The 69074-nt window shown below is 40.3% G+C and overlaps 1 protein-coding gene across 4 annotated transcripts; it reads left to right on the forward strand.

The window, feature by feature from the left end:
• The first annotated feature begins 3754 nt into the window (after nucleotides 1-3754).
• Nucleotides 3755-60697, forward strand: P2RY8 (P2Y receptor family member 8). 4 transcript variants are annotated; one of them, XM_026115451.2, is made up of 4 exons: nucleotides 3759-3821; nucleotides 33114-33179; nucleotides 33681-33801; nucleotides 55892-60697. In XM_026115451.2, exon 4 carries the CDS (start codon nucleotides 55961-55963, stop codon nucleotides 57032-57034), a length of 1074 nt encoding a protein of 357 aa, XP_025971236.1. In that variant the 5' UTR covers nucleotides 3759-3821; nucleotides 33114-33179; nucleotides 33681-33801; nucleotides 55892-55960; the 3' UTR covers nucleotides 57035-60697. The 4 variants fall into 4 exon arrangements, with proteins under 4 accessions (XP_025971238.1, XP_025971236.1, XP_025971235.1 ...); XM_026115450.2 differs by lacking the exon at nucleotides 3759-3821 and adding an exon at nucleotides 24207-24292 and having other exon boundaries at nucleotides 33114-33801; XM_026115453.2 differs by lacking the exons at nucleotides 33114-33179; nucleotides 33681-33801 and having other exon boundaries at nucleotides 3755-3821.
• Nucleotides 60698-69074: the final 8377 nt, after the last annotated feature.

The raw sequence follows: 69074 nt of genomic DNA on the forward strand, positions 1-69074 counted from the left end.
AAGTCATTGTGGCTATAGAAATTAAGAGCAGTGATACATAAATTTTGAGCGTGAAGCCATTGCAATGTGTGGGCGCACCTGCCTACAACGCACAGAGGGAGTTAAACGTTTTCAGTTAGGTTGTAAAAAGCCAAGACTAGAGTTGGAAGGAGCCTAAATGAGTCAAAACTGGTCAGATATGGGTCTGAGACCCTTCCTCCCACGTTCTCCACAGGAGGCACGTGCTGTAGCTCTTTCTCCCAAGAGACAAGCACATGCTCTTTTCCTCAGGAGCCTTCTGGTGAAATGATCAGGATCTTCATGGTGCAAAGGCCCTCAGGTGAGGTGGGAAACCTAGGCTCATTTCCCACTTCATCCTGAAGGGAATCAAGCCCACAACCAAAATTGTCAGAGTTCATTTTTACAACATTGTTACAATAGAGTGTTCTTAACACCGAAGCAACTGTTCACTATTTGTGAATCTGAGGTCTTTGGCTTTTAGGAAGCTCAGCCTTTCAGTCAGGGCTCTGGGCATGGAAAATGGATAGTGTTTACTGCTGCTCAGATAGATGAGTTTGAAAGGAAAAGGAAATTGGTTTTAGCACCTTAACTGCCCAGTGTGCAACAGGTGACTGAAGTGTGACTCCATCTGTTGTTACCCAGGTATCTAAAAAACAGAACATATTCTCACGCTAGCTGAATGTTTAGCTGAGATATATAGATTTCTTATATATGCATTGTTTTATATTAATTTTCTTATATCTGTCTTAATCACTAAGTCTCCAGCCTTTAATATACATTGCTTGTGTGCCTGTTGCAGAAAATGCAGGCCAGGATCTCCATCCCAGAAACCCTGAGTTATACAGCTTTGTGGTATAATGTAACTGGACTTTAGCAATGTTCCTGGGCCTAGAAGAATCAAATGTTCGATATAACCAGGAGAAAATCCATTGTGAATGTCTTTCTCAAAGGTCTGTTGCTCAGCCAACAGTTACTGACCTCAAGGCATGAATCACTGGGTGAAATGCTACGGTCCGTGTGATGCTGAGGTCAAACTCCTCGTGACACCACTTGTAAGAAGTACTTAAGGAAATTTTCATTGGCATACAGAATATATATCAATTATTTTCATACCAGTTTCATCTCTTACTCAGATACTTTATTTTAAACCAAGTACAGACGTCCTTTGTTGAACCCTCCGATGCTGGTCGAAGACTACCACCTCCACTGATCTGTCAATGAAGCAGTTCATATCAGCACTCTCTCACGCGTAAGGCAAAGACGAGCCAGTTAGCCCTTGCCTAGCTGACCTACTTGATTTTCTCTGTAGTCGACTGGGATTCTTCCCCCATACCCTGTCCCTCCCCTGGCTGCTGGTCAGCAGTGGGCAGGTGGTAACTTACTCCCCAGCCAGAGACAAAAGATTAATTTCAGTTGGTGAAGTTTTTCAGAGGCTCTGACAGAAATTACCTTGGTTTAAGATGTTATCAGCTGCACCTACCAGGTTTTTCCCTCTGCTGGAGATCAGCTACCACGATTAGCAGAGGCAGAATAAAATTTATGTTTGTTTACAACTCATGCTGCCTCCATTCACAGCCCAACTTATTTAACTATGCAACGGCTGGAGCAAATGCCACATTTTAGTCTGCTGCAACAAACTCTGCCAGAGGTCATCTGTAGTTCTTGACAGAAAAACTGAACTAAACTGTATATAGAGTAATTGAGGTTAAAGGACTGTATTTGACCTCGAGTTTTGCACTGTTGCCTAATTCAAGATCTCTTCAATTTAACTATGCACTAGTTTAAAGTAGATCTGAGAAACAGTAGAAAGACAGAAGGATAAAAGTTATCAAAACTTACCTGATTCTTTCTCCATGTGTTTTTCACCACTTATCTGTGCAGGTAACTGGTTACAAATTTTAATTTCACATTAGAGCGAAGAAAATTCCTTGTATAGACTGATTGCTTATAGGTGGGCATTTGTATTGCTTTCTTTTTGACCTCTTATATTTATAATCTAAAACATGTTTGTTCAAGCAGTGTACCCCAGAGTAACTAGGCTCTCATAGCAACAGAGGAAAACGAGAAGTTAAATGAAGGTTAGAGTACAAGAAGAAAGTGAAGAATAATGAAATACAGACAATGCATAAAGAATTCGTGTATGACAATAGTATATTTAGATTATATGGATAATGACTAAGAAAGAAAACAAACATTAATATTCAAAACTGAATTTTCCCCTTGAAGATAACCAATGGGGGACCAGACTAATAGAGGATAATCTAATGTAACATAAACTGAGAATCTAAATTTCAAAGAGGGTCTGGAGGAGTGCTGTGTGTGGGCACTGTAGCATAAACAGCAACTCAATGTGGGGGGAGGGGGCATATCTCCAAGCAAAACCCCTCCTTTTTTTCTTTTTTTTTACTAAATCAGAATTGTAGTAATTAGAGTAGATCATTTTTATTATTACCAAGTTTTCCTAATCATTATCAGGATTAACACATATGAAACTAATATGAAGTTATCTATTCTTTGTAAAGCAAACTGAACATCTGCTGTTTTTAATCATCACACTATCTGACTTGTACTTCTTGGAAAGCCCCAGCTCATTTCTCACTTCTGAATCTTCTCACCACTGATGCGTTCAGGTCATTGTATATCTTATTTGCATGATGAAAGCCAAGCTGGATTTATAATGTTTTTTATTTTTATTAATGCTTTGTAAGCTGCTATGTATATTATTATCTCAACCTATTTTGCTGCTATCTTCTGATACTTAATATGCTAAGGCCTCTTAGAGGAGTTCTGCTAAGGAGTGAATGAATAGCAGGTATAATAACTTCTTTCGACATCAAAGCTAGACTTTGAAGAGGACATCCTGTTCTCAATCTCAGAAGTTTGCAGCAGTCAGATGGAGTGATTCTTAACTGATGTGATTAGCCTGGGACATTACTGCTAATACAGACAAGTTATTTACAACCATGGTGTAACCAAAGAGGAGGAAAAAATGCAAAAACTATCTTTTAGGGAGAAGCCCTAGCCTAAGAATGGATTTTATAGGGAGAAGAGGAGTCAGCTAAGGATTCTGTAGCCACCACTGGCGTTACCTAATTGAGCTATGCTATCGGTCATATTGGAGCTTTCTTGCACAGGAAAGCTCCAGATGTTAGTCGGACTGGCTGCAGAGTAAGAGTCTCAGTGCAGTTTCGAACATCCTCATTTGGCTAATCTCGAATGTATAGCACTAATAAAAAGAATAGTCATGAAGGAAACACAATATGTATACATATATACATATACACACACACATATCTATATCATCTATATCTATATCATCTAATATTTCCAAACGTAGCTGATATTGAAAATGGTTCTTACAGAGGAATGACAGAGACATGTCAGGCTGGTAACTTGCAGACAAAGGGTACTTGTTTTTTTTCTTATACTTGGATTGCATGGAATATTTTAAGAAACTTCACAGCTTTCCATGCCTTATACAGAAGGTGAATATATGTTAGCATGTTGGGATTACAAAAAACATGTGCCTGTTCTGGAAAAGTATTTCTGATAATGACTCAAGTGTTTACGATGCAAGGTAAGAGAAATAGCAGTCCAGTGTTCCATGATGCATTTTCCCAAAATGGAGTTTTTTAATTGTTGGGAAAAAATATGTTGCCTTTTAGAAAATAATCTAAAATAGCTTTGTCAATGGTTAAAAGAAATGAAAAGAGGAAGTAGGTGTTACAATATGACACATGTTTTTATTGTCATACAGCAGCAGAAATGCATTCTGTTAGTCAGAAAAGACTGAAGAAATTTGATTGAAATTACAAAACCAGGTAAGAAAAATATTCTATTTATAAGTCATTGGAAGCAGAAACAACTACTTCTAGAGTTTATTTGATTGTGATAGGCATATTTGATTTGCGGTAGTATTTGTTCAGTCTTTGTGCTTTGAACAGATCAGATTTTTCTAACCTGAAGAAGAAAAGACAGAGGAGGGTTTATAAAATGATGAAGGTGAGGGAAGGAACTCATTCTCTGCGTTGTGTGGATAAGACAAGGAGTCACAGGCTTAAGACTGACTAAGGAAGATTCACATCAGGAATTTTTTCTCTCTCTCTGATTTAAAGGAGGCACTTGAACAAATTGCCTGAGGAAATTACATTTTCCATCTTTCTAAGAAGACATTAGACATTACTTTTATTTTTCAATATTAACTGTATAATTACAACTGTGTTGAACTGAGTACTATAATAAGTATATATATATTTCAAATACTAGTTTGCTAAAGAATGTGATTCCATGGGACGTGTTCTGGCTACCAGTACAGAAGATATTTTTTATTGAAAATGTCTGTGGAATTCCTGCTTGATCATAGTTAAGTAAAGGTGTGAAAAACTTCTCTGTTTAAGGAAGTAGTGCTGCTTTAAAAACAGGCTTTCAGTGTTTTAATTACTGATCCAGTTAATTTATTTAGCTAACTCTATATTTGGCCCTTGTTCATGAAATTGTAAAGAGTGTCAACCTCACAGAACAGCTGCAGGATCCAAAGTGTATTTCATTTGAGGAAACATCATAGTTTCGCAGTATCGTTAGTTAGCAAGAAATTCTGTAAAAAGAAAAAAATATATATATGCATACATAAATATATAGTTTGTTCTGACTCAGACAAAAACCAAATTTTGAAAGTGCCCACGTTTCCCAGAAAAATCAAAATTATTTTTGATCAGCTCTAGAAGGAATTGTGTCCATCAATCTATCATTGTATCACTGTATCTATCTATCAATATATCACTGTTTTGTTTCTTGAAACAAAAAAAATTGCCTTGGCCTTGGACCTGCCTTCTCACTACAGACCAGCTGGGCAATGATCAGCCGGATCTGACCCTGACCACTGTCTCCAGCCCTGCTCCTGACCCAGACTTGCTGCTCCACATCCCAGCTCCTTGCTGGTGAGGTTACTGCTCCCACCTGCCACCCTCACCCTCTGCTCCCAGCCCACCTTCCTGTGCGGAGCAGCCAGCCCTGATACCTGCTGTTCTGGTCACACAGCAAAGACAGGGCATTAAGCTTGTTCTTCCTATCCTGTGTCTGCAGCAATTCCCTGGAAATGGATGACTGAGGTTTTCAGCCGGTGCCACTACTTCAGCCTCATGAATCCCAAACTGACTCAGCACAGTTTCTCTTGCTATGACCCAACTCAATCCTGTGCAGCTCTTCTTTTAGTTCGACAAGTGCATTTCTCCCTCTGCCCCCAAGCTCCAGACACCTCCTTTACAGGTTCTCCTCTGACATGAAGCCAAGCTGCCTGCTCTGAGCCCCAGGCCTGATAGCCTGTCAAGCTCTGAGGCAGGCACTGCTGTTTTGCTTCCAACATCTGGAAACTCTGTAACCCTTCACCATCTTTTTGGAGGCAAGGAACATATCCTTAACCACAGGCTCCCTCCTGCTCCATGATCCCTCCTTCCAGTCCTCCAAAAATCCAGTCCTCCTCTTTCTCTCTCTTAGATTCCTCTTGTCAAAGGAAATTTATTGCTAATACAGAGAGAGGACAGGACTCTCACAGGGCTTTGGTTCTTTAATATCATGCTTAACTGGGCATTTTAGGATCCTACTTTGAAATGGCTATATTAGTGTCATCCCCATTGCCTTGCATGAGGACTGATTCCTAGTAGTATTTCTAGGCAGAACTGTAGCTCATTTTTAAGTTATTCATGGGACAGTACCAAATTTTGATAATTATATTGTGGGGCAGCAATGGTTGGGCTTTAATACTTTTCATTTATTTTTTAAAGCTTTTTGAATGTGTTTTCAAGGCTGTCTGAGCAAAACCAGCAGGTTTCAACAATGATTTCCCAGCTCTCTCCCTCTCACTTACATTAAGAAAAACTGCCAAACAACCAAAAAAAAAATCCCAAACCAAAAAAGCAATATGTATGGAGAATCCTTTGCCACTTTCTCCTTATGCTGCACTACTTATCTCCTGCTTCCCGAAGTGCTGTGTTTTCTGGCTGCTTATAGTTTCTCAACCCTGCAGATGAGCTCCATGCAGAAGAGAAGAATTAGACAAACTAGATATCTTGGCAGACATGAGTCAAATGGAAAAGGAACAAAAGGAAGTCAAATGCTCGGTATAGATGAGTAAACTGACCTCAGGCAGTACAGGAAGGAGTTGGAAGGCCAAGGAATGGAGATAACCTTCTTTTCAGTTTCTTACTGTCTTAAAAAAGATTGTTCAAGATGCTTGTGGGGGAAAAAGTATGCTAGTACAAGTAGTTGTGAGGACAAAGGGAAGAAAGAGAATATTACTGGATGTCAGAGAGCATGTCCCACTCTGGGATAGCAGTTATACATAACTCCATCTCAGGGTCTGTGCTGTCAGTCCTTGTATCTGCTGACCAAAACCTGAAACTTTTTCACTGCTGTAACACCATTTTTCCTGCCTTTTGCTGATAAGTATAATCTTTTCAACAGTGAAATATCAACTGAAACTTTTATCTCAAGACTGAATACATGCTCTTCAGCACTGAGGAAGAGAAAAGTCAAGGGAGAGAGATAACATCAAAAATGTATGAATTATATTAATACTCTCCTTTTTGTTCTTTCCTTCTTGTTTATCTTCTTTATGTTGTTTCTTGAAAGCTAGAATACAGCTCTAAAGAGAAAGGTAGCAAAACAGTTGCAAGAATTCTCTGCCAGAGTTAATTTCTACTATTGCCAAAAAGAGTGCTTATATCTGGAGTTACTCAGATTTTTGCGCAGGCTGGAGGATCACAAGGTGTTTGCGCAAGGTATTACTAGAAACCATTGATGATAACGCTGTGCTTGCATGGCGTCACCTGGTGGGTAGCTACAGAACACTACAGCTTCCAAATCCTGCAAGGATGATGATGAATTCCTGCACAAGTTTTAGCATTTTGCCTGTGCTGGGAGTTGTGCTCAAGTCCAGATCTACTCCTCACGCGGGTTATTTACACACCAGCCCTTAGGCATGGGTGTAGCCAAGTCCCTGAGACCCCCAAGCGTTTAGCTCAGAACCCCTCTCTTCCCTGGTTTCAGAAGGACAGGGCACACGTGAGGTCAAACGTACTCCAGGCTTATCCCCTTGCAAATGTGCAAATGTTTGAGTCTGGTTTTCTGCAGATACTGAGCCAGAACTGCAGCCAGGCTAACATGTAGATCTAAAAAAAACCCAAACAAACAAACAAACAAAAAAGGCTGCCGTGCTGAGAGTGCATAAACCCATTTTGAGGTTCCTACTTCAGTAAGCAGTGTAAATAAAACTTGTGTTTTTGCATAGGTGATTGGCGTTAGTGGTACTTTGCATCCTTACAGGCAAGTGAAGCCAAGGGAGTTTAGGATTAGCCACTGACTGAGGTAGATGCATGAGGGAAAAAGCAGAATATGGTTATGGAGTTGAAAAGCAAACTTTCTCACAGTGTTTGTGCAGAAGGATGGTGAATTTAATGCTGTTATTTCCCAGTTTCCACAAGTTTGACCTTCCAACCTATTTTTTAAAATGTCATTTTATGTTTAATAAATGCTCACCTTCCTTTTGGCTTTTTCTGTTGATCTGGAAGCATTTAGCTAGTGGCCTATATCTCCATGCTGCAGCTGCAACAATATGGTTCAGAGAAGGATTCATATACATCCTGTACCAACAGTATAACTCCTTCTGTATCAGTGTAGCTGTCTGGTATTCTTGCACATGATCATGTTTAAACAGCTAATGATGCTGGATGAATCTTTTCCCTACAGAGAAATTTTTCATGAATAAGTGGAACTGATTTAAGTCCAACTTCAAACCACTAGAGATCCCTTTTTTAATTACCTTAATTTTTTTAAATTACAATTTCAATTTTCTTCTTTGCCTTTTTTTGCTCTAAAAGAAAATTTCTCATCCCCATAGTTTCATAAAAAAGTTTGAAGATATGATTCTTAGTGACTGACAACCCAGAAAACAAGTATTTAAGAAATAGTCTCATGATTTTCAAAACAATCTGTTAGTATTTGCCACATTTAGGATTTCTAGATGCTTGAGACTGGCAGTAGTACCCTCAGGTAGAAGTGTTAAGGAATAAAATACAGTGTTACTTTCTGGTGCCGTGTTGTTCTATTGATGGTCTAATTCTGCTATGTTTAATTTGAAAGATTCATATGTATAGCTAACAATATCTTACAGTTATTCTGCTAAAGTATCAGCTGCAGCAAGTAGTACTAACTCACAATCGTGTTCTCAATTCTAACCTGCACACCCACAGAAAGGAAATAGTTTTATCTCTTTCTGAGATATGAAAAAAAAAAAAGCTTAATCACTTTATACTTCTTCTCTTATCAGATTTCATCTAAGCTTCACTCTAGTTTGTTTTCATACATTGACTATGCCTCTAGATAAGAAGGCCAAGGACAGTTTTGGAAAGCTACATGCCAAATATACGCTGAGCAATGGCAGTCGTGAGTTTAACTTAGTAGGTAATGAGTTTAACTCATTAAAATATCAGTGAGTTAAGACTTGCCATTTTGGAGTAAGTCACACAGGATAGGATTCATCTCATGTAAATTAAACCATGTGAAATGTAGGTGCCTAAACTAATCTTGTTAGCTGGGGAGAGATGGGCATTTTACCCCAGTACAGTTATCTCAGACAGATGAGATAAGCTGCCCTCCTGATGATGCCTCTCTCTTCAATTACTATGCAGAAATCTCGCCAACTAGGTTAGACAACTTTTATACAGCTGTTGTGACCCTTGTCCATAAAGTTGTCCAATGGCAATTGATCAGTGCTTGAGCTTTAACCTCAACCTTAGCTGGCCCAGCAGGGAATGTGAAGGTCAAAAGGAAATGACATTTTAGCTAACAATATGACGGTGAAGTAGCTACAAGCTATAGCTGAGATCAAGAGAGATTGTCAGTTGCTAATCTGACTGTTTTGTAGCTGAGTCTCAGTCAAGTGACTGCTGTAGTGAAGATGAAGCCGAGGGAAATCTTTTTGATTACAGTTCCTCCAGCATAGCAGTTCAGTGTTAGCCTATATTTGGGCTTTGGCCAGTAAGTACGGAAGTCCTTGCTGGTGATCAAAGCTCCCTGGTTTCTGACATGTCTGCCAGTCAAAGTATCAGCCAGATAGGTCCTTGGAGACCTCTCACGTTCCTCAAGTCACAAGCTCATCTAACTTGAAGCTGCGTGCTTCGGTTTTGCATTGGTTCAGTAAGACAGTACTTGAACTGCAGCATTTTGAAAATGTATTTCATAGGACTGAATTCTCCACTGCATCTATCCAGAAACTGTTGCAGGGAAAGAATTTGCGGAGATGGGGGATAAGGAATCTTGATAAGGTCTTGAAATCAGAAAATTTCATTATCCTGAAGCTGACCTGGCATAAATTACAACTACAGAGTTGCTTTATTAGCAGCCACGTTGGCTGTCCCTCCTGCTGCTTCTCTTCCCTTCCTTGGGACAGCAGTTGTCCTGTTTTGGCAAGAACAGGAGATTGCTTTCGGTGCCAGCTGTTGCTGTCAGCGAAGGGACAGCACAGCTCTTCTGGGAAGTGGGGAGGAGTCTGGGACTTCTGCAGGGAAGGAGAATCTGGCTGCATGGGAGAGAAAGATTTGTGGGGGCTCTTGCGCATGAGAGTGCCGCCTTCATATGTGGTGTAAATCCAGGTTTCTATGTGTGTGTGGAGGAAATCAGCCTAATAAGGAATTAGAATTAAATGCACTCAATGTAGTTGAATGAACTCCAATTACTGACATACTAGCCTTATGTTTGCTTAAATCCTTTCTCATTTATACATTTTGGTATTCCCTAATGTTCCCCATTAGGGAATGCAAACTGACTGTGTCATAAAAATGTTGATATAGAAAACACATTTCATTTTTTCCCATTGTTATGAAAAACAATATGTGGAGCTAAAACCTACAGGAAGTATCTCTTATCATTTCCAGCCACAGACTCATTAAAGACTGAGCCTCTCACATTTGCAGCTATGTATCTAGAAGCAGAAATTACAAACATATCATTGTATTTTAATAAAAGGTGAGGTTACCCTTCACCTGTGTGGGGCGAAGTCACCAAGGAAGGTGAATTATATCTTCCGTATCTGAGGTGGAGCGGCCAAAATATGTAGGATAAGAAATCCAATACAAATTAGTTCATACCATGGAAACAGGGAAAACAGAAAACATTTTGATCTTCTGGAGGCTTAGATATACTCAGAGACTTGAAAATCTACCTGCTATCAAGCTGCCACCATGAGTTCAAAATCAAAGTCCTTAAACTTTTTATCAAGGCCTTAAAGCCAGGATTGAGGACATTTCAACACTAGAGGGAAAAATGAAATTGAACACAGAGAATTGTTGGCTTCAGGCCCTAGTGATGTCTTTTCAGAAAGTCACACTGCCAGGATAAATAGGAAACACGGAATTCCTCCAGATGAATCTTGGAAAAAAAAATCCTTCTTCTTATTTGGCTACCAGGTGTTTCCTAGGAACTTGTTCAATGCTGAACTGGTCAGTGAGGACAAAGGAAAACACTGTTGCAAATGCTTTTAACAGATTTTTTACTCATTGTCAGCAAAACAGGCTTATCATACTGAGCCTTGTTTTTTCTCTACCACTGGGTTCAGTTTTTATAAAGCAGTCCAAGTTATGGGCAAAAAGAAGCGGCTCATAAATATCCAGCAGGTTGGCAACCTCAGCTGTGATAATTATTTTTATTTTCACTGTTTCCATTGGAGATACAAAATTATACCATGGCCTTCCCCCAAGCCTCTTCACATTCATTTGCTCACTCATGGGTGTATTTTAATGCAGTGTAGTGAGAGCTCTGAGAGCTATGAGCCCTGCTCAAGAACCGGCTCCATTCACTTCAGGAGAAGAAGAAATGGGTTCAAGCTGGCATTTGCTTGCTGTCATCATGGCTATAATATTTGCATGTAACAGCATACGGCCTGTAGAAAAATTCCAGTACCCTTCAACTAATTGAGAAAATCTGCTTTTCACTTCAGGAGCTTCATATTATTACAAAAGTCACCAGGAGGCACTGTTGCTATAGTGTCTCAATTGTTTTTATCCGGCTTAGTTACATTTCACGCCTTATTAATTTTGCAATAGGGGGAGTAGTGGCAGATGCAAAATTAGATTTTCTGAGGTGGTGAATGGGTCATTTTGGGTGGGGATGGAGAAAAGAAGGGAAATGCTATATTACTCTTAGGGGCAAAATCCAGGGAGGAAGAGTAGGACATTAGCTGCTTTTACTCAGGCAAGGTTCATTTCAGCCCCCCAATTCCTTCCACCCTTCCTCTGTCGTTGTCACTGGTGGCAATGTGTGAGGTGGCAGCAAGTAGTTACCACCCCACCCTTGGGCTGGTAACAGGAATCAGTGAGGCAGAGTCACACTCTGAAAGCAAGACACTGGTGTTAGGCTGGGAGGCCTAAAAGAAAAGATTGTTTTTATGCTGGTTGTCTGCCTCTGGTCTTGAGAATGACATCTACAGTATAAAACAAGGCAGGTGCTGCAAAAATATATGTAGCACCTGTATCACCAAATTTTTCCCCATCAGGACATTAACGCCAGAATATGCCCTTCCTGGGGGTACATATTTCCCCCCTCCACAGTTCCCCTCTCACAAGCTGCAAAGCCGCACATGCTTTGGTCACAGGCGTGATGGGCTGGAAGAGGCACTCAGCAGCATCGCTTGCAGCGTGAGTATCCAGTGATGTAAACCAGGCCTGCTGAAGAACATACACAACTCCCCTTTCTGCCTAAGCAATAAGGTTTTTACCCCCAATCAGGAAAATATGCCTTATCCAAAAAAGTATAACTTTAAATCCCACTAAATATAAGTAATCCAAACATATAAAGCACTTTCTAACCAGAGTCCTTTTAGCAAGCATTGGCTTGAATCCAAGGGAGGCAAGAGAAGATGGAACTGGGAGAAGACAGAAGAATAATAATTGAATGGGGATAAAAGCATTCATTAATATAAACATTTGTTTGGTGAAAAAGTGCTAAGAGTACCTAAGATAGAGCATCTGTTCTTAGTGTAGTATGTACAAATGCCTGAATTGCTATTGCAACTGGAAGATATCCATACTAAACTCTGCAGAAAATAACTGCAATTTTGATTTTTGGATCAAAATGCATTATTTTTACTGAGATAAAAATAAACACATCAAAAGGTTTCTGACATGTAGGGTAACTTGCTTTTAAAAAAATATATATGTATACACATAAAAAATAAAAACAGTTTACTCTCGACACATTCAAAATTCTTTCTTTCTTAAAAAAGGTGATAGAAGCTTCTACTCTTATCTAGAAGAGTAATTTCAGACAAGATCACCAAATCCACCCTACCTCCATGGCAGGTTAACTAACAAAACAGAGGGGACACTCAAGAACAAATGCTACAGACTAGCTTGCCTGTTTTCTACTTGTTCATTTTCCTCTCAGTTTGGTCCCCTAGGGTTCCTTCGTAGCTGCTCAATGCCTCAGATGCCCTCCGTCAAATTCTCCATCAGTCTGACAGGCAGAGATTTGCTATATAGTGCAAGGCTCCCTTTTCAAGTTGTCTGCCATCTCCAGGAAATACCTGGCTTTTTGGCCCTGTTCTCTGTCACCTTGTGACTCTTCTGTTCTGCAGAAACAGGCAATGCTCCAATTTAAGCAACAAGCAGCAGCCTCAAGCGCTACCTGGGAACTGTTCAGTTACTATCCCCCAAACATGTGAGGTCCTTTAGGACTGCTCTGCTGATGTGCTGCTTCTTCGAGTATTTGCTTCCACTTACGAAAATATACCTCATTTTTCAGTGCAGAAACTACAGATAGCAGTTTGCTCTGATGTGTTCCTCTGAACTATGTTTCCCTTAAGAAATATTACTTACCTTAAGAGACATTGCTTACTTTGGCTCACAGGTTTTTTTGTGCTTTCTTTCCCTTCTACTAACTTTGGAATGCCAATTATTCAAAAACTTTGTACTGAAAACTTCCTACTTCCTCTCATACGCAACTTGGGGGAAACAAAAAACACACATTTTTGTGTAAGATTTTTGTGACTTGCTATATGCTCAAAATAGTGGTAACAGTAGTCAAATTAGCCTATATTACCAAGCTGAAGAGTTTTTTGGAGGGTTATATAAGCTTTCACTGATATTAAACAGTCTCCATTGTTTCTTTGATCCCTTTGTTTATTATTTTGTTGCAAAGAGTTTCAACAAAAGATACAAATGAAGATCTGCAGATGCATTCCTGAGTCACACAATGAAAATCAAATATGCAAAGAACATCCTGAGAAAGCATACTGCAGAACTGAAAATACATTTAATCTGGAATAAGTACACATTACAGTTTTATCTAAGAGCTAAAAAGACCACTATTTTAGAGCTCGGATTGCAAAAACCACAGAAAAGTGTCTGCCAGAACATGACTGCAACTTCTTTGGGGAACAATTATTGGCACTAAATACAGCTCAGCATGAATAGAAAGAAGCTGGTGTTACTTGGAATCAAAATATTACAGGGTATAAATAACCCTGAACTAGAAATGCGAAATACACATTAGTGCAGAGGACCTACACCCTGCTGGACTACATTTCTTGAGTTTAAAGAACTTCTAAAGCTTCTTTCCCATTGCATTGTTCAGGAAATGACTGAAGACAAGGCAGTATATATTCAGTCCTGCAGCAGAGAAATAACTGGACTGAAAGCAATATTCATTGTTGCCTGAATCAAAAGTTAATAAGGATGAGTTAACAGTCTTCAGTTAAAAACAGAATGGTAAAAAGACACATGGACTATGTTCAATCTGTCTATGTAAATTTGGTTTCCTCTTTGCAATTAGCATTTGCATTGTTGATACATTCAGTGTTAAAACCTTGTATGTATGGTTTTTAACAGTGTCTGTGCTTTTATCGGCCATTTATGAATGGCTGAACTTATGGCAAAGCTTAGCACAGCAGAAAGTGTTTGCTGCTGTGCATCTCTCCTCTCTTCAGACGCTGGCCTAAAAAGCCTTGCTTGTTGCCCAGAGTTCAGCTCTAGGTTTCCCTCCACGACCAAGGTGTTCTGACAGTGAAAGCAGCTGTGCAGGCTCTGGCTGTGCCGCGCGGGAGCCCGAGCTGGGCTGCTGCTGGAGAGCTGCTGGGGGTCTGAGCCAGCAGGTTTGCATGTGAGGCTGCTGCTCCTCTGGAAAGCTGCAGATGAAGAGGACACCTGCCATGGCAAGCTCCCCCAGTGCTGCTCTTCTTGCCCAGCTCTCCGAGCACTCCTATAAAGGCTTCTCGAGTGGTTCTGCTTCCTTTCTTGCTTTCTGTCCCCTCTCCACCAGCTATGATGCTCCTTGCAATTCCAGACGTGCTGCAAAAAAAGTTAACCAGCAGCTCACGCCAGTGGAGGGTTAGCTCAGGGGCTTGTTTCCCAAAGAAGCCTGCACATTCCCTGCCCTCCAGAGCTGAAGCCTATTTCAGTATCATGGCCATGTCTTTTCCCCAACCTGTGATCTTCAGGATCCTGTCCTTTCCGGACAGTACTCCTTGAAGTCCTCCTTAGCTGGCTCCCTGCACTCCCAGGAGCTGCATATGAATGGGGTTCTTCCCTGCGGCACCTCTAAGGACTTCCATTCCCTTGAGTATGAGAGTTTTGCATGCACAACTTCGCAAGCAAAAGCAATATAGATGTAAGGAACAAAGCTGTAGTCACATGTAGATGGCTATAAGTATGAGATAACTGTAAGAGCTGCATTACTCTTACCTCAGCAGAACTGGGAACAGAATTTGATCTTCACTTTTTTTACCTAATGGTCTGCAGGAATAATCACAAGATTAAAAGTACTGACTGATGTTTGTATCATAGAACCAAGACCTAGATTTCTGATTTCTGCTGTAATACAGTGCCTTTTGGAAATATACATCATCTAACCTCTCTCTCTCATGCACAGTTTCCTTTCTGTGAAAAAGAACACTAAATATGTTTGTATCTTGCTGAAAGGACTTCTTAGTAGCAGTACAACTGGAAAAATCAAAAACTTTTCTGAGTGTAAGTGCCATACAGTTAATAATTAATAAGCAGTAAGATCATCTGCTCTTTTTTTCTCTTTTCTTATTCTTAAAAAGAAGAAAAAAGTGGTTTTCTGTTGAGACAGTGATGACACCTTTAAGCAACGGTGCATGATAGATTAAGAAACTGGGTGGAGTGCTTCCTTCCTGTAATCCGTTTGTAATCAGCGAGAAGCTAGAGACAAATAGGGTATGTTACATAATGTCTGAAGAACAACCGTAAAAAAGAGGCTGACCCACCTTCCAGGCTTAACTCTGGGCCTAATCCTGAGTCTTCTTAATGCTTGAATGACAGTCACCCTGCCTCAGTGCAGGACATTTCTGGCACTTGCCAGCCAATGATTATTCCATCTTCTGTTTTCCCTTCTTGTTCAGTAGGCGGGCTTATTTCTTGCACACCTGGTATTGAGGACAGAATTAAACATTACTCCAAGGGATCTTTTGGTCTCAGTCAAGACTTAGAGCATCCGCTCTCCTCCCAAACAATGTTTGAATATATTTTCCCAATAACTGTGTGATGTAGCAGGGTCTCTTTCTTTTAAGTGAGAAGTGGACAGAATAAATAAATAAATAAATGGATCCCACTGTTCTGTATGAGACAACCATAGTCTCTTTTTTCAGCACTCACTGCTGTAGAGCTCATGCAAAGCAGTACTCCAAAATGCCCACTCAGCAAATTCCAGTTCATCATGTTCTAGGTGCTAGCACCAAAACCAAAAAAGAACTTCAAAATATGTGCAAAACAAAGTTCGAACACTTTAGTTGCAAAACAAACAAGCAAGCAAACAAAAGCAAAGCACAACCCCCCAAACATTAAAATCCTATTAGTTTTTACCAGAGCAAAATATTTTGGTTCCACAAGCATATCAGCCTTTGCGGGAGCTGGTCATTTTAACTGCCTCTTTAGTCCAAGAGGTAGAGTGATTGGCTATAGGGGAGGTAGGAAGCTGGGCAGACTGAGGAAAGGCTTTTCCACTTGCTCACCCTTCATACACCCAAGGGCAAGGTTAATCTGGGAACAGGGAGCCAGGAAGCCTTGGTTTCCTGCTAGTCTGCCCACCAGTCACTCCACTGTTTGGGTTTGTAGAGATCTGGCAGGAAACCAGTCTTGTTGTTACCCTAGCTTGTGGCTAGGGTAACCAAACTCCTTTCATGACCATCATCAGAAGTTTTTCTTGAACCAGTATGTCTCTAGTAATGCAGCTTTTAACCAAAGCCTTGCTTCTACTGACTTCAGTTGGTCAGTTCCAGAGTATCAAGGCAGGCTCCCAGAAATTGAGACCCACATTTACATCCACCTGGGAAACCTTTGGCTGAAGTGGCTTTACTCTCATTTCCTGGGAACTGTGTGGCAGAGGACCAATACAGAGTCCATTTCTGGGGCAACACGGAAGTGTCTCAACCATGAGATTGTAGAGGGGCCACCAGACCAGCCAACGGCCTTCTACAAGGCAGAACCGTAGGCATTTGTGTCTTGGGCAGATCCAGTCTTTGGGAGGGCTTCAGAAAAATGGGTATTTGGCCAAGTCATTAAGAAGTATCGCCTCCATCTAATCTTGGGGGCCCCACTCAATCAGGTGCCTGGAAAACTGCAACAAGTGAATGTACCTTCCCCCCAGTCCAAGTCAGCTGAGCTCCCTGGTGACACTGCTTGTCTCTTTCTGAGAGGGGAGTTCCCTCCGCAAAATGCGGTAACGTCTGTAGAGCAAGGTTTCAGTCCTGCCTCCTCCCAACCACCCTCTCACAGAAATATCGTTTGAGGTGCTCAGCTTCTCCTGAGTCCAGTCATTAGGCTGGAGTTTAAATATACCTTTAATAAAGACAAATGACAAACAGAATTGGACTTTATATGATTGGAGGGAAAATAACTGGCTACAAAGGAAGAAATTCTGATCTCTGTTTTATTCCTTTTTTGCTTTTTCAATGGCCCCTTTACACTGCTAGGGAAAAGTTAACAAGATCAGCTTATACGGGAATCATACCCTGAAAGAGCAATGATAGCAAGGGAAGTCATTTCTAAAATGTGACTGGGTGTCAGGATTATCAAACTGAAATCTACTCAGTAGGGGTTACTCAGGCCAGCAATCAGTCAGCAAACAGCTAGTTTCCTAAATGATTTCAAAAGCAGTTATTAGTTTACTTGAAGCTGAGTCAATTCAAGCTAAGACTCTAGCCAGTTAGTGCTGTGCAGGTGGTTTTATTCACAGCCAGCTTGTGTATTGCTATACTTCATTGCAGTCTGCAAGGGAGGCATTCCCTGAGTGACTGTGCTGGTCATGCTGATGCTAGAACTGTTAACCAGAGCAAATTTCTCCAGGAGCTCATGTTACACTCTCGCAGTACAGACTGTTGTCTCCAGCTCTGCACTGGCATTTGGCTTTACCAGACACCCTTGAGAGCAAGAAACAGTCTTCATGCCCTCCTCCGTAGCGGGGAAGGGGAAGAGGAAATATGGGCCAAAACTGTGTTCTCCTTGAAGTCAGAGAGGACCTTGTGCAAGATTTCATCTGCTGTCTCTGACATAGCCAGTTGTGATATTGTGATAATTCGGCATATCAGGGCCACATATTCAAGGTGCATTGGAGGCATGCTCATAAGCAAAGCAGGGAGGCATGATCCGTAAAACTGCAAAAAATTTATTTGTTGTCTCAGCAGTCAAAACTTAAATATATATACATATATATATATATGAGGGTTAAGGGTAGGCATTTCTAGAATTTTCAGTGAATCAAGAAATGTGTATTTTATTTTGAGCTAATAAAAGTGTAACTTTCAGCCCGAATACATATTTTCATTTGGAGATTTTTTTTTCTAAAAAGTCAGTACTGAATTGACAAGGGCACTGTGAAACAGCAACCACACAACTGGAAGTCAAACTCTGCTACTTCACAAGCTGGGCTTTAGCTTCAGCTGCTTAACAAGTTGGGCTTTAGTTTTTAGTTTTTAGTTTCGCCTGCAGGACCTCTTGGTATTAAGTCCAAGCATTGCTTCCCTCCTAAGGGCAGTCACCAGACTGCAGATTCATTATGCATGGAGAATATTTTAATATTTTATACACCATAGAATAGCCTCATCAGGAGAGATGAACTTTGCATCTGGATTTACACTTTGATGCATGCCACAGTGCATCTTATGGACTTGGGTCCTTAGCCCTGGTTTTCTGTCACCCCTGATTTGTAACCTATCTCTCCCTGCCTACTCCTATGTAGAGCTCTTTCCACTTTTCCCTGATCTCCTGCTTTCCTCTCCTCCTTGCACTTCATAGAGGACTCAGTCCTCTCTGCCATCTGTCACCACTCTTTCTCTTTTTTCAGCCTTTTTCCCACCTCTTGCTTGCAATAGGGTCTCACCTACCCACTCCCACTCTCTCTCCACACAGCTCAGGAACTCATGCTCAGACAGTAAATTGCTCAGACAAACACCTCTTCATAACATGCCTTAAGTCGCATTTGGAGAATGTCTCCAAATTAATTTTCCATAGAAATCAAGAGACAAGTGTGAGTGTGCTTGGAGGGGAAGGAGAGCTTGTGAGCCTCATGGTCTTGAGCCATTTTGGTTCTGGGATGCAGCCAGGACATTCACCTTGATGTAAAAAGTAGGAGGTTTTCCTGGATGTGATAGAACAGATATCATTTGAAAGATCCTGACCTTAACCACTTTGCAGTGACTGAAATGCTCTCCAAGAAATGGAAAGCCTGTTTCAAGCAAAGCAAAGAGGAGGCTCATGTCATATGCTACTACCCTTGCCACTGAAATAGGCAGCAGAAATTTCCTATACTGAAATCATAATGTGTCAATCTGAAAATACTGAAATGAATCATTTTGGCTTTGAGTTTTTTCCCTTCATTCTCTCTTAGGCAGAATTACATGAACCTGCAGTTTTGAAGATGAATAACTATCAGTTGAAATATTTTCACGCTATGAAGTCCTTGCAGTTGGACCTGCTCATGGCAGCATGTCATAGCTTCCCGTGTAAGACAGCAGTGTTGAGCAGGTTTTATCTCCCATCTTAAATTCACCATACCACACCTTCATGTGCCTAGGATATCAAGATGTTGAAGTTCGCTTTAGAAGTAAGTTGCCAAGGTCTTCTGCTTATTACTTGCAGAGTCAAGAGGAGTATCTTCTTTCTGGAGGTCTCCACAATTTTTCACACTTTAGAACAAGGTAGCCTTGAAATGAATGGTCAGTCATAGCTGAGTTCTGGAGTTTTATCAGATGTGTAATGGCGTCATAGCTCAGCCAGCTCAATGGCATGGGCAAAAATGTGTTTTTCACCTGGAAGATGAGGGTCAAAGTAGCATATTTTGTCCTTATCACTGGTATCACAACTCAGTTCTGAGTTCTGGAAGCAGGAACGTGTTTAGGAGCTTGGAGATATCAGGATGGCTGAAGGAGAGGATCTCCTTCTCCTTCTCCAGATTAGAATCCTGCCTTCCCTCCATCCCTCTGAAAAGCTCACCTTGCTATACGACCCTTCATGCTGTGGTGATCTTGCTTCCCTAGAATGGACCAAGTGCCTGAATCTTGGAGATCTGCCCAAGACCTCCAAGTGCTAGATGACAGAGAAGCAGAAGTATCCCAGAATACTCATCTCCTTTCTTTCCCCTCTGCTATGATATGTGACAAATAATGCGACAAAATGAGGGGATTAGGATCCCCTGCTGTTAGAGCTGATACCACAAACCCTTTAGGAAGAGTGCAGTGACAGATTGCCTTTCTCACCTTGTTTTCATATCACAGCTAACATTGTGCCGTATCCTCCAACAGTCAGGCCATCACTGCCAGGTTTAGTTTCTCAGAGGGATCCAAAGTGGGTAGAGAATTAGTCTGTAGCTGCTTATTTACCCAGGATCCTCCTCAGTTGAGGAAGAGAAGATTTTATATGCTCCTCTGGGAACAACATTGCTGTTAATAAATAACCAAATTTTGCTTTACTGCGGCTCTATAAGACCATTTCCTTTTTCTCTATTTTTGTCCGAGAGGTTGGTATGTCTTGATGTGGAGTCAAAGGAACTCTCAGTGCTTTGTGTAAGTCAGATCCTCTTCCACAGTCTCCTTCCTCTGGGCACCGAGAGACAAACAGAGGCACATTCAGGTCACCCACAGGGTTGGTGCAGAGTCACACTTACAAAAATCAGGCCGTATCTCCCAAGAGAACACAGTCAAAGTTCAGATTCATACAAACAGAAGAAGGAACTCAAATACTAACTGACTTCTTCAAATTGCTCTAAAGGAGGACTTGTAAGATGAACTCTTGACCCCACTGAGGTCAGTAAGAAGCTGACTGTAGACTTCCAGAGTGTCAGAGCTTTGCCCAAAGAACACATCTATAAAAATTCACAGGATTCAAGGATTGTCAAAAATTGTCAAAAAATCAAGGATTGTCAAATTTCGTATTTTTGCCAAAAGTAAATGCTGACTATTCTTTTCTGAAAGTTCCTTTCCCCAGATCTAGGGGAGGCTGGGGGATTTTTTAAGAAAAGCAGTGAATGAAAGTTTTAAAACTTGAAATGTGTGTAGCCTTAAAGATCAAAATCTGGAAACAAAGAACTCTATTTCTAACCTGCTATGTTTGAGCTGAAAAAAGATTGTTATTAAAAAATAACAAACTAGGAAGCAAACCATTATTTTTAAGGAGGTCTGATTCAATATTTTTGCATGCTTTGAGGTTGTGAGACTGAAACTCCTTCCTGTTTACCTGTAGGCTCATGGTGAGAAGCAAGTCTGGCAGCTGACAAAAGACTGGCAGTTGATTCAGTTTTTGTATGTGAAAGTGAGAGGAGTCAAGGCAAGAAGAACTCGAATCTCTATCCTGCAACCGTATTTTCTATAAAACTCCCCAATACTTCTGCATATGAGGCAATAAAATAAATAATCCTATCCTGAATGTTTTTGCCTGTATCGAAAAAAAGTGACTAAGCATCAGTTTACACTGAGGACCATGAGTATCCGCATAATTTTTGTGGTAAATTGTGAAAAAGTTAACATCAGGTTAAACAGATAGCTGCAGATCATACTCATAGGAGTATGCATTGAGATTTATTATTACTGAAAATACATCCCTGGGATGAAATTCCTGTCTCTACATAAGGCAAAGAAAAACTCTTAACTTCAAGAGGATGAGGATTTTATCTGTTTTTTTTATAATGTTAAAAATTAAACAAATTATATATAGCAAAAGGAACTCTTACTGTCTGTGAAGACTCTCAGGTAAAGAACCTTATAAGTGTTTGTTTCTCTCCATTACCTTTATTCAAGGGAGCCTTTAATGATTAGCTCGGGTGTATACATCTACATTGTAAATGCCTAGAGATGATGCCAACCCTATCTCAGATGGTAACCCAAACCCAAGGTCTCTCCGCACACTCAGAAGCTTTGCAGGCTGTGGCCTGAGGTATCAGTCTGAAGGGAAGTGAGGAAGCACCTTTAGATGTCTTTCTGTCTGGAGGAATCTAAACTGCTGGGTGAAATATGCTTCAGAGGGACCTTGACAAGCTGTAGAAATGGGCAGAGAGGAACCTCATGAAGTCCAACAAAGAGACTTGCAAAGTCCTGCCCCTGGGGAGGAATAACCCCATGCACCATCACAGGCTTAGGGCTGACCTTCTGGAAAGCAGCTTTGCAGAGAAGGACCTGGAGGTCCTGGTGGACAAGTTGGTCATGAGCCAGCAATGCACCCTCATGGCAAAGAAAGGCCAATGGCATTGCGGGCTGCATTAGGAAGAGCACTGACAACAGGTCGAAGGAGGTGACGCTTCTTCTCAACTCAGATCTGGTGAGGCCACACCTGGAGTGCTGGGTCCACATCTGGGCTCACCAGTACAAGAGAGTGAGTCCAGCGAATGGCTACTAAGATGATTAAGGGACTACAGCATCTCTCAGATGAAGAAAGGCTGAGAGAGCTGGTGCTGTTCAGCCTGGAGAGAAGGCTCAAGGAGATCTTATCAATGCATTTAAATATCTGAAGGGAGGGTGTAAAGAGGATGAGGTCAGACTCTTCTGAGTGGTGCCTAGTGACAGGAGGAGAGGCAATGGGCACAAACGGAAACAGAGGAAGTTCCATCTGAATATAAGGAAAAACCTTTTTACTGTAAGGGTGACAAGCACTGGAACAGGTTGCTGAGAGGGGTTGTGGAGTCTCCATCCTTGGAGTTATTCAAAAGCTGTCTGGACATGGTGCTGGACAACCTGCTGTAGGTTGTCCTGCTTGAGCAGTTTGATCCTGCTTGAGCAGGGGGCTTGGACTAGATGATCCCCAAAGGTCCTTTCCAACTTCAACTATTCTGCAAATCTATGAAATATCTCTTGTCCAACAGGGGCACAGCATTGATCTCAGCATAAGTCATGGTGGCTGTGAGCAATGCTGGGAGAAGAGGTAGTGGCTACCTTCTGCACAATAATCTAGAATACTGGCCCAGACAGTGAAAAACACTTCACTCTGAATAGGTTCAGACTCGCTACTCTCACTTGCCAGGAAAATTCCCTAAGCACACAATTGGGATGTGTACCCTTTCCAGGCCTTTTGCTGAAGCTGCAGAGAGGAATCCAAGATCTGAGTGACCATATCCTGTAAGTAAGAAGAATTTGACAGGAAACCTGCCAAAAGAAACTTGTTTCTGATACCCACCACTGAAGCCATCCAGCAAGGACCAACAACACTAGGCTCTGATCCTTGTTACTGTTGTCATTTATGTAGTTCCTACAATGACTCTCCCATGGAAAAAGTGTCTGGAGCACAGGCTCTCTGACCCATCAAGTCTTGCTTTGCTGGTTCACCTTTACTAAGAGGGATGGAATAAATCCCTGTCTGGGTGATTTCTGTGGATTTTTGGCATGTTTTAAGCAGGACACTGTCAGTCCTTGAAGCTGTGCTCAAACCTGAACCTTGTCCCCAGCACTTTGCCCTTCCTCCCTCTCTGTGCCTGCAAGAATCTAAGTATCTCAGGCAAGAGAGGGGAGAGATCCTGGTCCTTCCCCTCACCCTTCCCACACTGAGAAATCCTACAGCTTGAAGGTTAAGGCATTGCTCTTGTGGGCTGCACAAAATATGAATTTAGCTCTTCTGAAGGAGAAGACAAAACTGAAAACAACTGTCTTACTGGGTACTTGAGCTATGAAACTGTCTTATAAAAGTGCACATTAGTGACATTTCTGTTCTCTCTTCCTCTACCAACATCCCAAATGGAGGGAGTGATACTTCCCACATTTCAAAATAAAACACACAGGTGCATAGGCAAAAAAGATTTCAGAGATGTGGAAAGGGGCATATTGATGTTCAGGACTCATTTTCTAAATCATAAAAAAGAAGGATGCAAAACACATGTCTGTCTTCAGTGTTTCAGTTTGCATTGTTTAAGCGTTTTCTTTCTCAGCCTGTCGTTTTGGTGAGGTGAGCTCTGCTTTGAAGTACTTATTCTCCCCTGTGCCTACACAGAGAGCCTGGGTGGCTGCCTTGGGCTCAGTATGGGAGGTGGCTGGTACTTCGAAGGCAGCCTGAATCTCTCATGTGTGCTCCTGCCCAGAACTAGCCATTACTAGCTTCCATGCTAATGATTTCTTATAATGTTTAGGGTCAGAAATGCTTTTCAGTTGAACTGTTATGCCCAACCAAGGGAAATAGGCTCTTAGAGAGAGAAGGATTTTCATGCACAGAGGACCCTGATAATCCAGCATGTCAGACTTTCACCTAAGGACCCCCTGTGCATTAAAGTATCTTCTACACTATATACTACAGATGCCTATCTGTAATGGATGCTGCTCCTTTAAATAACTGGCTTTTACCTTGCTCTGTTGGGCATGACAGCACAGAAGTCATGTCGCGAATATTGCTCTAAGCCTCTTCTAAAAATGAGAGTTATGTACTCAAGCCATTACTTAGTCATTTCTACACTTCATCATACAAGCTTCACTCAATAGTAAAATGTACTTTGTCACAGTTATGCAGAAGACACTGCAAATCCTCTCTTCCATGGAGGTGATCAGAGTCATCTTCTCTGGCTACCTGCATATTCTGTGTGAAACACAAACCATGTGTAGGGTGTGGCAGTAGTTACCAAACTGCAGTGGAAGGGTAAGATGGATTTTTTACTGTACTTGAAAAAGTGAAGGCATTAGAAGTGAGGAAGGAGTTAAACATTGCAAAATACACGGTCATTTCCTGAGCCCTGTGGTTGGATGAGTACAAACTTTCAACTATTTCTAGTTCTTCTCTGTCATTTAAGAGGTTTCCAAGGTGCACCGTACATCCCAGAGCAGGTAAGGAGTACAGCTTTTGGCTTCTTAATTGTTTTTTCAAAATTGTTTTTCGGTGGACTCAGGCTCAGAAGGACTGATTCTTTCTCCCTCCTATTATTTACATCTGAAGGGAGAACACAGTTCATTACAATACAAGATGTATGTGTGTGTCTTTGTCCCTGATGACTTTGAACTTCAGAAATAAAGAACTGCATGGGTTAATAATAGAGCAATAATAATGAAGATTTATATTACTACTAGTCAGAAGTCAAAATTATTGCAGCAGATACTGCAGTAAAAAAGAAGGGAAGAACTCTTACTGCTAGCTTTAAGAAGTTCAGTCTGCACAAACCGCTATCAAAACAAAGGGTTCTCAGGTGTACAATTTGGTTTTAGTAAGGAGAATAGTAAAAATTGTAGTGTGACTTCAGCTGGTATTTTTAAAAGGAGAAAGAATGAGTGTCTATACATTGGGGGAAAAAAAGAGCAAATAATTTTGTACTGGTTTTATTTGTAAATCTGGATCTGATGGCTATCTATTGCAGAGTCATGTATTATAGTCATCCTGAGACTGCTCCTGAGGTTCACAGCAAACAAACATACCTACACAAGTGTCTGTGGAACCATCTCATAAAAGATATAATTTCATCAGGGGCTTTTGATGCATAAAAACTGAACTCAGACAGACTGGCACCAGAAGGAAGTCTCATAACACTGTGCACTCTTGCGTGCTGCATTTGTTGTCTCTTAATAGACAGGGAGAGAGACTATTTCTGTGAAGATTTTTTTTTAATAGTTCAAAAACAAACATAAAATAGCCATCTGTAGAGCAGTTATTGTAATAATGTGCTGTCATCAGGTTACCCAACAGAAAGTGAAATCCTACATGCTGTGAGGATCCCCGGATGAAATCACATGTCGGAGATTCAATTTTTTGGCATTCACTTTTTTAAATTGTTTCTTTGCTTATAATCAGTTTGAACATTGGCTGCTTGACCGTGCTTAGTGCTTGGTGTAAACACTTTCTGGATTTTATACATAGTGTGTGGGGAAACCTATCTAGGGTTTTCAATAGCATTTGTTTGATTCAAAAGCATTTTTGGAAGTCATTCCTAAATCACTTCCACCTTACTTGTGAGATCCCTACTATGGTAGTACTTGGACATCTCTAATTAATTTCTCCCTTAAAACACTCTGTTAGCCAAAGAAGTTTTGTCACTGTCATGTACAGATGGAGAACTCAGATATGCATATCACATTTAAATTGTGGGTATGGGAACACTTCCAAGCTTCTGAGTCTGATGGTGTCCCATTCATCTCCCAGTTTTATCAGAAGGTGAATCCTAGAGGACACCAGAGCTGTTCCCTGTTTTTCACAACTCCCCAGTGCAGATGATCCAATCAAGAATCACAGGTCTACCATTAAAAAGAGCTATAAATTAGTTTAGACAATGCCAAGAGCATGCCATCATACAGCTAGAGATGAGATTATAATACTAATAGAAGCACTTGCATCTCAGTCTTATCAGCGTGGGTATTGATGCTAATGGATTTGGTGTTCCTTACAGCTCTGTATGGCCTTAGTTGCTGAATATTTGCAGTCTATGCTGAAACACATTGCTAATACTACGGCTTGCTAGATGAAAGCTGGCTGAGGTATGCCTATCCATTTCCCAGTTATTGCATAGGCATGGCTCAAAGTACACAACAGATTTGTGGGGGGAGAGTGAACTGAGCCCAGGCCTTCATGTCACCAACGAGGAGTTCATCCACTGCTTTTGCCTTCATTTTATAACACTCCTTCAGTCATGTTTATTGAAAATGTCTATTTGCCTTCTGTCTTTTGGCGTAGGTTTTGGTTCTGTTCAGATGCATCTACCTGTGCAGATAACTTTGCCCTCTGCAAGTGCAGCAAATGGGAGGCCAGCTTAGGTGATTTAATAAGTTTGCTCTCAGTATTGTCCGTCAGAATCAGTATCTTTGTTTGGTGTGGGAAAAGGGTGTATGCCTCAGTTTTCTGTAGGAGAAAGGCATATCTTCTGTGTAGTGGCATAATAGCATGGAAAAGAAACAAAATCTAGAAAAGCCATTCCTTGTATGGTTAAGTGTGGTCTCTCCCAGAAACTGTTGTGTTCTGGTTGAGTGACTAGAGGGGGAGAAACCTAGCCTCCTACAACCCAGCCTCAAGATATTGTGTTGTCCTCCTACTTGAATGTCAGGATTTTTTCTCAATGTATTAATCTAGTGGTGTTTTGCACATGTATTACCTTCCAATAATTCTCCTTCATATTTGCATTGTTTCCAGATAAAAGATTGTTTTGAAGCACAAGTCCAGGGGGCTTCACTGTCGACAACTAATGTCTGCAAAGCCTCCCAATGGACAGAAGGACATTTTTCGTATCAGGTGTATTTCCTGACTCCGTTCTTAGTTTTTCACAGTGCACAAAAAGAGCTATAAAATGGAGCTCTCCTCTCAAAAATTGCTTTATAGAAATGGGAGTGTTTTGTCATTGATTTGTGCCTCAATAATTTCTGGATAATTTCTGGATTTTACAAGTAAAAGGCTTTCGGATTGTTGTTTGGGATTGTTTTCTTTTACTGCCAGCTTTTGATATTCTGACTGGAATTGGAAGGTCAAGCTGGTGTTCCTTCTGGGCTTACTATTTATACACAGGAAACCGCAGAGTGATTCTTTAGTTAGGATTATTATTTTTGAAATGGGTTTAAAATGGGTAATAGAATCCATTCTTCTCTAAACGTAAGTGCTAATCAAGAAGAAATATCCCACAGGTTCAGTTTTCTGCATCCTTGAATCTGGTTATGTCAGTTTGATCTAGTCTCTTATAATACGTATTTGATAGGAAGTCTTCAGTCCTTGCTGAAATTTTCCTTCGGTAGTCTTATTTTTCAGCAGTGTTCAGTATTAACAAATATGTCCACCTAAAATCTTGGAGGGAGAAGGAAAGAGAGAGAGAGAGATTCTGTATATATTGCATGCAATGGTTCAATTTTTTTAAATGTTGGATTTTAGCCATTGTTCATATTGTGACAGAGAGATTCTGTCTTTTTGTGCACAGACTAACGAGGGACCAAGAGTTCTCCAGGCCAGTTAGTGAGTGCAAGGCATCTATAAGCTTTTTCTTCAAAAGCTGCACATTTTGTCAGATTTTTGTACTATTGCATTCAAGCTCAGCTGCTGATGAATTCAAAATAATTTTACCCTCACATCCTCTCTCTCCCAAGTGATGATTAAGCCTTGAAGTAACAAGAAAAAAAAATGCACTCGATACACTCATGGTGAAGCAACTAGGATACCTTACTACCAGGCACACTGCACCTGATTCACACTTGCAAAAGTAAGAAGGGAAAATGTCAAGTCACCCCAAAGTATGTGCTCTTTTATCTTCTCTTCATCTTCAGATGTGGATATTATCCATCTTTAGTAATCCAGTGCAGGTATGTGTTCAGCTAGTGAACTGTATTTTACAACAATGAAAGTCAGGGTTATCAGTGCTGGTCACTATTCAGCAATATATTTAGACGTGTTCCTTTTAAAAACATTTTTTAGCAACAGCTGGTTCTTAAAAGAATTTTATTTGGTCCTTTCTGCAGCTCTTAGTCATGGAGGAAATATAATCTGTTACAGCACAGAAACAGTGGCCACGAAGACAAATTCCGTAGGGAGCTGCCTGTAAGTCTGATCAACATTTCAGATGAAAAGTGTTACATTTGCTTTGACAGGATGTTACACGGAGAGATTAGCTGTATGAGGCAATTGCTGAGGCAATTAGGGAATATTCAGGAACACAAGTCTTTGCTTTGAATAGGTGAGTAAGCACAAAAAAAGGAATCATCTTCCTAAGACTTCCCCCCCCCCGCCACACACACACAAGTTTTCAAAGATATGACCAGGCTCTATAAATCCCACCGAATGGAAATTCTGTTATCCCAGTATCCTGGGTAAACTGAGTAAGTCCCATTTCTGGGCTACAGTGATTCCTTCTGGAATGTAGAGGCATGCTGAGAGATAGGATAGGAATAGCGAAACTGTGGACAAACAGGAACAGAAATGCTGAGGGGAAAGACAAAAAAAGAGAGGAGAAAAACTGGTAGTAGGAAACTGAGGTGGATGAGGACAGAGGGAGATGTCTGGACACCAGTCCGTCGGGGGACAAAGATAGCCTTCGGGTTACACACGGCAGCTGAAGTAGGTGAGTTGTAGGGGATAGCAAGACATGTGATCCTTTCAGCTCATTTCCTTAAATACCCTTGAGTAAAACCTGAAACATCCAAATCTGAGTAATCTTTAAAAAACCTAATCTTTAAGGCAGAGTAGGTTTGTCTGCACCCTCTAGTGGTCTAGATGGAAAATATGGTGTTGCCTAACACCATCAGTGTTCCATCCACTCGCTGGGACCATTCATTCCCTGGCCTTCTGAGCTACCTGACACATCTGTAATAATTACTGTTCTTAGCCTGCAAAACAGGATAGCTGCATCCAGGCTGCCTTTTGGGAATGGTCTTTGCTCTGTGGTAACTACTAACTTGCACAAAATGATTGGAGCCCAGAGTTGTTTGAGAATAGTAGCTGGTGTGAACCAGAACTGTGCCAGAAGTGTAGCCTCACAAGAGAGTAAATTTTGAGGCCTGAGCCCATGTCCTTGCAGTGTTTAGTTTACTAATATTGACATAGACTTAGTGTAGTAAAAGCTCCCTTGTGCACGTGGATTATGGTATAGTCCTCGGTCACCTAAGTGTAGATATTACAGAAGGAAACCTTACATTTTATCCAGGGCACAGGAATATTTAAGTGCATAAAGTCAGTTAACAGCCCATTCAGAAGGAGACTGTTGCCTCTAGATGCCCTGATCCACTTGCTGCTGGAGGACACATGCTGACAGGACTGCAGGAAAAGACAAAATGGCCTTGTGGTTTTGGTGATTGAGTAATGTCCCGGGGAATTAGATTCAGTCTGTGATTCTGCCTGAAAGTCTTGGGTAATGCTGAGAAAAGAACATCTCCAAAAGGAAATTTTTGGTGCCTGAAGTGGAGCTGGGGTGGAATTTCAGAGCTTCATCCCCAAGTGGGGACAATTCTCATACAGTCACTGACTGTAATCCCATAATAGTTGCTTCTTGTGACATAATATAACAGTATTTAATGACAGGTATTATAAAGCAATTGGATTTTGACAGGACTGAATGAGCTGCCGTAATGCCAATAAGAAGCATGCTTAAAGCACATAATTAAGATTGAGTTTCCTTAAAAAATATGTACTTTCTTTTCAAACGTGGTTGAGGAGGAGGAAATAGTGTCACCCCTCTTCTAGAGCGCTCTCCTAGAAGAAAGAGCATGCATGTTCAACACTCTCTTTGAAAGGTATTCAAAGCTTTATCTACTTCCTTCCTTGAAAGTATACTAGCTACCACACTCAAGGCTGATTTACAGCCTTTTGGTTGCAGTTGCACCTTTATGGAAGATGAAGGAATAGTCATTGGACAAAAGAGGAGCAAATATTTAAAATATAGTCTCTAGGTCATTCAGCTAGAAGGCACAGACCTGAATTCTGGTTTCATCTTCAAAGGCGCTGTTTCATATTAAGTAGTCATTGGATAACCACAAAAGCCCAGTCTAAAGAGCGGAGACCAGACCATGTCCTCCTCCTTACAGATGATTGCCAATGTGTCTAGGCTAGAGAATCTCTTGCCCTCCTGCATAGTGTTTTGTCTCCCCCGAGTTGTCTTTTATATATATATATATATATATTTATATTTATATATATTTATATATATTTATATATATTTATATATATATAAAATTGATCATTTTGATGTGAAATATGGGTGGTACCCAGCAGGTTTGTGGTTAAAACAATCTCCTGCTTGAGTATAAATGCCATGGTCAGAGTAGGGAGGAAACCTGAGGCATCTGTTTCCTGACCTTAACCACTGGGCTATCATTTAGAAAGGGAAAGGAAGTGTTTCTCTACTATACATCATATTACCAGATTATAGCAAATCATATTCAGTCCTCTGAAAGAAAAGGCAACAGGGAATCTTCGTAAAAGGAGCCATCACCAACCATATCAAGACTCTTGTCCCCTGGTGGTTTTCCTACAAGAAAGAAGATACTCTGTGAGACTTGCTAAGATTTTTTTCCCAAGTTTCCATGTTTCCAAGATTTATCCATACTCTCCTCTGGATGAGCTGCACCTGCTGCATGTGAAGAATGATGACTTCAGACTGTTTCTCATAATTTTGCTGACTATTCCAGATCTCATTCTGAGATATCGAAGTCTTCATTGGTGCCCTACTCGTTCCACCCATATGATGCTCATCCTGTACGACCTGAAATCGTTTTCTCAGATCTAGTTTCAAGGGGTTAAGCTTTCAGAAAGCCACCAGTTCTGAGTTCCTCATTTTCAAGTACCTGTTCAAAGACACCTGGGTCTGACTTGCAGAAGTATTGAGTACTCATAGATCCAGATGTAGTCAACACAAATGTGGCTTTGAAACAAAAACATTTTATGCAATGTCATATGCTCTGAGAAATCAGGTCCTAGGCAGCTCAGGTTCTCTGCACCTTACTGTCTTGTTTGTACTATGGGGTAAAATGATTTTCATATTAGAAGGAGGTAGTGAAGACAAGTTTGTTGCTCTTTTTGAAGCACTCCAATGCTATAGCATTGCATGCCACAAAAATGCCCCCTAGAAATTATTTATTTGGTGTTCAGGGGAAGGGTTTGAACAGTGCACTGTACAAAAGGCATAGTATCACTCATTGAACAATGAGGAGAAAAAAGTTTAAAGCTTTCTGATGGGGTATTTTTCCATAGGAAAATTGTTGGGAGGGCATTGGTTCCAACACAGACCTAATGCAAATGGCTTAAACTTGTCTGTTTTCCAGCCAGCTAACTTGTAAAGTTTCTTGGCAGCTGGGCTGATTAGCTGTCTTCAGCTTGTTGACTTCCAGTTTTTCAGTGACAGCACCATTAAACTCCAAAAGAATCAATGGAAACTGCTGATTAAATTCTGCCTCCCAGGGTCTTCAGCAGTATTTGTGTCCAGGCTGTTAAAGCACTACCCTCTCTGAGGTATGAGCATCATGAGTATTTTGACGAGGAAAGAAAATAAAAGACATTTTCGTAAGGGACACTTTCCCCTCCCCTTAATCCCAGGTCACTGCAAAGCTGATGAACTCGGTTATACAGTATTTAAATAATCAAGGCAATGGTCAGTGCTGTTTCAGTCATCGGAAATACATAGCCCAAAAAACTGCAGCTCAACTATGATTGTAGCTGATAGAAGTTGGGTTAACAACTTTGGTTAAGTAGTTCAGTTAAACAGGAGAAAGATCAAGCTCTTAAGCTGAACTAAACTGTGCTTTACACATTGTATAGAAAACTTCTTTCTGACTATAAATCATGACCCAAGTTTGTGTGCACTTGCCAAACAGAATGTCTGGAACCCCTGTCTTTCACATGAAGATCTACCTTCTCAGTCACATATTTCTCCTTCAGTGCACAAAGATTTTATTAACACCTCTAAGACGGCAAAGAGTGAAGTTTCCTTCTAGGTCTCTGGCTTTAGTAATCTCAGCAATTTTCTGCCGTGTAGATACATAACGTCAAAATCTGATCTCTGTGGGTAAAATAGCCTCAAAAACTCATCACTGAGATATTTCAGGTTCAGTGTACATTAAATGTTTGAGATCTTAATGAATGTGTACCTCTAAAAGCTTTTTTCAGCTCTTTAAATCAAACATTTTCCATCAACACTATTTCTCAGAGGAGCTGACAGGACGTGGTGCAGTTCTGCATGTTATATAGTAGGCTGATTTGTTTGCTCGACCCACATATCTATTCCTACTAATGTTTGTGGGCTCTCTTGTGTGATTACATGTACCCCCATATGAGAGAAGGCAGAAATCATAACAGATCTGGAGGTCAGTAACATAGATTGTTGGTCTACTCTCAGCTTGAAAATAATTGCACTGAGTAATGAGTCGGTTGGATTCTCCACACCTCCCAACTTTCACTGCTCAGTACGACAAAAAGGGCTTAAGTCTTTTACAGGAGTGCATGGAGATTTCTTTGTTATAGGGGGAACATCAGCATGTGGAAAGGTTATTCCAATGCCAGTTAGCAGGAAGAGAGCACAGAGAGACAAACTGTACTACAGGAATATTGGTTCCTTTGGTTGTGACTAGGCGTCTGGCTGCTCTAACTTGTGCCTGGAGCTAATGTGGTCATGAGTGTAAGAGGAAAAAGAGGTGTTCAGCAACATCTTTGTCCTCTTTTCCTGAATAGCATGGGGGCACCTGGCAATTCAACTTCCTCATGTTTGGAATAAAAAAGGTAATGTCACACCTTCTTGCCGTTGCCAACAATTTTACAGTTCAGGCTAACATTTTAATATTACAGGAGCTGTAAACAGTCCTCTAGAATAACCTGCCTCAGCACAGAAAAAAGTACTTATCTTCCATATATCATCAACTTAAACTTTTCTAGTAAATCTGAAAGAAGAAATGAATAAGTAGGGTGTTTGCTCACAAAGAACTGCATGGAAATTCAAAGTGTGCCAAGCGTTAATCACAATTCTATATCAAAGATATTTCTGTGTCCAGGTGTGGGTCCAAGAGAGCTGAATGCTAAATTCTGTCACCTCCTGTTTCCTTAAATGGCAGCTAAATGTATTCACTGGGTCCTGGACCATTCATAAATTGGGTCTGTCATATATCGAGTCAAGAAGGATTTGGTGTAGGATTTACAGACTTGGTTTTGTAACCACATGAAATACTCTCCCATTTATTCTGAACTATGCTTTTTTCGCTTTGATCCCAGGCTGCAAAAGGAATGGATGAGAGGCATTTTGAGCAGTCAGCATGTGACTCACAGTGACGCTTACATGTAAGGGAAGACAACCTGAACAAACCCTCCAGTGGTTCTGTGAGCAGTAGAAAACCGTAGACTATTTTCTTCCTACAATTCTGTGTTATATGGTGGATTACTATATAGTGAAGACTGTCATTATTGTCATTACATATGTCTATAACCTTCTTCTCCAGCGTTATTATGGTCATGACACACAGGAAGCCATATGCGGTTGCAGAAATCAGCCAAAAGAACTAAAATATATTAAGCAAAATTGTAAATGTCTGAATCCCAAGCTTTTATCTAATTGGCCAAATATTTTTATGAAATACTCGGAAACTTAGTTAATCTCGGGACCTATACCCTTTATCAAATTTGGCTAGAATTAGCCAAGAGGTTGACATTTATTGAGGGAGAGGGGGAAACAGACCTGTGAACAACAACCAAAGATCCTTTTCAAACAAGGCTAAAACAGCAGCTAGGCTCAGTAGTTTTTTGTTTGCTGCTTATTTTCTTGCTTCTCAATTAATGATAAAGTGAAGAAGTCAAGCTGTTTGATCTCTGCTCTGGCTGACAATCACCGAGGACTTCCACCTATAGCTCTGAAGAAGGAACTCTCCCCTGGTGGTTTCTCCTATATCATATCCTTCCCCTACAGGTGAGACTACATGCCCACCCACAGACCTCATTCCTCAGGTAGGAAGGTGTACCAAAAAAACAGGACCTTTAACTTTTATGTTCCAAGCAGCCTACGCTGTCACTGTGAACAGTACGGACTGGCTCACGCAAAGTGTTGTATAACCCAGCATCTCAATGCACATTATCCTTTCCGGCCACTGTGGTCCACACTGAGTCCTGGTCTCCTTTTATTTCTGCAGCCCAGTGCCATTATGCCTTTTACCTTTTCCTGGGAAGAAGAAAATCATGAAAGCCTTCTCTGAAATACATTCAGTCTGTGCTTTCTGTGTCATTGTTAATGCCTAAATGCTTTCCTTCTCCAGAGGAGAAATGCACTGCAGAGACTACCTTGTGGGTGTTTATATCCTTTTTGAGATCTGAGTCTGAGCTTAATTCTCTTGATGTGTATCCATGAAAGGCAATGAAGATGGACAACCAGCAGTGATGCTGATGAATAAAAATAACTTCTGGTTGCCTACAATCTGTTAGGCACTGACTTATTGCTTCATACGTGAGGGTTACAATGGGATTATACAGAAGCATAAAATTAAGCCTGTGACAGTTCAACTATTAAATACTTCTGAAGATCTGAGACTAAATATATGCAATATCAGATCCTTAATTTTATTCCCATTTATTTCAACTGTGAGATAAATTCCTCCCAAGCCCTCCCCAACCTCAATCTTTTTCCACCACCAGTCACACTGGTGCAAAACAGTGCTGTAGATTTTGGCAGTCACGTAGGTACCGACAGTTGCAAATGACTGCCCTTTTTTGAACGCTCACCTGCAATACATATATTCTTGTGTAAAAACTGTTTTTTTGTAGGTTAGGGCTATAGAGATTGTACTGCTGCTGAATCACTGTCAATGCTGTCAGTGATGAGAAATTACAAGAACATTTCTCCAGTGGAGACACAGCTATATATGGCATTATTTTCAAAAAGGCAGCATAACATCATTAGATCAGAATTATGTAGTTTGCAAATATTCTTTACAAAGCAGTTTGCATTTGTCTCTCTGACACTGACAGCTCAGCTGTCTGTAGTGGCTAATTCTGAGGTAAGGTAGTTTATAGTATTTGCTCTATTTTATATGCTTTTCATCTATTCAATCTCAAATTAAATAACAGACTAGAAAAATTGATGCCACCCAGTACTGAAAGGCTATGGAAACCAAGCTACCTTCTCAACATCAGAAATAGTCCCTTCAGCTACTTACAGAGTTTCTATTTCCAAAGTTCCCATTATGGTTTCAACTAGTTATTAACACTCCACCCCACCCCTCAGAAAAAAACAAAAAACAAAAAAACACCTACTTTTAGGTTCTTCTGTGTTGTTTATACACTCTGTTTAAAATGTTATCAAATCCTTTTTAATTTTTTGAAAGCTTAAAAGCAGATTTGTTTCAACCGCTACTTCCTTATTTCTCCTCCCTTCCTCTTAACTCTTTAACATACAGACTCTTAGGTACTTTTGCTTTTCTCCTTTGTCTGAAGTCTACAAATAAGTTAATCTATACATCGTCCCAACTAACTGGGAGTATGAAAACTGTGCAACTTTTCAGCTAGCTTCTCATCAGAAAAGCAAGAAGGAGCTGAAGACATCACAATAGCTGGGTAGGAGCGGAGTTTCGTTAGGCTTTAACCATAGAGAACCTTATGTTCTTCTCATTCATCCTTCTGATGGTGTTTTATTTTGACTAGCTTGCATCACTCATTTCATTGGAAGTATCAGGATTGCTTGCTATCTATCATCACAAAACACTAAAAATGACCAGATCATCTGCTACTTTCCTCTAACCCTGTCCTTTATAGTAATGCACCCACATACCCACTGATATGAATTAGTCATACTAGCAATGACAGGATGTCACAAGAGATAGCTGAGGTCTCGTGTTGGGGTGAGGAGGTGCATCTGAACTACTCCGTGAATGTCCTGTGAACCTAGTTCTGCTAAAAAGCATTAGGCTGGTCTTACAGGCCAACCTGCCCTGCGCTGAAACTCGGTGTGCCCAGTTTGCATTTTTACTGAAGTCCTTTGCTCTGGCCTTAAAAGAGGGAAAATAGCTTCTTAGGAATCTCCCTGTGTAAGTGCCCCTCTTAAGTGGAGTAAGTGTTGTATAGGATCCCTGTATTGTCCTTCTCCCACCCCAACCTGGGAAGCAGGGAGGGATAGGTAAAGGACCTCAGCAAGAGAGACAGAGCAACCAGGTCCACAGCCACACTTACCTGTACCCCTGTGAGGTGAGGCTCATCAGCCTGCTCTAAAGGATCCAGGAAAACAGGCATGCCCATGCAACAGGAGACAACTGTAGTTCACTCGTGCCTCTCAGGAGGGAAAGAAATGAGAGGCTAGGCCTGGTGACCTGAAGTGAAGGCACTGTACCCACCTGCCAGACTCACTCTCTTCCACTTCCAAACTGCTCTCTCTGGGAGAACGCTACAAAAATGAAGAGTTGGAGAATCCACATAGCTTTCCCCTGGTGGATACCTTTCCTAGCATGCTGGTTGTGCAAGAGCAGGGTGTTTGGCAAAGGATAAGTTAAAATATCTGTGGATGTATCATAATCTGGGAGGTCTGGCTAGCTGTTTGAGTGACATTACAGTATAGAATACCTGTCCGTGATTTTTGACCTGGAGAGAAAAGACATTGGGACTACGCCAAAACGAGGAAAGGCAAGCACATTTAATTGACTGCTACTCAAGCTCACAATAGATAGTGTAGGCAAACCATCCCAGGTGGGATTGGTTTGTAATGAAGTGCTCACCAAGAGATGATTTAGCTGCACAAGCCAAGAAGATTCTTCTTCAAAAGGGGCACACTCTCAGAAGGCAGAGCAACGAAAATGTATATTGATGGTTCATATTAGGTGCCCAAGAGACAGGTCTCTACGGGTTCCTCTGCCTGACCTACTTGTTGGCATTCACCCCAACATCACTAAAGGAGAAAATGTTTCTTCACAGGTTTAATTCCCAACCTCTGACCTTACTGCTAATATTGAAAAAAAAGGCATTACAAGTTTAAATACTGCCTCATTGTCACTGTAAGTGTTAAAAGTCAAAATTGAGATCTTCCACTGCTCAGCTTTCACTAAGGGTGCCCGATATCAAAAATATGAAGCTCAGTCATTAGGCATTTAGAATCACTTATTTCCTAATACCCAGTTCATGCTGAAAGCTTGCAATGATCCACTGCTGTGGAGTGGGGAAAGACTCTTCATTGAACCGTATCACTCTGAAGACCCAATATGCCATAAATAGTCAAAGAACTTATTGGAGACTTACTGGAGTAGACCTTGCATAAAATACAGCCAGGAGAAAGGTGGCGACACTGGTGGGGACTTAGAGAACTCTCTCTCCACATGGGAGATTATAGAATCACTGATGCAAACTAAGCACATTTTCTTCCTAATCTGATCAGAACCAGCCATTATCGCATAAATGCATTAACCACCATGCTAAAGGTATTTTTCTTCAACTTATCTTTACTCCTGCGGTTGAATTTGTTCCTGTTTGTGTGGTGCAAAAGGGAGAAAAAGTGCATGGGTGAGAAAGAATAACTGTGGTGTTTTGTTCAGTGCCTAAAAGGAGAGGACATTTAAGTCACAATTCCCTCTTCAATGCAATTTGTGTATTTTATATTAAGTGACTAATAGAAAAACTTACTGCTTGATGGGAGGTGTGGATTCAAATCTCTCGCTCTGAAGAGAGAAACAAATTCATACCTCCCACATGCCTGTTGAGTGATATCTGAGAAATACAGAAACTGGTGTTGCTGCTCTGGAGCCTTTTTTGTGAGATAAGACAGATGCAAGCATCTATCTCCAGGAGATATTCAGTCATAATACATGGTTGTAGCTAGATGTCTCCTTCAAACCCTCAGAAAAGTGTTGAAAGCTGCAGCTTTCTCAGGACCAAGCCATTTCCTGTTGTGTAGCTTGCTTGCTGCTTCGTGTCCTGGTTTTCTGGATCTCATTCTAAGGTGATTAATTTTAAGTAGTTATCATATGGGACACCTCAACTGGGGCTGTTGGCCTCCTAGGCAGCCAGGTACCTCTGTCTTTTTGTGTTTCTAAGACATAGAGTGCAAGAGGTGTGGATGGTCTTAGGCCCTCTCTGTAGATTTGCATTCCGTATTAATTGCCTCTAGATTGTCTCTAGACTTGTTGCTTTCCTGTGTCTCTGTCTTTCTTTGTGATTGAGCAAAACTAACCACAATCTCTTTTTACACCCAGTTTCTAAAGAATGTCTTTTAACCTCTTTTCAGCTGAAGTCTGAGGTAGTGTGGTTTTCTTGAACTTGATTTATGATGAGAATAAGACATCAGAATTCCCTATCCAGTGTTCAAAGTCATACACTAGCATTTGTAATACAACGTACTCAGTACTCTGCGAACCACAGAATTTTATTGTACCTTGCAGTTTGTCAAGATTTTTTCCCCTTAGTATATTATTATATTATTAGAACTCAGACAGAAGAAAAACACTTCTTGAAAAGCAAGAATTTTCTGTTTTGACAAGTGATTTACGTTTTTGAACAATGAAGTAAGCTCAGTGAAATCTTTTAGAAATTATTACAGCAGGGTTTCCAAATGACTATTTAGTTTTTATGCCATCTTTTTGAATGCCCAGCTCAAGATATGTTCAAGGGATCACATTTGTCAAAACAAGGTGTTCAGATTTTTTTTTTTAATTGAGCACTTGCTTGTAACTCAAATTGTGATACCCAAATAAGATTGTGATACCCAAATAATGAGACATCTCAAATCACCAGGCGAGTGGTATGTTAGTGACCTTGCTGTAGTGGCACAATAACCAAGTGATTTGAGAGGTTTGCAGAAGTTTTGCATAGGAGGCTTTGATTCCTTGTCCAGAAAAACAGAGGTAGGAGCCATGAGAACAAGTCCATTGATTATAGTAAATTAATGTTATATTTGGATGAATACTTTTTGTAAAGTTGGATACAGAATGTATCCTACTTCTTGAGGCTATTCAGCTATTGAGAATTTAGAAAATAATGGAAAATCTTCTAAGTAAATAGGTAGTGCATTACTACAATAGTTTTCATCTTAGGATAAGCAAGTAAGTATGCTTTATACAGATTGCTTTTTTAGTTAAATAAAAGCAGGGGCTGTTCTCCCAGGCAATTTCAAAAGCCAACTGTTATCCTTATAACATTTAGAGCCTTTACAAAGCAAGACACTAATACTTCTCAGTCCACTGTCAGTGAGGTAACTAGGTAATGCAAATATATTAGTATTATGAAAAGGAAAATGAAGTCAGATCAGGAAAGTGACTTGTTCAAAGTCATCATGCATGTAAGTGAAAGAGCTTGCACTGCACTGGAATTCAAGACAATCTGATTATCATCCTCAGGGACACATCTTCAGTCTTGTCAACACACAGGAGAGTCCTGGTTCTTAATCCACTATCTCTGTGTAATTTCTTGGAGACATTTTCACAAAAAGGTTTGAAGAAGTGCATAACACTTTCACCTCCTTGCTGACTTGGCCTTCTGCATGAGTGATAATAAGGAAGCTCATCCTGAGTGTTGCCTCCAGCCCATAGCATCCTAGCGTTGAACTTTGGAAGTGCTCTTGGCATGTCAGACCCATCCTTTCACACAGATGTGCTCAGCAAGGTGGATCATTACTTTACTCATTACCCTGTTCATAGTGCTTTGGTTATTGTGCCACTACAGCAAGGTCACTAACATACCACTCGCCTGGTCAAACCATCATTGCTACTCTTTCATTGGCAGTTTTGGGAACAGAAGGCAAGCTTTCTTCTTTTGCTTTTACGGAAAGGTACATGGAAACCAGTGAGGAGTACTACTGCTAAGGACTGTTTCCTCAGAGATATTTGGATGCCTAATCATTGAGGGCTTTGGCCAAAATTAATATCTTTCCCAAATATTGTTTTGAATGAATAAGATTGCTGCAGCTGCTAAAAAAACCAAGCAAAAGAAGCAATAAGACAAACAAACAAAACCCCCACCTCTGTATATATGTTAACTAATTGTTTTTTACCCTCTGCTTCTGTAAAATTATGAACTTGAGTGTAGTAGATAAGAATGAAACAAATATTAAGTATGATCCCATTGTTCTTGAAGACTGCAGAAGTTATTAGTTCATTTATGATTAAAATACAAACAGCAATGGCAAGGAGCTGCTGGCATGTGATGTGACCTAAAAATAGGAGACTAGTATAAACACATGTTCAGCCTAAAAAGTAGTCTGTCTTGTGATTAGTGTGACCTTTTCAAAATATTTCCTGTTGTGATTGTATAACTTAAAAAATAAAAAGGATAGATTTTAGCTGGTGAATTTCTAGGTGTCTTATCTTTCAATTAGTCATGGCAAAAAGGGATAGATTTCTCGTCATTAAATGAACAGGTAAACAAAACTAAATAGCAAATCATGGGGGGTTTTTTGCGTAGAGTCATTTGTTACGATGTAACAGAGTGCTCTAAAAATCTGTATGCTGCAAAAGCAAGAAACATGCATGTGCAGCTTATGAGATGTCTTAGAGGTAGCATCTGTAGAGTTGGGGGGGAGTGGTTGGGGTTTTGAGCTGAGGAAACCACTTTTGAATTTTTTTTATTTTTATTTTTATTTCTTTAAAGAGTTTCAGAGAATTGAAAGAGGAACCTGCACTGAACAGCAGTGCTAACTTGTACAAAACTTTCCCCACATGTGATGAAAAGCCTTTTATCACTGCACTCTTATCTCTGGTATCTGAGATGTTAGAGCACTATGCCTTTGCTCACCTGCATGGCCACATAGATGGTGCTAGAAAAGGCTGTAAAAATTTATTTTCCCTTTCCAGGCTCTTTTATGAATATTTAATGCATTAACCCTCATCTCCAAGAAAAATGTTTATTTTAAAGCTTAAAACTCTGCTTTCTTTTTCTTTCTCTCTCCCTCATTGTATATTTTTGTGTATGAGAGTGAGGGACAGACAGAGCAGGAGACAGACAAAGACATATACAGAAAAAGAAAAGTATACTAAAGCTGTTCTCCTGAAATTTATATTATCCTTATGCTTTTATAAGAGACTGTTGCTGAGATTGTTGAAGTAAAAATGGATTTGGACTTGTTTCCTACAGTTTGTTCGCCAAACCACATTAAAAACCCTGCAGGCTATGCATCCTCAGGGACTCGCTATCGCTAGGACTGTGTCAGTGGACCCCGTCCAGCCTGCCCTGACACACCTCTCCTGCCTCAGGACTGCTGCCATGTGGAGACTCATGCTTGGCACCACATGCAAAAACATGTGCCTGCAGAAACCATGCCCCAAGCAGGTTGTTCAAGCAGGCCTGGGTCGGCTGCAGGCTTGGCTGCCCTGAAGGACAACCCCAAAATGGCCCTGGCCCCCCTGAAGAGTCCATGAGGTAGTATCAGCCAGGGGTCCCAAAAGGGAGGCGGGAATTAAGGAGTAGCAAAAACTAAACTACTTCAATTATTCTCAGAAATAGAAGCAAGAATAAAATTTGTGCTGCTCTTCCTGAACACACTCACAGCACATAGGAGGGTGGGTTGTGTTTACAAAGACACCGTCCTGCCTCTGCTCCCACAAAGCTGAGGCACGCTGAGGGTTTTAGGAGATGAGATGGGTGCTGTGAGGGTTGTAACTGCATCTCAGCCACTGCCAAAGCCTCAGGAGCCTGACAGCAAAGAAGTTCCCAGAGCCAATTCTCCTTCATGACCTACAGCACTACAGAAGAATGAAAAAAGGAACCAAAACTTTTCATTAGGGAAGCCGTCATGAGAGCCTAAGTTTCAAAGTTACAGTTTTCTGCAAAGTATCATTTCTCATCAGATATTTCCATGTGTTCTGCATGCCTTTGGGGCCAGTGTGCTTGGGTTACATCTATGCTAATAAATTAATCATCTCCAAGGGGAAGTTTTTGATCACTGGAACATGATTGTCTGCACTGTTAAATGATTAGAGCACTCTCGGGGCAGTTTTGGTCTGAGCTAATTAATTTCCCTCAAGTTCCCAGGCAAATCCAGGGCAGGCTGAGGTGTGACCATCGCCTGCTGTGCAGGGGACCAGTAGCGTTGGCACCAGCTGTTCCTGGCCAGCCAACCTCCACGACAGGGAATGGCTCCAAGTACACGTGATTTATTAATACCAATCAACACAGTATACTAGTTAAGGGTCCTCTTTAACTTCAGGCAGAGCAGCAGCTTTCTGGGGGACAGAGATGGCATTTGAAGAAGGAAAAGGATTCTCCAATCATATTAGAATTTCCTTTGGGATTGCTTCAGGACCTAACTTTGTGGCAGCACAGCAAAGGCCTAGCCTCACTGGCAGGCTCCCCGCTCTGCTGGACATTGCCGTTTCCCAGCTCTGCCTGTGTCAATGGGCCAAACCAGCATTTGGGACAGCCTGGTGGTGTCTATCTTCCAGTGGAGCCCTTTCGGGGATCCAAGAAAAAGGCAAAGCAGAAGCTAAGTTTCCTAACAAGCCTCATCTTAGCATATCCAGAAAACACTGATAGGGTCCCACCTTGCATATAGACATAGATTATTATTTTTTATTAAACAGCTGAGGAACTATACGCAGCCCACAGGCCAAAGCACTGCACTGAGTGAGTAGAGGTGCTTTCCAGCTCTCTTGCTGCAGCTGAGCCAATGGAGCAGCAGGATGCCTCAGCCAGGCAGCACAGTGCCCAACATGGGTCCCTCTTGCTTTTCAGAAACTGGGGGCCTGAACCAAGAGCTGCTTCTTCTCTTGTGAGGAGCTCTCCTCTGGTACTTTAACAAGTTAAGCCCATAAGTGAGTCATTTGTGGTGCCTGAACATTCAGATTCTGCATTACACCCCATCACATTTGTCCAGTTTATTCAGGAGTGATTCTTTCTGCTATTTCCATATTTTTTTTTGCCCTCACAGTGATTTTCCTGTCCATTTACTGGCACATCACTGCCACTATTACCGTCCTTGTTATGTGAGTGATAATACAGCCTTGAACTTATATTCTTCCTATTTAGGTATTTCAATCCATGGAAATTCTGTATTATTTGTTGATGCAACTGAATCGTTTATCAGACATGACTCAAAGCTTGCTGTAATAGAACAGTACTCATCCTTCACTGATATGGCTTATTTCATCATTGCTATGTCGGTGTTTGCCCTGGTACTATGTTTTCCAACTGGCTACCTTCTTTCATCGAACTTCTCAGGTGTCTAAATTGTGTCAGTTTCCCAGCTGAAAACCAGGGCTACCCATTTGCACACTTTTTATATATTTGTAGAGACACAAATATCTTGAATTTTTTCTGTCTGACTGTTTTCTGCTTCATACACTTTATACATAGAAACATTTGTCCTGTTCCTTCCTGAATTTTATTAATATCTTTTCCTGTCCTTTTTTCCAAGAATGCAGAAGATTTAGTAACACACCTATCCTCAAGAATGTGTCATCCTGAACTATATACTTTTCTGTGCCTTTTGACTTTCTCTAGTTTTTTGTTTAAAAACGGTAACCTTAACTTTTAGTGACAGAAACCTTGCTCTGTTTTGGTTTAGGTGGAATCATATTTTCCTGTATAGGTTCTGTCTGTGCTAAATATTTCCCTTATTCTTAGTAAATATATATCCTCTTCCTATGCATCTATTTTCAGTCATACATTGAAATTCCAGGACTACTCCAAAGTAGTATGTCAGAACATGTCATTTAGGAGTCTCTAGGGGTCCTAACAACTTAAATTTTGCCTCTGAAGAAATATCTCCTACTACTCTATTGTTATTATTATCTCCCTGAATCAGAATTAGATCAGTCTTCAAAACTACCTTAGAGTTTGTCTTTAGATATCCCATGAGCTTCAGAGTTTTCATCTCCAGCAGGCAGTTTCCACAGGTCCTACTAGCTTAAATACCTATAAATTCCATAATCAAACCCCAAGTGCTACAATTTCTATCTTTTTTACCAGGTGTTATGTTAGTCTGTGTCACTGAAGGACCACACGCATGGTCATCATCTGCCAGAGCTCCCACCTGCAGGAGGTTTTTCTTCAGCTTGCCCTTCTGTCAGTAGATGTCCATTCTCAGAAATACAGTCTGCTAGTCTATGGTGTCCTTGTAGGTTTCTTCAGCATACTTCTCTCCTGCTGGATGTCTACATTCATTTTAGTGTATCAGTGGGTTTTAGCGGGGCAGGAGGAGTTTATTTTCCTTCTTCCTTTTAAACTGCATTCATGAGTAGTTCAGGTGAAGGGAAGAGTGTTTGTTTTGTTATTTTCAAATGCCAGGGAGTAAGAATATTGTATTTTCTCTTCCCACACCTGAAAACTCACTACAGTCACATTCCTCTTTGTCCCATAGACCTAATTCCAGAGTACATGATGCCTAAGGGCCCCTTTCTCACTCAGGCAAAAACATATATATAGAAGTCATATATTTCACTTGAGGTTAGACATCAGGCTCAACTAGATCTCAGCTAACCTCAATGGTTTGGTCCATGGAAGATGTTTAATTGAGGGTAATTAATTAGGTTCCACAGTGGGTGGCATCTCACTGAAGACTGAGTCACCTCAGACCTTATGTATATAGTTAGGTTTGGAATCATCTAAACCTTGCATTTAAAATCTGTGGATTTATTTTATCATAAAAATTTAAAAGTGCTAAGTTCTCTAGTCTTGGGATTACACTAAGCACGTTTTAAAACTAACGTGGTTCTCTATATTTGTCTTTGTCACTATCTGCATTCCACAGTCTTAGCATACTTTTCTGTGTGGCTGAATTTTTGGCCTCGCCTTAAAAGCAAGTGCTCTTTAAGACTGGCTGAACTCTGGATCCTACAGATCCAGACTTTTTCCTACAGTATTTTGGGCCTACTGAAACTCAAACTTTAAATTAAGTCTGAGTACATTAGGTCTTGGAACTGCTGTACTATAGGATTTCTATCCTTTCATTTAAAGATTTTGCCCACTGAACCTTAATAATCATATAGCTGAAATTTAACTTGTAGTCCTGAAAAAAGTTTAAAACCAAAAGAATGCTTTAAATTGTAGCTATACTATGAAACAAAGACAATCATGAGCTGGATACTTTTGGAATGCTGGAGCTGGAATGCTTGTATAAGCTGGATAAATAGGAATACTTACCTGTCCTCATGATGGCTGCACACCTCTCCTTTACTTTGCTGGTGTTCTGCATCCAGAGGCCCTGCCTGCGTCCGTTCACGCTAAGGCTGCTCTCACCTCATACTGGCTTGCGCTACTTGCACGTGGTACACAGTTTAGAAATGTCTATTGCGTTTATCAACCACAAGCGTGCGGGCAACCAAACAAGTTACGACAAAGTAGGGCATAAGGTGGTAGTATATCAGCTATGGTATAGTATGTGCCACAGCAATGCATGCATCTTCCCGCATGATAACCTTGAGCTGTTTCACTAAACTTCATCCCAGAGGGACAAGCATGCTCATGTCTCTGTAAAAGTGAAATCAAATGCACAGACTAATTTCACAGAGCAGCTGATGTACTATGAATTCACACCTGTGCTTATATGGCAATAATGTGTTTGCTTGCCCACACCCTCAAACAAAAATAGCAGACCACATATGAGTGTAATAGGTAAGACTGTGAGATATAGATTGTGTCTGTTTACTACTGGAATACCCAGAATTATTTAGCTCTAACTTCTATTGAGTTAGAGCTAAATGCCAAGGTCATAAAAATTATTGTTAAGACACAAATTTTTGATACACAAATCAATAAATAACACCCTTTAAAGCACAGTACCTTCATCTTTGTTATTTTTTATCAAAATTGCAAAACTCCAGTAATGAGTCATATGGCAACTATGATCCAGAAGTCTCAGGGCATTTTAGTGTTTTTAATTTCACAATACTAGGAATAAAGAGAAGGTCAACAAAGTCAATAATGAGCCATTGCAATGTATTGCCTGCTGATAAGAGAGGAGAATGGCTACCCCAACAAAATCAGCTACAGAGCACAGTGTTTGATTCCTGCTGGTGATTATTTCATATATAATATTAATAATACATCAGCATATATCTGATAATAATTATAATTAGGGTACTTACATACTTCTCAATGCAGAAGGAATATGTTAGACAAGGATGGAATCAAATTTTAATTTTATTCATGCACTTAAGTGCAGTGAGGATTTAAGATGAAGACTGAAGCCTGAGTACAAGGCCACTTGCAGTTTAATTCACCTGAGGAGACCTGAACTTTGACCAGCTCTCTCACCTGCATTCGAGGACTTTCAGAAGAATGAAACCATAGCGTATGTGGTTTCAGAGCGATATTCCTGTTGTATCTCTTTGTATTAGAGAGATAGCATAAGCAGTTACAAAGAAACTGAGCAAGAGGAGGAGCTTTTATTAGAAACCTTTTTATTTTTTCCCATTTCATAGCCTCTGCTTCTCATATGATACCAGTCACAATTCCAACTCATATCAAATTGCCAAACTGAAGAAAACTCAGGGAAAAAGTGCTAAATGGCAAATAAGGTGAAAAATCATTCTACTCTCTCTCTCTTTTTTCTTTGTGTGCATATGTAACTGCTTTTAAAACTGGATCATACTTTCTATCTGCTCATGCAGTTAGCTGTTTCTAAGATTTGTGTTACCTGTGTACTGTGCCTTTGGGTACATCTGCTTAGCACTTTTCAGGCATGTATGAAATTACATGTGTGAAACGCAAGCAAATGCTGGCTCTTGCCAGCCACAAACTGTGCAGCTGCAGTTACTGCTGCTCAATACAAGCCATAAGCTTTGCAGAGAAGTCAGTGTTCAGCTTTTTCGGCATGTGAACAGAGTGAGTTTGCATGAGCTCAGGCAGGGTGAGCTGGCTTTTATCTACCAAAACCATGCGTAGCAAATAACGCTGAGTTGCAGTGTACACAAAGCTGCCTTGGACTTTGGTGGAAGTTACATCAATATAAAAGCTGCAGGACTGGTCCTGAGATAAATGAATACTGATCATGCCATCTGGGTACCATCATCAGTGTGATGACCTGTTTTCCATAGGTATTGACAGTGGTTCCAGAGGAATGAACAGACAATTAATCTCAGTTCCAACCTGGTGACAGAACTTCCCACAGCCCATTTTTTGCATCAAAGCCATTCAGTAAGGAGGCACAGTTTGTTAGGAAGCAAGACTTACTCATTCTGTACATCTGCCTCTTCTTGGAGGAGCATGCTTTCAGGGTCAGAGAATCAGATATGAGAGAAATTTGCCAAGTGCATGCCAATTAAGCTCCTACAGAGCACCTGATCCACTGCATTTTTCAGCCTTGACTATGTTTTTGCTAGTCCAGATGCAAGAATGCCAGGAGAATGCCCAGAGTGTCCACTGTTCACCATCAGAATATTACAGAAGACAACTGGGGAGAAAGTAGAGCAGGCGGTCTTGTAGATGAGCTATCAGTAAAGGCTAAATGATATGTGCTAAACAATTACAGCAATGAGTCCAACAGAAGGCAAAATAATTTTTCTCCTGAGTCCCAGCTGTGGCGTCTTTGCTGCACAAACAGTACAAGCACACTTAAGTAAAACTGATTGTAGCTTTTGACACACTGGTAGAATTAAAGCCCCAGTAAATGTTCATCAGGTAAAATCATGCATTAGGTTCTATTCTGTACCGACTCATTTTCACATGGAAGCTGGTCTGGTCATTTTAAAATGGCAGCTGAGTGGTCGAAGTGTGAAAGGAGAAAATGGTGTTTAGTGAACTAATTCAGATTGTGATAGAATCCAGCCAATTGTGGGCTTCCAGGAAACCAGGATCTGAATCAATAGGATGTTTAAAATGAGCTGGATTCAACTTCAAACACCTGCCTGTTACAGTCACTGAAGATCTGCCCAGTATAGTCAGTGGAATCTAGACTTTCCAGCTCACCCTAAAATGAGAATTTATATTTGTCCAGATGTTAATCCCACAGCTGTAGCTAAAATGAAGCAAATAAAAGTGCCAACTATACCCAAATCTTGCTGCTTGATGCTACTGCTCTGAAAAAATAGTTGCATAATCACATAGATCTTACTTAACAAAACCAACAATAGTACAGCCTACATTTAAAATCACCAGTTATCCAGCACGGGCCTTTTGGGATATGCCTCTGTACTATTTGATGAAAAAGGCTCCCCTTTTATCTGTGAGATAGTAGATTTTATATGTACTGCGACCAACTACTGGAAGCTCAGCCGGGTTCTTTGATTCATCATTAACAACTGTGTTTCCAATTTCTGGCCACAGTACATTACATTAAAGTTAGAATTATACTATATTCTGTCCTCAAAACATTTCCCAAATATCATGCCAAATATCCTTCCAGCTACACCTGCAAAACTTGATTGACTCTCTTGCTTATGGACCCCATAATATGTTAAATTGATCAACAGCTACAGACTGTCATATTAATGCAAATGCAAGAGAAAGCAATGCGTGAGGGTTTTTTTTTTGTTTATCTCAAAAGATAATCTTCAAAAACATGCATGCAGTTCTACCTCAATTCCTTTGTGGACTGAATAGGAGAGGAAGCATTTAAAAAGAGTTTTACAGAAGAGAGAGATGAAAAGATATGAAGTACAGATTTCAAATAGAAATATATATATATATATACTTGCTGTAAAATGCTAGTCATATCATACACATTCAATATAGGACCATAAAGTTTTCTGAAGGCTGAAGGATTTGTATTTGGAAATCTGTCATATTATCTGCCACAGACACTCCGTACCAAAAGACTAATACTTCTTTTCTTGGCCTTTGAGGTCAGAAGGGAAATGCCTTTTCCTTTGACTTTCACAAGAGCTATGTGAGGCAATTACTTGTATTAGGAAGTAATTGCAACCGGAAGTCTGTTAATCCTGGGCATAGACAGGATTTAGAATTATAAAGGAAATCAGTTTATGTATTTAAATTTAGACTTGATCTAGCACTTTTTGTGGTCAAAGTTCTATAAAAACGTAACTCAATATTGATTAAGAGTAGTTTAGGGGCAAGCTCTCTGCAGTAGGGCCCTCAGACACAGAATAGCAGGCACACACATAGTATTGTCTAATGCAATAGAGATTCTCTGCCAGATGTCAGCAATTTTTCAGTAGCTGCATGCACGCATGCTGTTCCTCCATGCTAAGTGCAAGATAGTGTCCTTTCACCAAGAGGCAAGTTATCTTCTGCTGTTGGGAAATAAGAGCATGCACATGGACAGTGACCACAGGGAAATGTAAATTCGTATATTAGCTTACCCTGTAGGAATGAATTCCTGGGCTGCTATGTTGAATTCTTGAAAGGTCTTGCTTTAGTTTTGCTAAATCCTATTACAAATACCAAGCTTAAAAAATCAAGCTTACAAATTCTGTTTATGTAGGAAAGACCAAAAAAAAAAAAAAAAAAAAAAAAAAATCCAAGTATTTGCCCATAAACTGGAACCTCTTCAAATGTAGTTTAGGATGGTCATTTTGACAGAAACTTAGACCAGGCAAAAAGAATCAGTCAGGGTAGTTATACAAGTCAGGTTTCAACTGACCTAAGACTTAACCCACAGAATTTATAAAAACTGACTATATTGCATACAAATAAAGAAAACTGCTTTACTTTGTAGTGTAACTGTCCTCTTTGCAATTCTTAGAGTCATATTATCATGCTTCAGATGATTTGTCAGTACTGGCCCATGGCCTTAGTATTTCTATAAACCTGACTACTGCAGACATAGGCTTTTTAAGGACCACGTTAACTAGGTTCACTCTGAACAGGATAATTGACAAAGATTATAGTGGCCGTTTTTATGCAAACTTTGTCTAAATTAAGATGAATGTCTCTAACGTCAGCACAGAATCCTGACTTTGTTAACTTACGGTTAGCAAAGGTGCAAATTCAAATGGAATAAAATTCAACTATCAACAAAACTGTATAGTCCAGGACAGACACAGGAAATGTAAATGTAACTATTTACAGTTAATTCTGCTACTTAGCTAGTTCTGAAGAATTAGTACAGTATTTCCTTGTGATGTTTCTTTGCCTCTCACCTGTATGTTTAGATTTCACACTTAGTAAGACTTCTTTGGTTGCATCTTCGAAGCTGCTGACTTGCACTCTTTCAGGCTGGAGAAGAGAAGCATTCTCTACTAGGCAGGAGCAATCTCTGCATAATAGGATTACTTTTCTTCTCTTTTGAATAAAGTTGCTTTCATCTGGATGGATATAGTTGAGGAGCTCAACAGTCACTTACTCCTCAGCTACACTAAAGCTGGTAATGCATTTACATTTTCTCACTGAAAAAAAGAGAGCTATTTTTACTTCTCAGTGTGAAATCATTGTGGAGAGAAGACACTCTTGTTTCACCTTACCCTAACTACTTGAGGTCAGCCCTATAACCACCATAGGGTTTACTTTGACTAGGTAGACTAAGACTGAATTCCCCTGTTTATCTCTGCAAGGGTTTTTGCTTCATATAATGATTATAAATTTGTCCTTTCATTGTAAAAATATGTTATCTTTGCAGTGAAGGCATACATAGTTTTCTTATATACTTTATTGGAATAATCTTTAATGAAAAGTAAGAAAAAAAGAACAGTTTTGTCTTACTTTTCTAAAGCTAAATGACATAGAAGGTCAGGAATAATGCCGCTAATTATCTGCTTTCAGATTTGTTTTGTTTGTTCAGAAGTACAAATCAGTACCTGCACACATGTGCAAAGAGGGTAGAACTCTTGTTTGCCCAAATGTATTTATTTTTAAAAGATAATAAGCCAAAAACTTGGGCAAAGTAATGTCTTTGTGATAAACTCACTACAGACTCGGAGAGCAGCATTTTTCAGTCTTTGCGATAATGGGATTCAGAGCAAAACAACAGAAAAAAACCACAGTCAGAAAAAAGAACAGGGAAGGCCCAATACAGAGAAGTTTATTAGAAAACTTATGTTCAGATCTTGACTGAGTGAAGCAAAAATTTGACTTGTAGAGATGCAGAGATATAAGCATACAAGTTAAAATTTGCAAAAAAGGTTTATTACGAGGTTGAGAAAAACTCATCCAGTCAAAATCTTTGGCTTCTTTCAGTAAAGCCCACGATCAGTTTAAGGAACATGCAATCAGAAAAAGAATGCATCCACATTCTTTAGTTCTGTGACGTGAACTTTTCCAGAAGGGCTTCTCTGAATCAGATCAACGATGTTTCAGGAACAGTAACGGTGATGTGTTACAAAAGGGCACTTTTTCTTACTGTTCCTCATGTGAAAACCCCTTACTTTATCTAAATACCAAAGTGTTTGTCACTCTTCTTGAAACTCAAAATGCCATCTCTTTGTCTTCCTAAGTCCTCCTCCTCACTATCTATGAAGAAAATTAAGTGCTTGTGTTTTCTACGCTCATCTTATATCCTGTCTTCTCGCTAGCAATTCAAAGAGTCCAGGAGGGGTCGAATTGCAAACAGTAGTTGTTGTCTTTTAAGTTTTATTCAGTTCTAGCTATATTTAGATAAAAATAAACCACCTTATTTAATCACACATGAATGCAACCCTTTAGCTCTCATTACTACCTTGTAACAGTCATAAATAGAGCAGGTGAAACAAATTCAGCAAATATTTGCCAAAAATGCACTCTCTTGATAAAAAGCAAACTACATTCTTCAGTTTTGTTTGCGTCGATTAAACTGTTAGTATGATTTCATAGTGCTTACAGTAAAATTTGTGTTTTAATTTTACTTCATTCTAAATTTATTTCATTTTGAGTTTGCAATTGAGTTCAGATTTTCAGTTTCCTTTTCCTGTAATCTGAAACATGCTATCCCACATTCTTCAGCTGGAAGGGTGTCTCACTGAAAGTGTAAAAATAACATGGAATTTATAAAAATAACACCTTCGTATTGAACACAGGACTGCTTTGACAGGGAGTAAATCAAAAATGATGAAACAGCATGGGCTTTCACAGTATTTCTGCTGCATGGTATGTTTCAAAATTTTATTTTTCCATCTCAAATCACAAAACAAGTCACAATTTTTTTAATAAAATGCTAATTCTGGTTTTCAGTCAGTTCACAGGCTTTTCAGTCATTTTCACAGGTGCACTTGACATTAACAACAGGAAGAGAATAGATATGAGAGAGGAAAAACATCAGTTTTATTTAGTACTCTTATAAAAAGAAAGTAGACACAACTCTCTTGTTACTCTTCCATGACAAATACCACACTCCTATCCTCTTCTGATTTTTAACCATTTGATTTTGAGTGAACCTTTTACTGTGTTATTTGCCATCTTTTGTCAATTGAAGAAAGAGGAATCGCTATTCCTGTCCCCAGAGGCAAGAGACAACTGTCACCTTTACTTATGGCCACAGTGTAGAAGAAAACCTATGATTACCGAAATTCCAAGTGAGCTTTTCTCCATATAGTGCCATGAGTGAGTATGAGGAGAAACAAAAAAATCCTCCTTAGGTTTAGCGTGGGTTATTCCAGAGGATTCAGGTGCTCTTCGTATCTAATATCAAACTACACCCATTCACTCCATGTTTCAGATTGAGGCAAGCAAAAAAGCTTAACATTTCTCTCTCTACATCAGAAGCTTGAACATTGATGTAGCTGGCAGTAGGATTCATTCTTATTTCTTATTTGAAGAATCCTTGTTGAATTCTTCCTTCAGCCTATTTCTGTATCTGTTTTTCTGTGTCTCTCTGAAATAAAAGCAAAACCATACCTTTCTATCAGGGATATTTATGTAGCAGAACCTGTGTTTTTACAGATTGTGCATATGAAACCATAGCTCAGGGCTGATGCTTTTAAATTCTCCTCGGTCAAACTGCCTCCTGCAGTGAATCCATGCAAGCTCCACTGATTTGCACTGTGTTGGAAGGCTGCATTTGCAAGAAAGAGACATAGAAAATGTATGAGGAATCTAATTCTAATCCTTACAACTATTACTTTCTCACTTAATTTATGACATTTTCAAGTTAAACCACAAATGACAGAAAGAGACTGTGGTTGCGGTGGGGGGAAGGACACAAAATTACCCTGAACAAGATGGAAACATAAATACAGCATTAACTAAAACCAAATAGACACAGTAATGGGGGAGCAAAAGTATGTGGAAATACTTTCTGATGAGTCCAACATCTTAATCCAGGCATTTAAAAAGCAAAGCATCAGAAGTAATGGTGATTCAGAGCAGGAGTTCTGCTGGCCCAGGCTTTCCTGAACAAGGAATTCAGGATCAGAACCCCAGAAGGATTTGGCAAAAGGAGAGTCTTGTGTGCTTCACTCCCCTCCTCGTCCTTGCAAATGACACTAGCGAAACACCATTTCTTTTTCCATCTTTGTGATGGACATCTTCCTTTACAGAAAACCATGCCAATGGCACCTATTCTGTCTGGAGGGCTCTTGTAGACACCTAACCACAAAGTCTGGAGCCTTGTAACCCTTATTCAAGAGGCACCTGTGTTTTACTGACAGTAGTGTTTCAGAAGTGCATAAAATCTGCCTTTAGCTAAGCTGCTAATCCTGGCGCTACTTCGCACATTTCATCATCTATGAGTTTCAGCATTTATGTGATTTTTTTTATCTCCTTCTCATCAACACATGCCTCAGAAAACCCAAGTCTAGAAGCTGCTCTCAGAAAACACCTTCACGATTGGCACTGACACAAAACCCAGTGTACGAAGTATTGAATAGCTTTACGATAGGAACGTTGCTGTGATGGATTTAATGGGAATTTTCACCTATTCTCCTGCCTCCCAAATGCATATATTTTTTAGAGGAATATTATCTAGGGGTGAGATCCCTCAGTCTCTGAGAGTAAAGATCCTTCACTTGCAAAGGCTTATTATCAGAGCTCAGTAAACACTTTGATATGAATAAAATTTTCCTGTTGGTTTTCAGGAGTTTAGGAATTTTAGGCACAAAGAGGTGTCACTTGAGAAAGCTATCTGAGGCAGTAAAGAGTCCATAAACAGATCTTTGCTATGGTAAGTCACAGAGAAAAGAGATGAAATAGATTATTATTTTTTTCAAGTCTTGTGTCAATAAGGGCCTTTTCAAGTTTCCCTGAAAATTCAAGAGCTAGTGTCCTGCTTGATATAACTCTACTAAGAGCAGAATTTCATCTGAAATGGATTTGGCTCAAAAAGCTTTTTGCAGTTGTGATCACATGATATACTTATTTCTTGGAACATGTTCTGTGTCTTGTGCATAATATATTAGAAACACATCTGGGTTTTTTTTTTTCAATTTCTATTTTCTTGTGGCTTTTTTTCTGGGCTTCCAACAGCTCAGCTAAAAATTCCTGAAAGGTCAGAAACATTAATTAACACCACTTGTTTGATATGACTCTCATTAGCTCTGAATCCTTTTAGCTGACATTTGAAGCACTACATTCAATTGATCTGGCCAAGAAATGGCAGAAGTAAGCCCAGACTAAGCATCTTGCTGCTGTAGCTGTGTTTTTTCTGGATATGCAGCCAGTTTATTTTTAAAGTTAGTGTTGGATATCTACACTGCACCACAGTCTGTGGTACAGACCTCATTGGGAATCATCTTTTTCTTTTTCTTTTTTTTTTTTTTTTTTTTGAGAAAAGGCTAGCAAGTTATTTGATAATAGCTTCTGTGAGAAAAAACAGTTTTTGTCAGAACAGTTATTGCAAGCTATACTTAGGTGACCTCCAAGGCTGGCCACCCCTCTGAGAGACTGACCTGTTGCGCTGCTCACTGATCATGTCTATGCAGTTAAATAAGAGGGTCTTATATAACTACATCTGCGGTTAACTGGCACCAAATGACTTGTACCTACATTTTCTAGAACTAGTCCCTTTTATGACAGGTTTGTTTTGGAAAGAAATACTTGGATTAAACAGTGCAGATGATCAGGGTCCAGTGTGTGTACTCATTCTCTGGTCCTCTTTTATTTAACAGCATAGATGTACCCAGAGTTATCAGCTGGCTTGGCCTCAGTGCTTATTCAGGCCTTTATTCCTAGTATTCATAGAACTTACTGTTGATCTATCATCTGCTTTTCTCATCACCGATTACCATTTCCTCACTTTTTTGACTCTCTACTTTTTTTTTAAATTGCATCCCTGTACTTACAATTTAATGAAAATAAGTATGCATGCGTGTAGCATGCTGAGGTATGGGTTCCTATTTGCAGCTGTTAAATGTTACCACACTGTATGAAATAAATAAGCTAAAACCATAAGCTATTGTGTCTGCCAAGGAAGATCTGTATAGGCCAAACACTGAAAACATGGTTTTGCTTTGCAGACTGCAAAACTGAAACTCATTTTGCAGAATTAGAGGTGACACCAGTGAGACAGTTGCAAACAGAACATTTTCCAAGAACTTACATCTTGGAGAATAGAAACTCTCTAGTCTTTCTTTTCGTTAGAAGATGACTTGTTACTTCTTTAGCCTGGTCCCTTCAGCCTGTAAACCTACCTGAGCAACTACAATCTACCCTTGGCTCTTGATTATACATGGTTTTTTTTTTTTCCTTGCACTCTGTTTATAACATGAATATACTAAAAAGAATTGCTTGCATGTTCTCTTTACCCATATAAAAAGATTTCCAGCACTTACTTGAAACAGACCACTGTTGGCTGGACAAAAAGAAAAAAAGAAAAAAAAAACCCAAGGAATAATTTGTATCTGAAAAGAGCAATCTCATGACATCCAGAGCAGATAGCATGGGTTTAACTCATGAGGATCGTACAGCATAGTGTTCCCATGCAGGCATTGAATTCATTTCAAACAGTTTGAACCTGTGTGATTTTCTTTGTATTGCAAAAACATAACAATAAAAGGTGTGATAATATATGGTCTGTAAAAAGTATCAGAAAGCCATTCAACAAGGAAAAATTTTTTCACTCTTGCATTTAGCTGTTCAAAGCTAGGAAGAAAAATTGAGACTGGCAAAACACTAACACAATTTAGAGGGAGAAGCCAGTTTTCAGGAGATACTTTTGATGGATCCAGTTTATTCAGAGATGAAATGTGGCTTTTTACATATTTATGGCTTTTTAAGAAGTTAATTAATAGAAGAAATGTGTTCTTAATTTCTGTTCTGACATATTGCTTCTCTCTCTCTTGTCATTTGTCTTCTAGGTTTCTAAGCCAAGTGCTCATGATATGATCCAGCTAGCTTATAGGGTATCAACAACCTCCTTGTGAATAATGGTTAAAAACGGATCCCACCTGGACAATGAAACATTGGCAATGCTCCAGAATAAAGCTATCTCCATCACCCTCCCAGTGGTGTATACACTGGTGGCTATCATCAGTATCCCTGGCAACCTGTTCTCCCTTTGGGTCCTCTGCTGGCATATCAAACCCAAAACACCTTCTGTTATCTTCATGATCAACTTGAGCATCACGGATCTCATGCTGGCCTGCTGCTTTCCCTTCCAGATTACCTATCACATAAAAAGCAATCACTGGACCTTTGGCAAGACTCTCTGCAGCCTTGTGACCGTGATGTTCTACTCCAACATGTATTCTTCAATACTGACCATGACTTGTATAAGCATCGAGCGGTACATGGGGGTGGTATATCCCATGAAGTTAATAAAGTGGAGAAGAAAAAGGTATGCCGTAGCTGCCTGCCTGGGCACGTGGATTTTCTTGCTATTAGCCCTCTACCCACTAGAAAGCACAGATCTGACCTATGAAGTGAAAGAATTGGAGATTGTAACCTGTTTTGATGTCCTCAAATGGGATATGCTGCCCAACTTCGCAGCCTGGGTAGCCTTTCTCCTTACATTATTTATCGTGCTTTTTCTGATCCCTTTCATTGTAACAGTGGGATGCTATATTGGCACCATTCGGAAGCTTATTCAGACATCTAACAGATATGGTAACAAGCAGAAGACTAGATCCATATACCTGGCAATGATCGTCCTTTTGGTATTCATCACCTGCTTCGCCCCCAATAACTTTATCCTACTTGCGCATATGATCAGCCGCCTATTTTATGGCAAGGGTTTGTACCCTGCCTACAAGCTCACCTTGTGCCTCAGTTGCCTGAACAATTGTATTGATCCCTTCATTTACTATTTTGCATCCAAAGAATTTTACCAGAAATTCATGCAAGTGTTTCGTCCTAAGGCACTGCTCAGTGACAGCTTGGAAAACAGAAGGGAAAGCTTATTCTCTGGCAGGACCATGTCAGCCAGGTCTATGTCAAGTGGACCTATGGACGGGTTAGAGGGAGTAAAATTCTATTTGCAAAGACAGGAAAGTGTTTTTTAGCCTTCCTTTAGACTTCCCAAGCAAAAAGGTACCTGTGAGTTCTATGAGTAGAGAAAGAAGGTATTTCTTTTTGAATGGCTACCTTCAAAATAACTTGCTTCAGTGATAGAACTTTAACTGTACTCAGGAGAGAATATTTCACATGTTACTTTAGTAAGCTACTGCTTCCTGGGAAGAAATGGAAGAATAAAAGGAATTAAGCTTATTCAAGGAGCCAATGAAGCCAAAACAACATTGATCATTAAGGGTCAGCCTGGAATGAGTTCTACTGCATGAAATCAAAGGATAAGTTTAGGACAAAAATTACTTTCAGGTTCTGTGATCTCAGTGATTAGCCAAAGGCTTTTGACTCTCAGAGAATGTGAAATATTACTGTATATGAACTAAAGCATACATCGAAGTGGGGTGTAGGGGAGGGGAGCTATTTTTCTAAGCAATGTGGTATTTTGTTGATGTATCGCTTTCTCTCATGTTGTCTTTCTATAAAAGAATAAAGAAAAATAGTTTGTCATTTTACCATTAATGCATTAAGTATAGCCACTGTGAATTCACCACAACACTCACCCAGTATCTGCACCAAACCACATTAACCTTTGAAAAAGTTAGGTTGACTCACATTATTTATTTCAATTTTGTATAGCAAAATATCTTATAAATGAAAGAAAAGCTAAAACTAACAGTGTCTCAGACCACCTCAGCTGCTGAGTGGATTATATTGTCATTTCTTGAAGTTATTAATTTCTCAGGAGAGTGGAGAGCAGTTGGTTTAAGAAAACAGTTTTCTCACAGTGACCTCCTATAGTACTAATGCTGCTGCTGGTTTATGACTGGTATCAACGAGTAATTTTCACCAGTTCTCTATAGGCCATGTTGAAGAATCATCACCCTCAGCACAGAATTTTGCTTTATATTGCATGAGGATGATGAGTTTATCTTCCTTATGGAGGTGGTGTAGCTTGTTAACCAAATTTTCAGCTAAATATATAAGAATTCAACAACAAATTGGAGTGATTCTATGCCATCAGAAACCAGCTGAAAACCTGTCTGTGTGGCCAGATGTCAGAATGTACTTACTTCAAGCAGGTAAACAGAAAGAATAAAAAAAAATGAAAGCAAGTCTTGAGAAGAGAGATAGGAGAGCTACCAAATAGCCCAGAAGCAGGTTGTGAATATAAGCAGGTTGATTGTGCAGTCCTATGTCTGGGACTTCTCTCTGAAATTACCTACTCCAGCCTGTTACATATATTGTGTCACGTTCTTCTCACACCTCAGCAATTGCCTGTGTGCTTAGAAAGACAACAGCTACAGAATACGTCCTGGGGGACAGATGAAGGTAGGCTGACTCAGAACTATATTTTTCCTGCAGTATTTATAGTTTTACACTTACTTTTGGCTCTCATGACAGTGAAGAGCCAAAACTGCCTCAAAGACCCAGACAAGTTTCCCCTAACAAACAGGACAAAACTATCCCATATCCCTTTGCTATGCTGTGACTTCATCTAACTCTGAGTAGGAGGCTCTCTTTAACATCACACATAGCTGGTTCAGACACCAATGCCAGGTCTGCACAGAGCAGTGACTGCCAGTTATACCGATTTCTGAGTATAGTAGTTTCTTTGTCTGAGTAAAAGGCATCAGGCCAAGGCTGCTACAATTTATATATCTTTTTCTTTTTATATGACATGATTAAAATCCAATTTTCCACCACTGATCAAGGTGCGATTTGCTCTGTACAATTTGTCTTTGTCGCCACCCCAAAATTTATCATGGTCTTTGCTATAGTGGTTGAATAACTGCAAAATGGACTGTGAGATATTTGTATGTTCTACCTCTGTCAAAGTATCATTAGATATTAGAGCAGGATAAAAGTCAGTAGACCTAGTGATACTTATCAAAAGTCATGTGAAGTGTTTTGTGTCATTTCACAGTGTTAGTTACAAGTGATCTGTGTATTTTCTGTCTGCAAGGCCAATCTTAGCTACAAATAGTCAATCCCAATCTTCCCATCAAGTTACTGAGTTGAAGCAACCCTCATTAGCTGCCTGTGTGCCAAGTGTGTATGTGCGGTGAGATGGGTTTGCAACTCTAAATCACCTTCTGTATTCTGAAAGAGAAGAGCCCACTGAAGTTGTTCCTGTGTGAGTTGGGGCTCAGGTCCAAGTTCCTGTATCAGCTCTAGCACATTCTCCAAAACGTCTGCTTGTGCCCAGATCTGTGCTTCTGGGCAGGGAACGTGAGCAGAGGGCTTGAGGAGGAAAAGACCATAAACATGAAGGTGAAGATGTGAGATGAAAGAGTAATGTTTACTTATTAGCTAAGACCAGGGATGGAGGAGGAGGTAAAAAGAGAGTGGACAATCTGGCCTTTTTAAAGAGAAACTTTAAAATGATGCTTGCTTGCTGGGGACTGTATTGTCTAAGGCCAGCTCATCTGATGCCATTCTCTTTGAACATGTCATTTATAGTTATCTGCTATAGCACAGTACTCTCGAAAACATTATATAAATCTGAGGATCTGTGCCAAATCTGGATATGTGCTTCTGTTTATCTACACTGTCTGAAAACATTCACAAACTAGGTTCTTTCTAACCTGTTCCACATCTATACGGCAGAAACTCAGTTTACTCATGTTTTGCAAACCTTCTTATGAATTTAGCAGTGCATGGCTCAGCCTGCTGTTCAAGTCCCTTTAACCAGCCACTTTCACAGAATTCCATATTTCTCACTACCAAAACTGTTTTCAGCATTTTACTGTGGCGGAAATTTTGTTTTAGAGAATATGCTAAAATACATATTTTTTTTAACATACAAATACTTGTATAATGAAAACAGTCACTTGCCCTGGCTCTGATGCTGATTTTCACTCTGGTACATTTTGAACCTAATCCTGAAGTGCTTAGTGCCTCCTGAAATGTGCTGAAACAGATGCCTCAATAATAACTGACATCGAATGGAGCTGCAAGAGCAGAAACTCTGTATTTTCGAAAATATTGAATTGCTCCTTTTGCAGGACAGAAAAGATGGTCACAACTGACTGAAAATGTTCTTCTCGCCAACCTCACACAGCCCTTCATAGCACTCCATCCCTCTTCTGACACTGCCTGAAAGGGAATAAGAAGGATGCCTCACTCAGGTACCTCTTCACGTCATCTCACTAACTAGCCTGTAGTTAGCTCACATTAAGCAAAAATCCCATGCAAGTAGGGCTCTTCCTTTAGCGAGGAAAACAGAAGTGATCTCGATGAGAGCAATCTTTGAGTATGACAGTATATACTGTGAATTTTTTTTTCTTCAGAAAACAGAAGAAGAAATTATTTTCAGAAGTAACCCACTGTACTGTTCTTTGACACTGGAAACATGTCCTTGTGGGACACCATAAAATAACAAGACTGCTACCCTCCTTATTCAGTGGGTGTGTGTTGATATATGTATATACAAATATATGTGTATATCATTTGAGGAGTCATCAAGAAGTTCATGTCTATACCTCCTTCACTTTGGGGAATGTGGGTTCTGAGTGACCTTTCTACTTGTTTGCCTGTACTGAGGAGGATACGTGACTGTATGGGCTTCTGGTTTTTCTGTTTTTTATTGTTTAACAATTTAGTCTCTATGAATGTGGTTGGACTTTTTTGTATATAATAAACAAACATAAAAAGGACATGATTTAAGATTCTTTCCTTTGTTTTTATCTGCCATACATGAGTTACTTCCAAGCTTAGAACTGGACTAGGAATCCAAGTTATGACGTAAAACAAATCTGTTTTCCATTTCTAGTATACTTTTTTTTTTAATTATCTTTTTCAGTCTCTTCTTTTTTCCAAGCATTTTGGAGACTGATTCTTTTTGGTATATCTGTTCACTTTTTCCTTTTTTATATTGCAGAAGCTGGCATTGGCATACCGACTTTACATAGCCAAATTTGAAAAGTAGACTGAAAAGCTATAATGCTAGAATGTTAGCCAGCTTGAAATCCCTCTCCTTGCCCAATAGGTGCACTCAGGATGTTTTTTTTTTTTTAATTTCAATACATTTCACAACGAAATATAAATTCTTAGCATCTGTGGGTTTTGGTGTTTTTTAATCTCATTTGACCACATATATTAAATTCACATTATAATCGCATTGTTTACTATATCTCATGCAAAACAGCTTTACAGCAAGCAGTCAAAACCAGATTCAGTCTCAATCCCTAGAAGATGCTTAAGAACAAAATCCAGTGCTTTGAAGGGTGTAATCACATGGTATAGTCCAGAGAATCTAGCAGCTCCTTGCCACTAAAAAGGGAAGATCTTGTTCCTCCTTCTCATGCTTACTACTGGGTGTTCACATCTCTGTCTTTGCGCTAACTCACAAGTTTGTGTGATCATACAGGTTTACACCTTTTTTTCCTCTCTCTCTCTTTTTTTTCTTTTTTTTTTTTTTTTTTGCTATGGACGGGGAGGCTCATTTAGTGTTGGATAAACAATTTCAATCAGCCAAGCAAGCTGATTCGACTTGCTAATCCAGTAAAAAATGAACTCTCCCCTCTCCAGGAAAAAAAAAAAAAAAGAAAAACTTTTCTGCCAGGTTAGAGAGATGAAACAGTTTGCCATATAATCAAGCAAGTTACAGAGCTGTTGCAATGAAGGGAGTAACCTGCACACCTACCTGCTGGAAGGTGTGTAAAGCATGAATATTTAAGGGTGAAATAAGTGTGAAGTAATGCACGTGGGGAAAGCCAGTCATAGCTTCACATATAAAATGACGGACTCTGCAATGACCAATACCTCTAGGTATCATAATATGTAGCTTCAAGCATTAGCTCAGCAGCAGTAGGAAGAAAGTGTGTCAAACACTAAGGATTGCTAGGAATCAGGGAAGAAGGAGGAAAAAAACAAACGAAACCAAAACCACACACACACTATAATGCCTGTCAGGGAGCAGCAAGAGTAGGGGTGCTCCATGGGGAAGACAAGTCAGGAGCTGAAGGTGACTTCAGCATAGTGTCCTCACCAACAGCGAGCAGACTCGCAGCACCCTGGTATTGCCAGGTACAGGCTCAGGTGACCATCCAGTGACCATCAGATAAGGCAAGGTGATGACATAGCTGTGACATCAACCCAGCAAGCCCAGCCAGCAAATCAGGACAGCAGCAGACAGGTCTACATACAGCACAGATCAGACAAGGAATAAGGGCCCAGATCTTCACTTAAATGGACTCCCTGGGCCCTTGGGCAGTGGGCATTGGTGGGAGTCCCAGGTGAGGCTGGTCAGGGCTGTTAAGGCCTATTAGTGTCTCAGGGCCCTGACAGTGTCATTGTAGAAATCCATGGTTCACCCACACCTTATTTACTTTGCATACTTCTGGCCCCTTCATCTCATACAGGATCTGTAAGAATTGGAAAAGGTCCAGAGAAGGGCAGCAAGGATGATCTAAGGTATGAAACTGAAGCTTCAGAAGTCGAATAGTTTAGGACTCATAATCTTGGAAAAGAGATGTAAGGTAGGTAGGAAAGAGGTCTACAAAAATCCTGAGTTGCAAGGAGAAGACAGATAGGGATGAGTTTCACTGTCTTTCCCCATGCAAGAACTGGGAAGCAACATATTAAGCTACTGGGATCTGGGTTCAAAACCAACACAAGGAAGTATCTCTTCTTACAACACATAGTAGAAATGGGGAATGCCTTGCCAAAGGTGTTTTGGATGCACATAGTAGATGGGTTCACAGAGAGACTGGAAAAGTACCTGGAAAAGAGATCCATTTCAGGTTACTAAATAGGCAAACCACAACAGGCTCAGGAAAACTCCTAAACTTAAAATGGTCAGAGGTTGGAGGAATGTAAAGGGGAAATGACATTATGTGATTGTTGTGTTCTTAGCCTTGTTGAGATACCCAGCTGTGGCCGGTGTTTGAGGGAGAACAGAGTAAGCTAGGCAGACCCTTGGCCTGCCCCACTCTAGTCACTCTTAGGCTCCCTTGCAAGGCCTGCCAGAAACATCCTGAAGCACCATCTAGCTGTGAGCATGGCCTCTTCCACACTGCCTGCTATGGGTGCTGCCTGCTACTGTCTTTGAGGAGTCTACCCCAGAGCCAGGAAGGAAGGAGGGTCCCAGTGAGGAGTCTGGGGCATAAGCTTGCTCCTTGGCTCTCTTTCACTTAGCACTGCAGACAGGTCCCTCACATTCAGGCAAAGATGAACCCCAAAATTACCCTTCAACAAACAGCTGGTTTTGCTTCAAAGCATACCATTATTAATTTCATTTCTAACACCTTTTCTCATTTTTTCCTTCACCCGCCTCTCTCAAAGGCTGGTGTCACTGGACCTGATTAACAGCAGGTCTTGTTGTCCTCTCGTGGCAGTGACATTCACAACTGCTGACTTTTTCAACTTGTCAGGCAGCAGTCTAGTCTCTTAAAAGCTGGCGTAGTTAAAGAGCATGATTCTCTTGCCTGGATTGTTACAGATAATCTGGCAAGACCTCTAGTGTCTCTTTGCTGAAATAGCATGTGCGCTAGTCTTCCAATGACCTAACAAGTTCCTAGAGAAGCTGGTTTAACATATTCTGACAGTATCTTGTCTGTGTAAAGTCCATTAGGAGAATTTCATTGGCAAAATTTTTAGAAGTAGCTAAAGCTTCAGTCTTTTAAGTGCCCCAAATGAAAATTCCAATACTTAATGACTCTTGCAAATCAGTCAGGATATAAGCCTTGGTTTTTAAACTCATTAATCAAATCTATCCAGAACAAAAGAGGAATTTGTCATTGGAATAAATCTTGTACTGTCTCTACTCATTTATTCTGTAGTTCGTAGTCTTAAATGGAGTTACTGGGAGCAGAAATCGACTCATACTATTCATTTTGATGTATTTGTCTGGATTCCATGCATTCTGGGTTAAATTTTTACAAATAATTGTTCTGTTGTCAAACCCGTAAAGTATAATTATAGAGGATGTGGGTGATACTCAATAGAACATAATGCTTAGTGGAAATATCTTGTCAATAACAAAAAAAATGGCTTAACTGTCAAAAAAACTACCTATCTGAAGACTAGATTCCTACTGAACTCCTGATCTTTCATGATTCTGTTGCAAGTCTTATGATTTCCAACATTTTTCCTTAAAGCCCCCACAGTTAGAGATATGCTATCAGATCAGGACACTCTCTCAAGCCTCTTTAATTATAAAACAATTTCAGAGCTGCCAGACAGAATATCATTCTAGCACCTCAGCCCCCTGCTTGACTGTCTTGGCTCCTGAGGAAGACTGACTGCAGGACAGGGGCTCTGGCATGCCAGAACTATCCAAATGCAGAAAGTGCACATGTAATGCTTGGAGCTGCCAAGGCTAATTGTACTTTTAAGCATTTTTCCAATATCCTCCACACACCCTAAATTGCTGTTGTTGGATCACAAGTGAGGTACCAGAAAAATGGGTAAGATACCTTCTCTGCAGTGGAGGACAAAAGCTATTGTGAAGTTTCCTCATAGGAAAGGTATAATGCCATTTTATAACTATGTAGGATAAACTTCTTAAAATAAAGTATATGTAAAAACTTTTACAGGGGGCATTACATAATATACAGTCCACATATTTAACTTAAAGCTTAACTTAAAAATCTTCTGTAATATGACTTCCTGTGGTTTCCCCAAAATACATCTACATGTCCATAATACCACCAGCACTCTACTTCAAACAGAAAGGGAATTATGGGAAATGATCATGTAGACACACAGAGCTACCGCAGGACTTCCAGGTTTGCTAAAAGAAGGGGAAGAAGCATTTAAAACAGAGCTGACAAAAAATGAATTGATATGGGTTCTTAAAAAATGAGCACAGAGCTACACAATAAGACTGCTGAAAGAAGTCTAGGATACTCATTCTAAAAGCACACCCTGAGTCTGGTAAAATGGCTGCTGAAAGTCATGATTTTCAAAAAAAAAAAACTTCAGCAGTTCTCTGCAAGAAGCAATGAAAAAGAATTTGAGAGCCAGTATGTACTTTTGTTTTATATATCTTGCAAGAATGTGAAGCTATTAAAAAATCCAGAACACCTCTTCAGAATCCATATATCTAGTTGAATGTGTTAAGTAATCTTAACAGTTCGAGGATATACAATGTTGTTATATTATGTGGGTAGCCGTTCTTTACAATTACACAGTTCAGAAGAAATACTAGCAAAATACCAGTTTATGTTAGGGGGAAAAAAAAAACAAAAAAAAAAACAGGAACATGAAGGTAATACTGAATGATGAGATGATGTTATTTTTAAACAGAAGAGAGTTCTTGGAGCTGATGATTATTTGATGAAATAGAATCCATCTTTAAATCCCTAATGTTCTTTTTCCTATAGTGTTATAAACAGGAAATATTATTTCATGAACTGCGTAGACACGTTGACATATGGCAAGGATTCCAGTGTCAGAAAGAGGCTCCTGAAAAACAAAAGTCTGAATTCTTGTAATTAATGAGGTCATCCTAGAAAAGCCAAGCCTTGTGAAAGATGATATGGTCATTTCCTTCACAGCAACTTCCCTAGCATTCTTTAGCTTCTTTGCAATTGAAATGCATTTTTTCCACAAACAAGTCAATTTTGTTCCTTGTAGGGATGACGCATTCAAATAACACATCCAGGCACATATACATATATATGCTTATTTGCAATATACATAAATGTAGATGAAAGAATTTGGTCATCGCAATAATCTTTACATGCTTGCAAATATCCCTTTGATGGTCATAGTGTAAATACATATGCAAAAAAGCAGAGGTCCAGAACAGAAATGTCAAAGAAATGTCTCTGCAATTCAGAGCTCTAACACTTACTTTGCTTTTTTTAAAAGTGTAGCAGGTATTAGAAAAAGTCAACAGTTTCGTAACCAACCTTGGACAAGCTAATCTTTGACTAGCATAGTCAGCCAAGACAGAAACTTTCCTGATAACTGCTGGTGTCATTGATCTTCGTCTTGGTCAGCTCACCGCGGTCTCACACTTGTTCTGTCTGACTCTCACAAAGCTGCTATAGCAGCTATAGCATAGTTAATAAAGATTACTTGTCAAATCTCTCCTAGCTGTGTTAGCTTATCTGATGTTATCTTGTGCATATAGGGTCCTTTGAACATTGCACATTTAGACCTAAGTAAATAACATAAAGGTTGATGAAAACATGTATTTTAACAGCTTCATGATTTTGCCTTCTAAATAAACTAATTCACTTTGTTCTGCAAGTGTATCAGAATAACAAATTTAGAAATCACCAGTCTTTAAAACTAATAATCAGAAGCCACTTCTCATTATTTTCACATTTTACTATTCCACCTATTTCTTTTGCACTTTTTAATTTTACCTCAGAAAATTCTCTCTGCAAATGAGAGAAGCAATGCAAAAGCAGAATTCAGACAGGAGACGAAAGTCATGTCTTATTCCTCCATTAATGGGACTAAACATGCAAGAAAGATGAGTTATGTGACGTACATCTCTATAGGTTATTTAAATGATTAGACAGATCTGTAGCACCATTCCATTATTGTCTATCAGAACAACCTGGAAGCTACAGAAGGCCTTCTTTCTGCCAAGATTGTTCTTTATATATATGGGGTTGGAGTCACCACTTTTCTACTTCTCTTTTATGCCAGCGAAACTACACTTCACGACAGAAGACAGAATAAAATGAGAAAACAGCAGAAGTAAATCAGGCCCATTGTTCTGAGATAGAAAACTTTGTGTCATCATCTCATTCCTCTAGAGTGTCAGAATTCAATTTATAGAGCTTGCTTATACCCCCCCCACACACACACACACAGCAAAGTGTAGTATAAAATTATGACATGGGATAAGAAGCATGCCCCAGATCCTAAGAACATCCATACAATTGCTACAACTGTGATTTCATTTTCTTTGGCTAATGTTGCAGTCACAGTGAAAATGTATACGTATCAGCATTTAGGCTCATGTTAAACTTTCAGATACTGGGGATAGGGATATAATTCTTTTCCAAAAGGAATAACTCCACAACATCCTTGACCTGTGCATGTGAGGAAATGCATTTCTGTTACTTGATAAGATTCTTGTGCAGTCAAAAATTATAATAGTATCATAAAAGATACTTTGGATTTCATTTCTATAGTATCTTCCAAACCTTCTTGTTTGCAAGGAGCAGTGTCATACTTTGCAGCCTTGAAAAAAGAGCAGTGATTTTGTTCTGACAAGCTCTATGACAAGCATAAACTATTTCCCCTTTCTGTTTCACATTTCTTCACTGGTTCTCCAGCTGTCCAATATCCCAGAACTATTTTCAGTATTACGGATATATCAAAGACATGAATGTCTACTTAGGTCTCCTTGCTTTCAAGAACAGCTATCTACATTCACAGTTGTATTTAATCCAAGCATTTTATTGCCTTTGTCGTTTTAGTATAATTGCCCTAGTTTCTTAGTATTTTAAAATTACTTGAGCAAAAATATCTTTAAAGACAAATTTTCGATTCTGCTGTCAGGTCACAGCTACCCATAAAAAAAAATCTTATTTCAAAATCTAAATTCTAGTACTTAGAATGATTGTATGACCTGTTAGGCCATGTGAGGCGAGGTGGCCTCCTTTGGCGGCAATGGGGCAGGGAGGTCGAGGGCAGGCGGGAGCCCACGTCCTGCCGCAGGAGCCAGCGGAGCCGCTGCCCCGGCCCCCTGGGGTATCCCAGGAGCCCCCAGCCCCGGGGCCGGGGGGAGACCCCCCGCCCTGCACCAGTCGCAGCAGAGGCTCCCTGGGCGCCGCACAGACGGGGGGTGCCGCCAGTGGGTGCACGGCCCCGAGGGGACGTCGGGGCTGTGCCGGGCATGTTAGGGGATGTGTCAGGGGAGACCGCAGGTGGGAAAGGAGGGAGTGAGGGGGCCTGGGAGGAACGAGCGTGCGGAGGCAGAGGGAGGAGGGGATGGCCTGGCAGCACGCCAGCCCGGCCATGCCCTGTGCCTGATCGTCTGCTCACTAACCCCATTTCTGACTGTTTTCCTGGACGAGGGGCTCTCATCCGTGTGCGTGGGGGGTCTGCGTGCTGGCCCCGGGGGAGCACCACGGTCGCAGCCGGGAGCAACCGGAGCGCGTGTGCGCGGTGTGGCTGCCATTGGCCTACAGTCACCAGTGGACATCGAGCCGGGCTGGCTGGGGAGCAGGGCAAGAGGCCGGAGACAAGTATGTGTGTGTGTCTCTGGGAGCGAGGCACCTGGAGGAGTTGGCTGCTGGTGGGACTGGGGGGCCTCGGCCAAGTGCCAAAGTGACCATGGAGTCTGAGGTCCACTGAGACATGTTTGTGTGTTTGCGTGCGTGCATGTGTGTGTGTGTGAGGGGTCTGTATCTGCAACTGGAGTGGGGCTGCAGCCCCAGGGGCTCGTGTGTCCAGATGCTAGCAAATGAGGAGACTGGGGATCGAGGGTAGCTACTGGGTAGAGTGGTTGTGTAAGGCCATCTACTGGAGGGTTTCATATTGCACATGTGTACATGTATTTCCCACGAACGGACCTCTCTCTTGAGCGGCCAGAGGGGAACAGGACAAAGCTGTTGGTGTTGCCTCTGCTTGGTGAGTGCTGTGTTTTGTGCCTTTGTTCATCTGTGTAAGCCATGTGTATGTACATGTTGTATGGATGGGAATACATGCCTCGCTACTGGCTGGAGCTGGGGGCTCGGAGCTCAGTCAGAGCTGCCTCTATTGGGCTACCAAATCTGGCAATTGCTAACACAACCCGTAAGATAGATACAGTCCATCAGACAGATGTATAGAAACCTGATTATTCAATGCAAACTGCTATTTTAACGGCTGGAGATCATTTTGCTTTGTAACACTAAAACACTTATTACAGTTTCTTGCTAGCCAGGTAAGAAAACACCTAGCACCACTATTTGCAGTTTTTGAGGATAAAGCTGAGCTTTTACATAGAACTGTTTTACTCCCTTAAAAGACCAAACAGGTGATATCCTATCTGCTAAAACTGGCAACAAATTAGGTGGTGATAATGGCTTCTTCCAAGCACAGAAACGGGTGACACCACTTTTTTGCTGAATACCCACTTCC

Source organism: Dromaius novaehollandiae, chromosome 1 (assembly GCF_036370855.1).
Source record: "Dromaius novaehollandiae isolate bDroNov1 chromosome 1, bDroNov1.hap1, whole genome shotgun sequence".
Taxonomy (NCBI): Eukaryota; Metazoa; Chordata; class Aves; order Casuariiformes; family Dromaiidae; genus Dromaius; species Dromaius novaehollandiae.

Excerpts from the sequence above, each read along its gene's own strand:
- P2RY8 (XM_026115453.2), top strand. The coding sequence starts at position 55,961 with ATGGTTAAAAACGGATCCCACCTGGACAATGAAACATTGGCAATGCTC.